Here is a 72,089-nt window from a genome sequence, read left to right as displayed (position 1 = left end):
TTTCCAGCCTCCTCTCTGCTCCCACTCTTGTGAAGCGGGACCACCACCGCTCTTCTCCAGTCACTCAGCACCACTCCCGTTTCCAGGAATCTATTGAACAGGTCACTCAGCAGACCCATCAGCACATCTCTGAGCTCCCTCATTATCCTAAGATGAACCTCATCAGGCCCCATGGCTTTGTCCACCTTCAGTTTTCCTAGCTCTTCTTATACATTCTCTTCCATAAAACAGGTAAGCCAGCGACAGTCCTTCTCCAGGGTCTTCCTTAGTGAACACCGAACTGAAGAATTTGCTTAATATTTCTGCCTTTTCTTCATCTTTTTCCACAAATTGATCCTCTTCACCTTTCAGTTTCACTGGACCACTTTGGACCTTTCTCTGATGTATCTGAAAAAAGTTTGATGATCAAAAATTAATGAAGCAGCTACCTCTCCTGAATCAATCACATAACAAAGGAGAGAGGAGAATAAACTCACTCAATACATCTAACAAACAATTTTTTACAAGACTGTTTTACTCAAAGTGAATTACCCAACAAATGACAATATCATATGAGATTTTTGCTCAAATGGTGTAATCTGCAGCCTCTCACCACGCAATGGGTCGCAGGCTGACGCGCCATTTTTGAATCCCAAGAGAGAGACGCGCCATTTTTGAATCCCAAGAGAGAGACCTTTAAGCTCGGTCCGGGGTATACAGAATATATTGGCCTGAATTGAGAGTTCACATTTCCCCTGAAGAAGACTGACACTTCAGTTGAAACATGATTCATGTTGGGACGGTTAAAATACAACAGCAAAGCACTGTAGTGGCTTGATTGAAAATATTTACGGCTAAGTATTCTATTTTTTGTATTTGATATTTAAAAGAACGTTTTGTTCTAAGTAAGATTCAATATTTAAAAATTTTGGAAATTTAGATGGTTAAGGAAATGGTTTAAATAAAGGTATTTGGTGGTGGACAAATGACGGTAAATGATTACAAAAAGCAAGCTCTGTGAGCTGATAACAGCCTGCGACCCATTGCGCGGTGAGAGGCTGCAGATTACACCATTTGAGCAAAAATATTGTCATTTGTTGGGTAATTCACTTTGAGTAAAACAGTCTTGTAAAAAATTGTTTGTTAGATGTATTGAGTGAGTTTATTCTCCTCTCTCCTTTGTTATGTGTCTGAAAAAAGTTTTGCACCTCTTTACCTCTTTGGCAATCCTTTCTTCCACCAGGCTTTTTGCTTTCCTGATTACTTTCTTCATCTCTTTTAGTTTAAGCAGATATTCTTCCCTGTGTTGTTACAATTCCCGACCTCAAGAAGCCTGTTCCTACCTCCCAGTACTGGGCCCAGGCCGTGGCCCTTCTCTTTTTGGCCACATCTGGTGGCTGCCGCCGCAGTCCTGTCGCCTCCCGGCTCAGCCCAGCACTGCTCCTCACTCTCCCCTCTGCGACAGAGGGGTGCCGCCGCTTCAACGTCCGCACAGGCCACCTCCCACTCGTGGCAAGGGAACGACGCCATGCCACCCATGCCATCACAGCCACCCTGCTTGGCCCCTTCTCCTAGGCGCCTCGCACACGCTGCCGGCCAGGATTTAGAGGGGCCGCGACAGTACAAGCTCCTGTGGTCCCTAGTGATGATGTTTCCAGCCTTGAGTATATAAGGCAAGCTCTGACAGCCAGAGCTTGCCTTGGCAACGGGTCTCCTCACTCTTGTTTGCTTGAGTTCCAGAGTTGCTGTTCCAGTTCCTGCGTTTCTGTCCTTGCTCCCGTCTCCGGCCCCTGCTTCGGCTCCAGTTCTCCTTGTTCCAGTTCCTGCTTGTTCCTTGCTTCCTCGGTCAGATCTCCACCTGCCTCACCTCTGGACCAGACCTGACCATGTATCCTGCTGCCTGTCTCTGACCTCTGGACCGGACCTGACCATGCATCCTGCCGCCTGCCTCTGGCCTCTGGACTGGGCCTGTCCTCACTCTCCGCCACCCGCCTTGTCCACAGGGCTGGATCTGCCTCCGCCCTTGACTTGGACCCAGAGCATCTCGCTCCTGGCTGTCACTGTGCTCTCTCGTCAACTCCCTAAGATCATCCATGCAGAGGCCCACCTAAGACCAGCCGGCCCCGATACCCAAGGGCTCAACCTGTGGGGAACGTGGGCTGGTAGTGGAAAAGCTCCTGCTGGCCTCTGCTTCCCATCCGGCCTCGCCACCCAATGGTGGGAACCTGTGGGTGTTCCCCCCACAGGTAGCGCAAACACCACCTCGGGCCAGGGGTCCACGATCGTAACATGTGTTCCTTTTTTTGGGATCCTTTATATTTCTTTTTTTATTTTTATTTTATCAGCCACCTCCTTTGAGAACCAGATAGGTTTCTTATTTCTCTTGCTTTTACTTTTCTAAAGTAAAGATTAGCTACCTTTGTAATTGCTCCTTTTAGTTTGGCCCACAGTTGTTCCACCTCTCCCATTTTCTCCCAGTCTTTAAGTTCCATCTCCAGGAATTTTCCCATTTCAGCAAAGACCATATTTTTGAAGTTTAAAACTCGGGTCTTCATGTGACTTCTCCGTAACCTATTTTTACTATCAAACCATACTGTATGATGATCACTGGTGCTAAGGTGGCCCCCACCCAGACATTTGAGATGCTATCCCTGTTTGTGAGCACTAAGTCGAGAATAACTCCCTCCCTCTTGGGTTCCATTACCATTTGTTTGAAAAGATCCCCCTTGCAAGGCATCCACTATCTCTCTACTTCTATTAGATTTCACAGAAGGGATCCTCAGTCTATGACCAGCAGATTAAAATATCCAACAATCCCACCTTTTGGATGTCTTCAGTCAAGCTCTCTGTCTAGTTCTTCCATTTGAGTCACAGGCCTGTAAACCACTCCAGTAAAAATGGATGCACCATCCTATTTTTTTAGGATGGCCAATACTGCTTCTTCTCTACCCCCTATTCTTTGCAGTTCAGTTGCCTGGATATTGTTTTTTACATAAAGAGCTCCTCCTCCTCCTTTTCTGTCCTCTCTGTCCTTCCTTAACAAGTTATAGCCTATATGGCCGTATCGCAATCATGAGATTCCATGAACCATGTTTCCATAACAGCAACAACGTTCATGTCCACCTCCACCATTAGGGCTTGTAGGTCTGGCATTTTATTACCCAACTATGAGCATTCTGGGACATCCTTCCTACAGGGCATGGTAAGTAAGAATCCCAGGTAGGCTGAGGGGTATCCTAGTTGTAATGGAATTCCTTTCCCAAAAGAAATACCATAAGAAAATAAGAAAATACCATACTGGGTCAGACCAAGGGTCCATCAAGCCCAGCATCCTGTTTCCAAGAGTGGCCAATCCAGGCCATAAGAACCTGGCAAGTACCCAAAAACTAAGTCTATTCCATGTTACCATTGCTAATGGCAGTGGCTATTCTCTAAGTGAACTTAATAGCAGGTAATGGACTTCTCCTCCAAGAACTTATCCAATCCTTTTTTAAACACAGCTATACTAACTGCACTAACCACATCCTCTGGCAACAAATTCCAGAGTTTAATTGTGCGTTGAGTAAAAAAGAACTTTCTCCGATTAATTTTAAATGTGCCCCATGCTAACTTCATGGAGTGCCCCCTAGTCTTTCTATTATTCGAAAGAGTAAATAACAGATTCACATCTACCTGTTCTAGACCTCTCATAATTTTAAACATCTCTATCATATCCCCCCTCAGTCGTCTCTTCTCCAAGCTGAAAAGTCCTAACCTCTTTAGTCTTTCCTCATAGGGGAGCTTTTCCATTCCCCTTACCAGAGATCCAGAGTATCTCCAATTTTTTCACAGTCTCCCAGTCTTCTCTCCATTTCCCAGGGTAAATACTCCAGTGGGAATCTCCATATGAGAATTCTCTTATTTGTAATTCTCCTTCCCAGATAACATACTTGGATCTTAAAGGGTGAAAGTCTCAATATCTATTACAGCTGGGTGACTCCTCTCTACTCTACTCTGAGAAGGTGAACCGGTAGATGTAGTGTACTTGGATTTTCAGAAGGCGTTTGACAAAGTTACTCAGGAGAAGCTTCTAGGAAAAGTAAAAAGTCATGGGATAGGTGGTGATGTCCTTTTGTAGATTACAAACTGGCTAAAAGACAGGAAACAGAGAGTAGGATTAAATGGACAATTTTCTCAGTGGAAGGGTGTGGGCAGTGGAATGCCTCAGGGAGCTGGATTGGGACCCTTACTTTTCGATATATTTATAAATGATCTGGAAAGAAATACGACAAGTGAGGTAATCAAATTTGCAGATGATACAAAATTGTTCAGAGTAGTTAAATCACAAGCAGATTGTGATAAATTGCAGGAAGACCTTGTGAAGCTGGAAAATTGGGCATCAAAATGGCAGATGAAATTTAATGTGGACAAGTGCAAGGTGATGCATATAGGGAAAAATAACCCATGCTATAGTTACACAATGTTAGGTTCCATATTAGGTGCTACTACCCAAGAAAGAGATCTAGGCGTCATAGTGGATAACACATTGAAATCGTCGGTTCAGTGTGCTGTGGCAGTCAAAAAAGCAAACAGAATGTTGGGAATTATTAGAAAGGGAATGGTGAATAAAACGGAAAATGTCATAATGCCTCTGTATCGCTCAATGGTGAGACCGCACCTTGAATACTGTGTACAATTCTAGTCGCCGCATCTCAAAAAAGATATAATTGCGATGGAGAAGGTACAGAGAAGGGCGACCAAAATGATAAGGGGAATGGAACAGCTCCCTTATGAGGAAAGACTAAAGAGGTTAGGACTTTTCAGCTTGGAGAAGAGATGGCTGAGGGGGAATATGATAGAGGTGTTTAAAATCATGAGAGGTCTAGAACGGGTAGATGGGAATCGGTTATTTACTCTTTCGGATAATAGAAAGACTAGGGGGCACTCCACGAAGTTAGCATGGGGCACATTTAAAACTAATCGGAGAAAGTTCTTTTTCACTCAACGCACAATTAAACTCTGGAATTTGTTGCCAGAGGATGTAGCTGTGTTTAAAAAAGGATTGGATAATTCTTGGAGAAGTCCATTACCTGCTATTAATTAAGTTGACTTAGAAAATAGCCACTGCTATTACTAGCAACAGTAACATGGAATAGACAGTTTTTGGGTACTTGCCAGGTTCTTATGGCCTGGATTGGCCACTGTTGCAAACAGGATACTGGGCTTGATGGACCCTTGGTCTGACCCAGTATGGCATGTTCTTACTCCTAGGCACGAAGGCTGGCAAAACTTTCTCCCGAACCAAAAACAAAAATCACACAAAAATACTCAAAACAGACTCTCAGCACAGAATCACTGCTGCCCCACCACTGGTTGTGAGATAGAAACAGCAGGTGTTCTCTCTTCCTATTTTACACATTGCGGGGACTATCCCTCCCTGATCCAGGACTATGGGATACATCAAATTTCCAAAACAACATTATGTATGTTGATTTGTAATCTGTATTGGCCAGAATTAATGGAGCTTGTGGAATATATAAGCACTTTTAAATAAATAAAATAAAGTCCAAAGCTTCTAAGCAATTGCAAAAACCAGAGACAGCCTCGCCAGCCAGGTTGTGGATTAGCAAGGTATCTACTTCCTTCCTATCCTGGGAAGCCAGAGATAGGGAAACCAAAAAGAAAGACAATTCCTTCCACTGTAGCCACCACACAGGGGGTGCCATTGAATGTGGTCTGCTCCACCCCTATAATGCTCTACCCCAAGGTCTTTGACTAGGGCCAAATAGTGGCGCTCCCAAGGGAAGTAGCATAGTAAATAATGGCAGATAAAGACAAAATTGGCCCATTCAGTCTGCTTAGATAAGATTCTTCCACCTTGGTTAGATTAATAGAATATGATGCATTATTGCAAGTTTCTGTTTCTTCTTTTCCCTCTGTTATTCCATATTTATAGGATAAACTTGATTTTGGTTCTATTGAAAAATCATTCATTTTTGGCATTTTAGGCCTTTTAGATTATTTCCAAAAGAAAAGAGACATGAATAACCACTTTTGGGGGATTCTGTTCCATCATCATTTCATCTTCTCAATATGTATGCCAAAAGCAACCATTTTGTAAATTGATTCAGCAAACATTGATACTGGCTGATTGATATTTTCAGGGTTAAGGCTGTAATTTTATCATTTCTATGCTTGATATCAACTTATAGTATGTATGTGAGTGTGAAGTGAGGGACAGTCTCTATTTTTATTCAACCATGCCACAGTTGGGTCAGCCACAGGGTTAGGGCCTTCATTTCCAAAGACAAGTAGATATGAGTCAAAGGAAGATTTTAATTAACAGGGTAGATTTTGAATCTCATTAGACACCTAAATCTGCAGCAGAATTTTGAATTGGATGCCTAGTTAGATGCTAATACTGAAGGATTGCGTAGCCAATGTATACTACATTCAGACATCTAACATATTGAACATTAGCTCAGAACATTCAGTGTAAGCCTTGCCTTTAATCCACCCAATCTTTACAGCGGACTGCCATGACGAGAACAATTTTCAAAGTCATTTACACATGTAAATAGCAACTTATTTGCATAAATTTCCCTTACTGCTCCACCTGAACAATTCTGTAACATTCTTTCACATAAAATTGGACAGGCTGTCTAAAAATACAAAAAAATTATTATACAGTATTATAAGTACTTGGATAGATGAGCATTTAAATTTCCATGGTTTCTTTTTTCTACTAAAGTACATCTTATTATAAGCACACTTTGATGTGAATAAAGCATAACTGACAACTTACAGTAAATACTTTTTGTAAATGTGATAAAGTAAAAAATACCTTTGTGTATTGTAAACAGGGGAATTGTTTTGTTGCATCCCCCATGCAATCAACCACAATCATTGGACACTTTGGATCAATCCCCGAGACAGTTTCAGCTTCCTGTGTCTTAGGATTCTTCTGCAAGCACCTCCATCTTCGATATTTGGAATTATTGAGGCTCACTAGTGCTCCAGTGCAGAGGGCAACTCCAATGAGGTCATTTCAGGCGTTGCCATCTCAAGTTTGCTTCTTACAAGATTTATAGTTAATCTGACACCCATGATCCCTTCCATGTCTTATTACCAAGTTTGTAATAATCCTTACAGTCACCAAAATGAGTGAGGCTGTTATCCAAAAAATGCAGCTCCCCACACTTTTGAAAGTTTGGGTTTTAACAATGGTCCCTCTGTGCAAGTTACCCCAAATTTCTTGGAAGTCCAATGTGGCTGTACCAATGCTGTTAGGGTTATAATCTCTGCTCCTTGATCCTATCACTCAGTCCCTTCCTCCCAGACTTCCTACCACCAAGCTTTAATATAGTCAACAGGTACCAAGTCAGCCAATCTGTTGCCCTTACATCTGGTCCCCCCCCCAGGTCTCTGTGGGCCTACTGGATAATCACCAACCTGGGGATTTGTAGCCTGCTGGTAACATAGCTTCCTCATGGCGTACAGGTTGTACTTCAATTCTCTGACATTTTGTTTTGTCCTTATCACAAGTGGATTGTGATACATTACAGGAGGACCTTGCAAGACTGGAAGATTGGGCATCCAAATGGCAGATGAAATTTAATGTGGACAAGTGCAAGGTGTTGCATATAGGGAAAAATAACCCTTGCTGTAGTTACGTGATATTAGGTTCCATATTAGGAGCTACCACCCAGGAAAAAGATCTAGGCATCATAGTGGATAATACTTTAAAATCGCCGGCTCAGTGTGTGCAGCAGTCAAAAAAGCAAACAGAATGTTAGGAATTATTAGGAAGGGAATGGTTAATAAAACGGAAAATGTCATAATGCCTCTATATCGCTCCATGGTGAGACTACACCTTGAATACTGTGTGCAATTCTGGTCACCGCATCTCAAAAAAGATATAGTTGCGATGGAGAAGGTACAGAGAAGGGCGACCAAAATGATAAGGGGAATGGAACAGCTCCCCTATGAGGAAAGGCTGAAGAGGTTAGGGCTGTTCAGCTTGGAGAAGAGATGGCTGAGGGGGGATATGATAGAAGTCTTTAAGATCATGAGAGGTCTTGAACAAGTAGATGTGAATCAGTTATATACACTTTCGAATAATAGGACTAGGGGGCATTCCATGAAGTTAGCAAGTAGCACATGTAAGACTAATCAGAGAAAATTCTTTCACTCAATGCACAAAAAGCTCTGGAATTTGTTGCCAGAGGATGTGGTTATTGCAGTTAGTATAGTTGGGTTCAAAAAAGGTTTGGATAAGTTCTTGGAGGAGAAGTCCATTAACAGCTATTAATCGTTTACTTAGGGAATAGCCACTGCATTACTGGCATCAGTAGCATGGGATCTTCTTAGTGTTTGGGTAATTTCCAGGTTCTTGTGGCCTGGTTTGGCCTCTGTTGGAAACAGGATGCTGGGCTTGATAGATCCTCGGTCTGACCCAGCATGGCAAGTTCTTATGTTCTTAAGAGTGAAGCATTTGCAATATGCATTCGCAATGAATATGCATGAGAAAGATTTGCATGCACTGCCTCCCTTGTATGCAAATCTATCTCATGCATATTCATTGTGGATATCCTGAAAACCTGGCCTGTTTGTGGCACTCATGGATTGGAGTACGATATCACTGACCTAGGTAGTGGCTGGTAGACATTAAGTCTGGATTTTTTATTATAATATTGTTCTTTAGCTTGTTGTGCATTTAGCAAATCCTCCTGGGTGAGTTTATCGAAATATGTTCACTTGTGCTCTTTGGTAATTTCAAATAGCAGGATTTATAGAAGGGGCAAGAAGAGTGAGTGGCAACAGTTATTCTTTGACCTTCAAATTTGTCCATGTGTATGTTCATGGCATGGTAACTTCAATGAGCAATAACATGCATTCCTATTCAGAGTACTGGGAGCACTAACAGCAGGAGGTGTGCAGAGCATTAATCATGTATGAGGTGTGTGCTGCAGAGAATAACAGGATGCTTACAGCAGTGGGATGTACGAAGTCAGTGGGCATGGCATAGTAGAGATAGTTCTGAGGATGCATAGTTGGTGATGCAGTTCTAGCAAGCTACTATGAACTAGGTTCCTTCCCCCAAGAGCTTATGTTTTGGAGGCTTACAATGTGGACAAAGCTGTGTCTAGATCTGAGTGATGTGTTTTTGATCTTCCAAAAAGGGTTTTTTAACCCTGCAGAGACTGCAAGCTGTGCTCTCCTGTGAATGTCAAATGATCTCCAAGAACCAGGATCCAGCACTCAGTGTTAACAAGTTGGGAAAACGGGTTTAGTGTTTAGCCTGCCCAGAGAACAGCACTACATAGCCAGCAGAGGAATGCTGGGAGACCATTTAAGGAAGAAAAGGTGGAATTCGGCTTGTTCTGTCTATGTGTGCAGGACAGGGATGGCCAGAAGCTGGAATCAGGAAGAGAGGAGTGAATCTGACAGCCCTGGAATCAGTTTTTCTCCTGAAGATTTAATTATCGAGAAAGAGACAGAAGTCTGTACTCTGAGGAAAGAGAGAGACAGACAGCTGTTCTTGATTCATAGCCAGGCTCCATGTAAAATCCCAACAAGGGACAGAGAAGCCAGGAACTGAGCGAGAGAGAATTCCATTCCAGAGATATCCAGACATGGCTGGATAACCATCCTAGGAGACTGAGTTAAGTAATCTAAACTTTGTACAGAGAGTGTCTTAGCAGAGTTCGGAGAAGGTTGATTTCCTTACCTTTTGTCACAAATTCTGAATCTCATCTTAACTGCTTCCGCCTTTCAGCCGTAGTCAAGCAAGCTCTTGCCATAACCACATGAGATAGAGCAGGGAAAGAAAAGCTGATGGACTGTGGTCTCTCTGTAAGAGACTGAGACCAGGCCCACTTTCTGTTTAGTACCAAATAAACCATTTGGGGAAGCTCCCCAGGAGAGAGAGATCTTCCACATACGGCAGTGCTCATCAGTTTGGTTTGTCATCTAAGCCAGCTTCACCATCAAGAAGGATTTCATTTTCTTGATTGTATTTTTCCGTACAGTTTTGAGCTTAGGACAGGCTGCTCCCTTTACAAACTGGTGACATTGGGATGGATCTATTCCCTCCCCCCCCCCCCCCCCGCCTTTTTTTTTTTTTTTTTTAGTTCTCAGGGGTAAAGAACATTTTTGAAAGCTGTATATTTCACCGTTTCTCCCCCAACCTCTCTTTATTAGCGTTCCTTATTATTGGTTTTTTTTTTACTCTCCATATGAGTATGTTGGTTGCTTTGACTAACAAGCCACACCCAGTGTTTGATTTAAAATAAGAAAACTGCAAGTTGATATTGTACTTCACTGCTGTACTTTTCCCATTTGATGATCTGGTGAGATTTCCTGCCTATTTACACAATTCAGGTAAAAAGGTTAATTACTGCTTTATTCTGGTGTGATGATTTTATCTGCTCTGTGGTGCCACAGACGAGAGGATGTTTGGGAAGGGCACGGAGTTGTGGTATCGGGGTGACCGGGACCCTGTCGCATGCCCCACTCAGGCTATGAACCCGAAGATAAATCATATTAGTGAATATAATTTCTCATGTGGTACTTCCCCACCCCAAGTATAGTCCAGACCAAGGGGGTGGGGGCACGGCCCACAGTGATAAAGCCCTTGTGTGTCACAGTGGCCGGTGCCCCTAGCCTTGCTGGCCTGCATGACAGGGAGTGGCAAGATTTGAGATCAGGACATCAGTGCAATGGACGAGGAACACCAGTGACATGCAATCAAGGCCTTGGGGGGGAGAGGTTCAGCCCTTAATGAAGTGGTTCCCAGGTGCGCCGGGAAATCTTTTCACCACTGGAAGTGAAAAGAGAAAAGGATGGGCTAGAGCTGTGGGCACAAGGAAGACAAGAGGAGGGTCAGAGCCACTAGCGCTTGCTTTTTCCTGTCTTGCCGACGTATCGTGATACCCTCCCACCAACAGGAGGAGTTGGAAGAGAGCGCTGCTAGCAGACTGCTGAAGCTGGGGGGGGGGGGTCGTGGTGGGGGGAGAGGAATGAAGGACCAGTTGATTCCACCACAAGAAGGGGGGGAGGGGGGGGGGAGAGATGATGATTGCATTACAGAGAGGAGAGAAAGTGAGTATTAGGCATGGGAAAAATATATGCTGGGAGGGGGAAAGAGTGCTGGGAAGGAGGAATGCTGCCTGAAGGCAGGGAAAGGAAGCTGTTATGGTTCCTAGAGGGAGGTTTAGGGACGGAGGAGAGAGTGTCTGGAAGGTAGGGGAGAAGCATGGAACAGTGGGGATAGTACCTGAAGAAAAGGAAAAAGGAAAGGTAAAAAGAAGCCAAAAGACAAACTAAACAAACAGACAAAAAACAAAGAGCAAAATAAAAATAAAATCCACCAAAATAAAAAAAAATGTTTCAATGGTGCCTAAGTTTTCTAGATATTTTTCAGGTTCCTGCCTTTTAGGTCCTTGCAGGCCTTGGACTGAGGCCAAGTGCTGGGTGTTGGTGCACAGGCTGGGTCAAGCCTGGCTAGGAAACACCCAGGAGTCAATAGTGTCACACAGGTAGGTAGAGACTTGGATCTTGAAGTTGGCAGGAGAAAGAACTGGAGCAGAATTTGGTCCAGAATTGCCTGCAGGCCAGGAACTAGAATCAGCAACAGACTGCAAGGCCAAACAGGTACTGGAAGCAGGCTGGAGCTACAGGTCAGGAACCAGAATCAGGAAACCAGGTCACAAGTAGTAGAACTATAGGAAGGAATGGAAAGACTTGAACTAAAGGCTGCAGTGACAAATGACAGACTTTGCACAGAGTCTGGCAATTCTAGGTTCATCATGTAGCAAATCCAATAGCAAGAGAGTGAGTCAGCCTTCAGGTTGTTATGAACAGCTTCCTGTTCCCCTGCAATCCTTTTTGACTGAACTCCAACCATTCCTTGATACATGGAGGTTTGGCTTTGAGGGCTACCTGAAGCAGTCTTCTTCTCTGTTGCTTTTCCTTGTTTCAGGTCCCCAGCTTGTCTGAGGGTTAGAACTCCTATCTTGAACCCAGTGGTGAATTGGCCTATCGGGGAATCGGGCATCCCACAATGGGCAGATCACTCTGGTCATGTGATTTCCTTTCTTCATCTCCCAAACAGGAGTCCTAAACTGCTGCGGACCTCATCCCGCAGTGGCAAAAGAGAAGCCTGGGCAGCTATGGACTTCATCCTGCATTGGCCTGGGTTGTCATGGACATTATCCCACAGTGGTGAAGAAGAGGTGCTGAGAGAATGTGTGTGCATTTGGGAGCCAGAGCCAGAGCCAGTGTTTGTGTGTGCATGTGTGAACCAAAGCCTGTATCTGTGTGCGTGTGCGTGTGTGTGCCAGAGCCTGTGTGTATATATGTGTGTGGGGGGGGGGGGGGAGCTAGAGCCTGTGTGTATGAGCCAGAGCCTGACTGGGTGTGTGCATGTGTGTGTGTCTATATGGGAGCCAGAGCCAATGTGTATGTGTGGGTGGGGGATGGAGCCAGAGCCTCTAAGGAGTGCAGAAGCCTGTGAGACAGAGAACTTGTGCATGTCTGTGTGTGTGAGAGAGTCTGTGAAGGAAAGCATGTGAGAGTGAGAGCCTGTGGGTGTGTGTGAGGAAGGGAGAGAAAAATCAGAAAGAGGAGAGACCCTGAAAAAGAAATTAGGAAAAGACCGACAAGAAGAAAGTGGAAAAAAGAGACCGGGACAAACCATTAGAAGAATGAAAAGATCAGACAACAAAGGGAAAAATAAAAATTATTTTGTGTTTTTAGTGATTGGAATATGTTACTGTTGGGAATGTGCATTTCTTATATTTTTCTAATTTGCTTTTTCTTTGAGTTCCACTAATCAGAGTTTGGTTTCCTCGGGGGGGGCTTTCCATTTCAAGTTTTGTCTGCATATTTCTGTTTCAAAGTTGTAGTCCCTTATTCAGTATTAGGTAAGGATCTATCTTTGTTGTTCATGTGTGACAGAAGTGCAGCATTTCAGATAGCATGGGATTGGTAGCAGTCCAGCTTGTTGTTTGCCCGGTAGATGGTGTATTAGCATTCTAAGGCAAGACAAGATGTTTGACTTGCTGCTTTTTCATAGATACAGTTGCTGCTGTTTGAGTGCTGAGAAATGAGAATTACTGCTGTTATGGTATAGCAATGTTCAAGGTGTCTTTTTTATGCAAGGGCTTGGGCTATTTCTCAAAATGTTTGGTAGTGGAGGGAGTTTGTTTTGCTGTTACAGAAGTGACATCAGAATTTGAATATGTATTTTTGCATGTTGGACTGTAAAGGTCGAGAGAGTATTAATCCGCCCTGATGAAGCGTTATGCAAAATGTTAATGTTGGCGGGGATGAGCAGCACAGACTTGTTGTGAAAAAAGAAAATCTGCAACAAGTTTAAAGATAAGTGCTTTCTTTCATGATGTCGGGAAGGTTTCAGATACAACATACAAATATATTATCTGAAACTTAAATATGTTAACATGCTCTATCTCGAAGCGATGAGTTACAAATCAGATGGGCTGTTATAAAGAACATAAATTGCTGTGATATCAAAGCTGCGATATAACATTAAAACTTGGCTGAATTGTAGCACTTAAAGTGTGAATCAAGATTGCTGGGATACTAACATAGACAGAATTTTTCTGCAACAAAGACATTTGATATTCATTTTCAACAGAAATAGGAAATAATTATCTATATAAATAAAAATGTAAATGTTAGTTTGTTCAAAATCTTAAATTTCCGAAAGTTCTTCACCGATTGCTTTGAAATCTTGACACAACGTTGCATTCCAATACGCGCGTGTGTTTATATACCTATATTATATAGATGTCACACCTGTGACAGGTAAAAACATGCTTTTTTGGAAAAACAGCGCCATCTGTTGCCTAGCTTACTTTGCTCTTTCTGGGAGACCTGTGCCTTTAAGAAATCCAATCGGGGGCTTGAGAGGGAGGAGGGAGCAGGGTTCTGACTTTCACTTTTGTGATGGTGCTTTGCTAGGAGTGGGGGTGGAGCGATGCCCATGTAAACTCTTCCCATGGTGGCTGAGACCCACGGGTGGCTTGACAGTACTGCCTCCCCCCCCCCCTCCCCCCGCAGTTGTGGGATATTTACTTGGCTTTTCCTTACCTGCGGGACTCAGGGGGCGGGTGAGGAGGGCGAGCTGTTCTCTGTTCAGCTCTTTGCGCTTTGGCTGCTGCAGGCTGCAGCTGCTGGTGATCTCTTCACAGCCGCTTTCTACTGCATTTGCTCTGCTCCAACCGTCCCAACTCCCTCCCCCCCTTCCCCAGCGGTGGACAGATTGGCTTGGCGACTCTTCTACCCTTTCCTCCTCCTGTGTGTAACTGTCCAGCAGTCCCTACTCCCTCCCCCCTTACCCAGCGGCGGAGGAACAGGCTGAGCCGTTTCTCTGAGCGGCGATTCGTCTGCCCTTTCCTCCTCCCCTCTGTGACACCCAGCACGAGGCGCAGAGCTCTATGGTCCGCACATGCGTGGTAGAGCTGCTCTCTACTGCGCATTTGCGGTCTGTCGGTCAGAGCCCATTTATATTGTAGATAGCGTGTGTTGCTTTTGCATCCAACAGATGGCGCTGTTTTTCCAAAAAAGCATGTTTTTACCTGTCACAGGTGTGAAATCTATATAAAAACACACGTATTGGAATGCAATGTTGAGTCAAAATTTCAAAGCAATCAGTGAAGAACTTTCTGAGATTTAAGATTTTGAACAAACGAACATTTACATTTTTATTTATATAGAAGAGAAAATGAGACAATAAAGACCAGTGATTGAACTTACTGGCTCACAAAACTCGTGGTCATTCAGACCTTTTTGCCAGTTCTGAGGTCTTTGTCTCGATAATCAAATAATATTGTTGAAATAAATTAATAAAGAATAATTTTTAACAGCAAATCACTGATATTGAGGTACCTTATGACTGGTTCTCACAGTCAGTCATATGTGTTTACTATAATTGGATACTAGCTGTTCCCTTTTCTATTCTATACTAGTTCTGCTCTACAACAGTTGCAAATCTTAAGTTCTTATGATTATTGCTATTTTATTGCAGGGGTTTGTGTTACTTTACAAAATGTTTAGCATTGGAAAGAGTCTTTGTTGAGATGACACCAGAATTTAAATATTTTTATTCATGTTGCGTTGTAATGTGAACTGTCATAGTTCTGCTCTACACCCATTCTTATGATTATTGCTATTTTATTGTAGTTATGATGATCTCTGCCTTTCTGGGAAAAGGATTCATAAAAGAACACAGTGATATTTGTTTTATTACATGATTGATTGGATCTGATATTTCCGTTATGTGTTCTTTGATTTTTTTTAGATATTCTTTGAGTACTTATAAACTGATTAATTTATATTAATTTATTTTATATTTATCAGGCATTTTTAATGTTGGTGCTTGAAATAACTGAGATAAAATATTTGAACGTGTCACTCATTATGCATGATGGCTGTTGCAGACTACTTAGAAATCCATTATTATGTGCATTGTAAGGCATTATTTATTCATAATAATGCAATTAGTAAGACTCAGACCTCTATGCCTGCTGCACACCACTGTTAATCTTGTTGGGCCCACCCAAAAAGATTCAGTTCTCACCATGCCACTTGCCATGAGAGACATCATGCATGTGTGTGAGCGTGAGAGTGCATATGTCAGTGAACGTTTGTGAATGAGCATATGAGTGTATGCAAATGAGAAAGAAATACACAGAGAGAAGAAATGTTTGTACAGCAAGATGAATGTTTGTGTCTGAGAGACTGTGTGTGTGGCATTTGTGTGTCTTTGATGCTGGCTGGCAATGTGATTGTCTCATTAGTTGGCAACTGATTCAAGACCTGATTGATTAGCAAGAGACTTTAACAATAGACCAGGAAGAACATACACATATATACACACTTGGCAGATTTTATAAATCTGTGCACACGTGTACTTTTGTTCGCGCACCAGGCGCGAACAAGAATACGCGGGATTTCAATAGATACGCACGTAGCCGCGTGTATCCATTACAATCTGGGGTCGGTGTGTGCAAAGCTGCCCAAAATCGGCAGCCTGCGCGCGCCAAGCCACGCAGCCTGCCTCCGTTCCCTCCACCCCACCCCCCCCTGCACCTTCCCTTCCCTTACCTATCTAAAAAAAACCCCTACCTTTGTCGGCAACTTTGCGTGCACCGGGCTGGCTGCCGCGCTCCATGTTCCGGTCCGGGGGCTGGTCCGGAGGCCATGGCCATGCCCCCGGAACGCCCCCAGGCTGAAACCACGCCCACGGCGCCGCCCCTGAAATGTCGCGTCACTCCCGGCACGCCCCTGACACGCCCCCCGACACAACCCTCCATGCAAGCTCCGGGACTTACGCGCATCCCGGGGTTGCACGCGCCGCCGAGCCTATGCAAAATAGGCTCTGCGCGTGCAGGGGGGGTTTGGGGTAGGTTTTCAGGGGGTACGCGCATATCTTACGCACATACCCCTTTGAAAATCTACCCCCATCATGTTTACCTAAATAGTATATCCGTCAGAGAACCCTAAAATAGGGTAAGTAACACCACGAATATTTTAAATGATTTAAGAGATGCTTAATGTTATAAGCTTTATTACACAATGACAAAGAATATCAAAACTATTCAAAAGCACACATGTATTGATCAATCATCCTAGTCAATCATTCCTCATTCACACCACTTCTAAACTCTCTTTAGTGTTATACATTTATAGCATGTATAAATACTAGAGGTGTGAATCGTGTGATCGATCGTCTTAACGATCGATTTTGGCTGGGGAGGGAGGGAAATCTTATCGTTGTGTTTTTTGTTTTTTTTAAATCGTTAAAAATCGTAAATCGGAGTTGGGCGGGAATACCGGCACACCAAAAAAACCCTAAAACCCACCCCGAACCTTTAAAAGAAATCACCCACCCTCCCGAACCCCCCCAAAATTTTTTAAATTACCTGGGGTCCAGTTGGGGGGTCCCAACGCGATTTCCCTCTCTCTCTGGCCACGGCTGCATTGAGAAATGGTGCCGGTGGCCCTTTGCCCTTATCATGTGACAGGGCAAAGGTAGCACCGGCGCCATTTTGTTTCCTGGCTCCCGACGTCACGCCTGCTGGAGATTGCCCCCGGACCCCCGCTGGACCCCCAGGGACTTTTGGCCAGCTTGGGGGGGGGGCCTCCTGACCCCCACAAGACTTGCCAAAAGTCCAGCGGGGGTCCGGGAGCGACCTCCTGCACGCGGGCCGTATTGCCAATCTTCAAAATGGCGCCGGTGCTACCTTTGCCCTCACTGTGTCATAAGGGTGCCCGTATGACATAGTGAGAGTGGGTTTTAGAGTTTTTTGGTGTGCCGGTTTTCTCGCGCCCTATTTAACGATATAATACAAATGCCCCTGACAATAAATCGGGGGCATTTGTATTGTATCGTGCACTCTAACGATTTTGGATGATTTTAAAATTATCTGACGATAATTTTAATCGTTCAAAAACGATTCACATCCCTAATAAATACCAATATAAAACATTGCCAAAATATATACAGAGTGCTTCTAATGAAACAATAAAACCCTTGCAATAGAGTTGAACTTCAAGAAAGATAACTTTGTGAATTGCAAATGAGTTACATGAAAGACAAAGTCATTAAAAAGGGGATACAGTTGAACCACTGACCACAAGAAAGGATACTTTGTAATTGTTTCACAGGAATGTTGTGTAGAGTCCCATGCATATCTTTATCATTTCATATAGGTTCCACTACTATTTCTGTGTCCCTACAAAAGGCCTCAAGGGGAAATTATGGTCCATAACTATTCTTGCGTTGATACCATGGACTGTATTTAGGGAAGAGAACTCCGTAGGAGGCATTGAAGTCTGTTACAGATACAACTCTAGCAAATAGACAAGGGAAGGTTTCCAACACACTGAGAAAGACATCAGAAGTTCACATATGGATTATACAGTATTTAACAAGCTGCTAATTAATAACAGTTGAAGTGTTGAGACACTGAATTACCAAATCGACATAAAAAATCAACAATAAAAGATCGCGTTCTATTCCATCATATATCTATATCTATATAGATATATATGAGATGTAACCAAACTTGCTGGGGAGCCCATTGCATGGATACAAGGGTGACTGCGAAAGCCGGCAGCGGAGGTGCGATTGCTGCCGGCTTTCGCAGGCCCGCCCCCCGCTTCACCACCCCGCCTCCTGTGACCTTGAAAATCCAGGCTTTAGTGACAAAGATAATATTCTCTTAAACCAAAATTTCTCATCCTAACTATGATGTATTTCATTTCACCAGACCTATTTACTAATAATTAGCAAAAAAAACCTTAAGCTAGTACACTTCAAAGTAGAGATCAACTCTCATTATTAGGTGGCAATTCTAAAATCTCCTCAATTAAAAATAGGACTGGTCTACTGTCCCCCAGGTATACTAAAAAAAAAAAAAAAAGACTGCTCACCACTGATAGAATTATTCACCAAAGCATTTCCATCACCAGATTCTACCTTAATTATAGAAGACTTCAACCTTCATATAGATAAAACACCTAGAACCGTAGTCTGTGATATGTTCTTAGAGACAATGGATTCCTTGCTGTGGTCCCAATTTGTTTCTAAAGCTACTCATAAAACTGGACATACTTTAGATCTAATATTTGCCAATACCAATAACTATTTCATACTTCACACTTTATTGCCCTGTTCTGACCTCTAATTAATAAAGGCAGAAATTTATTTATTTATTTATTTATTTATTTAAAAACCTTTCTATACCGTTGCTAAGTTAAATACCATCGCAACGGTTTACATGTAGGCACATATTAAAGTGTACTATAGTATATTCTAACAGGTGCCATCAAAGGTTCGGTTACAATACATCATTAGACATAGTCATTTAGCGAAGTAGTTCATGACCAATTGTACCAAGGTACTTACACCGGTAGTTTTATTACACATAGTATTATAGTTATAATTTATTGTGGTGTAGAGTTCATAGACTAATCTACTGTATAGTCCTAAGGACTGTATGTCGGTGCCTTTCTGACCTTTCCTGAAATATTTCTCTCTATTCTCCTGTCTCTTTGTAAAATGCTTGTTTAAAAAGCCATGTTTTTAGGTTTTTCTTGAATGTCTTGAGATCACTTTGTAGCCTGATCTCTGGAGGCATTGTGTTCCAGATTATGGGTCCTGCTAGTGATAGGGCTCTTTCTCTCACTTGTGTCAGTCTTGCTGTTTTAACTGATGGAATGGTTAGGAGTGCTTTATTTGCTGAGCAGAGGTTCCTGTGTGGAGTGTGTACCCGTAATGCTGTGTTCAACCAGACTGATTTCTCATCATAAATTAGTTTGTGAATGATACATAGGGTTTTGTATTTAATTCTGTGTTCAATTGGTAGCCAATGTAACTCTGCTAGGGTTTCAGTTATATGGTCCCTTCCTCAACACTTCACATAAAAATATAGATAAAAATCATACTTTTACCTTCAGGAAAAATTGAGATGGAGATACTTTCAGAATCAATAGAAAATAAGCTCCCTAAATTAAATTAATAGGTTGAAAACTCAGCTCCCTGTCTGTTCTCTCACAAGAGCCCCTGAAGGTTCATAAGCCTGGCGAAATGGACTACATTTGACAGAGTAACTAATATTTTAATTAGCCAAATTATTGCCAGAGTTAACCCTGCTATTCACCCACATGATCCAATGCCAGCCATTTCCTCGAAACAAGTATACAGTGACACTTGCAACCTTAATCAATCTCTCTTAGAAGGAATCATACCATCAGGGTTAAAGTAAGTTGTGATAAAACAGATTCTGAAAAACAAAACCAGTAGAATAGATGACTGGGACAACTATAAGTCCATATCCAACTTGTCTTTTCTCTCAAAAGTACTGGAGAAAGCTGTGTCATCTCAATTTGTGAATCATTTGGAAGACCAAGATATTATTTTCCCCAATCAAATTTGAATTTAGGAAACAGCGTTCAACTGAGATTTTACTCATCTCCTTAATAGACTCTGTTTTACGAAGGTTAGATTCTGATGAATCTTATTTTCTTGTGCAAACCTATTTAACAGCTGCCTCTGACATGGTGGACCATGCCCTGTTATGCCATCAGCTGAGTAACATCAGGATCAAAGGTAGTGTTCTCTTCTTTCCCATCCAATAGGTCATTCCAAGTCAAATTGAGCAATCACATATTCTGATTCATTCCATATTGATACTGGAGTCCCTCAAGCTTCAGCCCTCTCAGCAACTCTATTCTATATCAATATGCTTCCACTGTGCAAATCACTGGTGGATTTAGGAATTTCTCTCTTCTTGTATGCTGATGACATACAATTTTACATTCCATTTTCTAAATCATTTGAAAATATAGTATTGGCACTGTTGACATTATATGAAAGCAATACAGCAAGAATTATCTTGTCTTAAACTAACACTAAATCCTAGAAAGACTGAAGTTATTTGGTTAAATAGAAATCCTTCTACAATTAAACCTCCGGTCCTTGACTTGGGTACTTTTCAAATTACTCCATCAAACCAAGTACGGAACTTAGATATCCAGCTGGATGAAAACCTTACTTTGTATTAATTTATTGATGTTCTTTTTCATACAGGTTACACCAAGTTACGTATATTATATCTGCTAACCTTTATTAACTTTCATTCGAAGACTTCCGTATAGTATTGCAAACCCTTATTTTCTCAAATATAGACTATTGTAATTCTCTATTACTCGGTCTTCCTGCATGTTTCTTGAAACCATTACAACTATTACAAAATGCCTCAGCTAGACTTTTTTTTAGGATCAAGGACATTTGATCACATTACACCAATCACTGATCTCGCTGCACTGGCTGCCTGTACAATCCTGAATTTATTACAAAGTATTATCACTAATATTTAAAATCATTCATTCTAGTAATACTGGTATGATTGGCGTGACATTACAACAATATACACCTCAGCGAACACGAAGATCTCAAAATAAAGCACTATTGATGGTTCCTGCTATATGGAGTACTCATCTGACTCAAATAAGAGATCATGTGTTTTCCATAGCAGGTCCAAAACTTTGGAATTTGCTACCTGACATGTTACGTGTGATACCAGTTAGAAAGATTTAAATGTGAGATAAAAACTTGGCTATTCAAAAATGCATATAACCTAATTTAAAAACATCAGAATTCAAAGAATTACTTTAACAAGATAGACAAGAGATATTAATTGAATCATGAGGAATAAAACATAATGAGAGAACATAAGAATCTTAAAATACAATGTACAGACATTTATGTGAGATGTGTTTTATTATTTTCCTGTACAACTTGCCTTAAGTCTTAGATTTTTATTAAGCAATTTATTATGTAAAGGAAAATTTCAGTTCATTTGAAATCCATGCTTATGAATACTACCTATGTAAACGATCAAGATTTGTTGATTAATAATTATGAATGTTATTTCTGTAAACTTTTATGATCATTACATGGAGCAACGGTATATAAAATGTCCAAACAATTATTCATTATTTTCACACACGCACACACATATATTGTATTTATTTATGTTACTTTTTGCTTTTATTTTTCACTATACTTATTTTTACTTCATTTGTTTTTTAATTATTAAAATGTATTACATTTGGTATGCTGTGATGAAGTGAGCCCAGAACTAGGGATGCTACAACATGAGAAAGGTTGGGAATCTCTGCCCTAATGTATGCATACTCTCTCAGACTCCAAGTGCTGTTCTTCAACATCAGACTCTGAGCAGAGCAGGCAGCCCTCCTGCATTCGCTCAATCCCTTAATGTGAATATCACTATAAATGTCTGAGGACTGAGGATGGTGTCCTGTCGTGGCCTTCATAGCAAGGACAGCTATGAGGAACAGATGAAAAATTGATTTTTTTTTTCACATTAGGGACACATACAGCAGGTTTCATATGCCAGCAGGTCCTCATGCTCCATAGTTTACTAAAGCATTCATACTTTTCTTTTTGACTGTAATAAGCATTTGTTTTGCTTGGCATGAGAGCTAGATATTTTCCCATTGATTCTTATGAGACCAGAGTGAATAAGCATTTCAGAAGGCATTGTGAAGATAGGCACGTGGACAGGTGTTTTTGGCAGTGTCATGCAGTCAAAGGAGTCACTGAATGCCTAGCCCTAATCAACCTTTTTTTTTTTTTCCGTGTTTTTGTTTTTAGCTGCAGTTGTGTCTCAGCAACAGTCTGCACCCCTGATTGCAGTCACAGGGAGCCAATAGGAAGGAGCAAGTGGTAGCCCCGTTGTGGCAGGGTGAATCATGGCAAGCAGCCCAGGCTTACTAATATTGGTCTGGACAGCAGCAGAGAATTGGGGCAGAAGGTAGAACCTTACTTCATCTTCAAGTTAGATCCCACCTTCTGCCCCCATTGCTGTGCTGCTGGTTACCTCATGGGAAAAACTCTGAAGAGCGCTGGGAGTGCGGAATCTAACTTTGCTTGGGAGCTGGCTCTACTGCACCTGTTCAATGCAGTGGAGAGGAGCAGAGGGCTGCCAAGACTGGGAACAGGAGCGAGGCAGGTCCTAGTTAGAGCTGGCAGTGCAGCATGGCAGCAGGAGGATCAGTGGCAGATAGTTCAGGCCATTAGAAGGATCCACGTTGCTGTCTCCAATGAATTGAGCAGAAGGTCAGACACTGTCTGCTCCTGGGGTCAGGACTTGAGGGGAGAGGGGTCCCATCCTGCTTTAGAGTAAGATTACTGGGAATTTCGGTTGAGGGTGGGGGGTGGAGACTGAAACTTCTGGGGACTCGGAGGAAGGAGGGGGAGGGGATTGAGACTCTCAACCTTCACTTTCTTTTTCTCCCCCAGAAGTCTCATTCTCAACTTGACAGTGAGACTGCTGGGGACTGGAGTGCTGGGGGGTGTGAGAGAAGTTAGGGGGTTCAGAGAGTTAGACTGTTGAGAAGTTGGGGGGCATGAATGAGCAGGTGTGTGAGTGAGAAAGGGAATGTGTGTGTATGTGTGAGAGAATGTAAAATGTGTAAATGCGAGAAAGAGGAGAAATTTTGTGCACCCCTCCCCCAACTAATCCACAATAATCTCAGGGTGACAATTAATCAAAGGTTCCCATTCATGAAGAGAAGGGGATTATTTTACCTTTCTAAGGGGTTATTTTCCAAAGCGATTGCACGCGAAAAGGGACTATTCGTGTGTGATCACTAAATCGGGGCGGAGTCCACTCCGGAAGGGGAGGAGTCGGGGCGGACTCCACAATGACTTCGCTGATGGTGAAAAGGTAAGGGACCTTTTCGCTGTCACTAATGCACCCAATAGCACCACCTTTTATGATGGCGCTCTTGGGTGCGAAAGTCGGCAGTGATAGCACCACGGAGGTGTGATTGCTGCCGGCTTTTGCAGGCCCGCCCCCTGCTCCGCCCCCCCCTGCCCCCCATTACTGCACGATTCAAGAAGCCGCGGTAGCTTAGAAAATCTAGGCCCACGTTTTAATTATTGGGTGTTATTTGATGTACCTGCTAGTTTAAAATTTCATATAACATTAAAAAAAAAATTTACCATTACCAATAAAATATTTCAATTATTGGATGTTCTATTTATCAGTTGTTTTGAAATATGTATTCTCTTTATTAGTATGGTTTTACTATTGTATTCCTTATTTTATTGTTTGTTTTATGAGGAATGATATGTTTCTGTTTTTCCATTGCTGCACTGAATACAGAATTTGACTTATTGTAGTTTCCAATTCAGTTTTTATCTGATGTTCTTATTTATTCTGTATTTGCTGAGAATGTATCTGTTTTCTGCATGTGTGACCAAAGTAAGGTATTGTGCTACTGTGTGGTTTCTGTGCATAAATCTAAAGCAGCTTAGCCCTTTCTGTTTTCCAACTAGAAGGTATATTGGTATATTTAGAGCCTGGTGTAATATTTGTGGTGTTGCCTTTTCATAACTAGGGTTATTACTGTTTGAACACTAGTAGTAAGTGCTGTTTTGAAATAGGAGGTTTACCATATTGTAATTGTAATTTGGTTTACTCATGGCTTTCTTAAGGCCAAGCCCATACCCAACATACATTACAAAAGGCCCAATATGGGTTCCAAGTGTTTTATTGCTTTTTTTTTTTTTTTTTTGCAGGGTTTTCTTTTTGGCACCAGAGCAGTGCATGTAAATATAATATACATGTTTTACCTCAGAAGACTGTACTTTGAAAGTCCTTTTTCATGTAAAATCTGTTATTAGAAAAGGACCTGGGGGAAGGGGAGGACCTAGGATAGTGTTGGGAAGAGTGGGAAAAAAAGGACCTAGGATTTTTCATATGCAATGAAAGAATTATAATTTAAATGAAACCAAAGAAAGCTAATCATTTTGTGTTGCTCTTTTCATTTGCTAAGCAATATAACACTCGTATTTTTCCAGATGTATCCCAAAGACATACCACCGTAAAAATCTCACTGTTTGGCCTTCAATCTCACTCTTTGGGACAGTAAAACTCACTCTTTGGATTGGGGGTGAGGAGGAAGAGGAAAAGTTTGATGACTATGCAGGTGGCAGAAAAGGAAAGTGATGGGCATTTAATGAATCATCACCGCACATCATTGGTTTTTGGCTTCTTGCTCTTAGATCATGATGACATCACAGTCATCACATGCTCAGTAGGGTTTCCATACCTTTTTCTATAGGGAACCAATGTCACCTGAAGAACTTTGCACATCTTAAAAGGAGATCATTGGGCTATGCATACAGAAATGAAGCAGTTAAAGCTTGCATCAGGGCAGGCAGAAACCGTTTCACTATATACTCATAGGGACCCACTTCACTCATCCTGTACAGCCCATTTTCTAGCTATAAATACCACTTTTTTTTTTTAATTATTATTATTTATTGGCCTTCTTGACTATTTGCCTCAGCCTTCTTTCTGGCATTAAAATGGGTGAATTGACTCCAAAGATTTTATCTGAGCAAAAGAAGGCAGAAGCTTACTCTCCAGAGATTATTAATTTTGTGCCTGATATAAAGCTTATGTCTTCCCATTTCATCTGTGTTACAGGTCTGAAATGAATGAGTATCTACTAATGAAGACATATTGACGGCTTAATTATTTAAAAAAAATTTTCACCCAATCACTGGTTAAGGTACTGGTTAAGGTACAACTGAAGTACACAGTGATAAGTATAAAACCAATAAAATATACAAATCAATCCTCTTTTCTTCACCCAGACTCCCCCTCCCCCCCATTCCAAACGGTAAACTATAGTAGGATAAGGAGTAGGATATGGAGTGGAGGAGTAGCCTAGTGGTTAGAATCAGGAGACCAGGGTTCAAGTCCTGCTGTCGCTCCTTGTGACCTTGGGCAAGTCACTTTATCTTCCATTGCCTCAGGTACAAACTTAGGCCTGGATTCACCATTCTACCGCAGAATGGTGAATCCAGCGAAACAGGGGGCGGGCCTGCAAAAGCCAGCAGCCATCGCCCCACTGCGGTGTTATCGCTGCCGGCTTTCGCACCCAATAGCGCCACCATGAAAGGTGGTGCTATTGGGCGCACTACTGGTGACGATAACGTTTCTTACTTTATCGCCACCAGCGAAGACATCGCGGAATCTGCCCCGACACCGCCCCGATTCTGCCCCTAACAAGCTATTGCACGCGATAAGCCTTAGAGAATGACCCCCTTTGATTGTGAGCCCTCTGGGGATAGGGAAATACCTACAGTACCTGAAAACAGCGCTGCAAAAAGTGGAATATAAATCTAAATAAATAGGATAACTAATTCAATTTTACAATAAATCAAAAAATCACATGTAAAACAAAATACAAGAATAAATACTATAATAAATAAAAGGTACTTGACTAAACTCATTATAAATACATACTCCTTCTAATCCCAAATATTATAACACTTAAAACATCCATCCAGTCTCACCCTAATATATGGCATGCATAACCCCCAAGTGCTTATCTACATGAAAGGATAAAGCCAATAAAAATGTGATCAATAGTCAGAGGTCTTAAAGCAAAAAAGTCTTACCAGTCACACGCACTACAGTTCACCTTATTCAATTAATAAAAATGGAAGACCTAGTATTAAAGGGACCAGCTTCATAGCTACACAACTCTGTGTATTTTGTATTCCCAGGAGGAGAATCTGTTTTCAGTTCCTTCATTTACACAGCTTAAGCCAGTTAAAGCCCACAATAGGGCTCTCCGTTGTTTTGCATCAGCACTTTGGAGCAGCATTGGACAATTAAGGAATTATTGCCCTTTCGTAAGTGTCTGAAGACTTGGCTTTTTCAGCAGGCATTTCTTGCTCATGTTCCCGATTCGCCTTTCCTTCTGAAAAAGAAGCAAAGCGGCCATACACTCATACAGCGAAATGAAAGTCTTTTAAAGCAAAATCAGATTAACTTCTGTACCACAGCCGTTCCAACAAATAGTTCAGTTAATACGATGCCTGAGGGTGAAGCATATTAGCACCTCTTTTATATTTTAATGAAATGTGCTAAATATTCTACTGAGTTTTCGTACAGGACATTACCAAGAGATGTGCTAATATCATTTTGTAGCTTACTGGAAGATTAAGGTTTGTCTCTTCCCACTGAAGCAGCACATTATCATGCAAATTCCTTGTAGCCATTAACATAGGAAAGAGCTTCTGGGATATTGATTTAAAATTTCGCACTGGAATTGGTCTCTCTCATGTTTAAGAATGCCTGGAGGAAGAGCAGTGAAATGCAGGTATTCTGTGTTACGTACTCTGCATTGCACCACACAATGCATACAGGCATTTATGGCAGGAGAGGGTGAAATGCAAAATATCTCATTCTCTTCAGAGATGCCCCGGTGACATAACCATGAAAGTGAAATGTGAGCAATTTAAACTGCAACCAGAACCTTAGGATAGGATAAGTCTAGCACTAAGTCCCTGTTTTCTAGCTTTTAAAATGCATTGATTTTTCTTTCTATCCTCTGCTGCTGCACCTTGCTCTGGGGTCCTCATCCACTCCTACACTTTCTCATGTTACCTACTCCCTTCTGCAGCTCTAACACACCAGAACAAAGTCAGATCAATACTTAGGGCAGCTCCGATAATGGGAGCAAGATACAGGAGGGTAATGGGAAGCAGGGCACTCAAGAGAGGCAAGTAAAAATAAAAACCTTTAAAATGTAATTAGATTTTTGTGAAATGAGGGACTTGAGGATTTTTTTTCCCATTTCTCTTTTCTTTACCAACTTCCTCCAATCCGTGCCTAGCGCCTATCTTCCGATGGCTACACAAGGTATGCAGGTCCGCTGTTTCAGGGAGGTGAATACGGGTCTTTAATAGTACATGCAACCATCTGTCTTCCTCCAAAGGCCTAAACAAATAACTTTCTTGTATCACGGCAACACAGTCCCACTGGTCAGAAACTCCCAACTCTGTCAAAGCTCATAAGACGAAGGATTTGCATTATCAAGAGGTTTTCTCTCATTCTGTGCCTATGGGATCAACTTTTCACAAACTGGGCCCAAATGGTTCAGTGTCCTTCAGGAGGTACAAAACTTTGCACAGTACAGATTAGTGCTGGAATATCTTACTACAGGGAGCATTGAGAGCAAAAGAAGATTTTGCTGGTGGTTGAAAAGGATTGGTGAGCATTGCTTTACTGGGCAATTTTGTTTGGAGGAGAGTGAGATTGTGGAGCAAAATCTTTATTTTGTGTGCTTCATTAAAAAAGAAAGGGAGGTAATTCTAAAAGTGTTTGTTAAAAAGAAAAAAAAAAGGTAGTTAATTCTAAGTGTATCTCTTTCCTGTTGCGTTCAGGCCTGCTCTTCACCCTCACTCCACCCTCTCTACCTCTATGCTGACTCCCTCCGGGCCTCATGGACGGCTTGCTGCCATGGCGTCTCCATGCCGCTTCTCCCCGGCGTCCCCAGACCGGCTCGACGCTGCGGATCTGTCATGTTCCTGATGTCGTAGGGTGCGCGCGCACTCCAAAGTATGTACCAGCAAGGGCGTGAACCTCAGGGGCGTCCCCCTGTATTGACGTCATCCGCGTCCAACATAAAAGGTCTTCACTTATGCTGACTATTTGAGTTAGCAAGGTCAATTATAGACTACTATGGATTCGTCCAAGCTACTCTGCCTCCTCGGACTTACCAGGGGTACCGCTCCACGGGGGCCTCGTTCTCTTTTCTCTATTTCAGATTGCAGATAGGAATCTGTACTCGCTCCTCGAGGGCCCATGTTCCTGAACACTCTGACGATTCTCTACTGCCTAGAATTTGAGTTCCACCGCTCTCTCAGAGCTGTCCCTGGAACCAGGTACTCGCTCCTCGAGGGCCTAACTCTTTCCAGCTACTGAGCCTCTTTATGATTCTATATGAGATTGTCATCTTCTACTGGATATGTATACAGCATACCCTTTCTACTCACTATCTATAATCTCCTTACAGCTCAGCAACCCAGGGATCGCAGTTCCAGTATCTGAGGGACTTCAGCCCTGCCGGGCATACCAGCTCACTACTGCCACCTCTGGTGGTTCTACTAACCTGTCTAATAAAAGTGTCTGTCTCCATACTTAAGCCTAGCCAGTGGTCCCTCTCAGGATATCCTCCTGGGGGCGCTGTCACCTGCCATCAGCCCAAGGATTCACCTATTTACTACAGTGTGCTCACTCCTCCCACTTCAGGAACTGAGCATAACAAAGTGCTAGCTCTCATCTAGTGTCTCCATCCATCAGACATCAGAACCATAACAGATTGCAACGTAGCACGGAGATTATAACAGAGTGCTAACTCCTCCCTTCTGGGGAGTTCACTCATACAGATTGCTAACTCCTCTCCTCTGGGAGAGCAAACCCTAATATTTCCTTCCAACCCACCCCTAGGCATATTCTTTAATTTATAGACTTATCGCATTTAAGAGGACAAGAGACATTTTCATACCAATAATCAATTATGGATTTATCTAAAACTAGGAAGTTACCCAGCCTTATCAATAGTTTTAATTGTCCCCTTGCACGCCTTTGCCAAATTTACATTATATACATCACATCAATTTAAAGAACTTTACACATCACTATTCCCTTACCAACCTAAGTTAACTAGGAACATAACAATACTATGATGCAGACAGCAGTCCAGCAATGAGATGGGGGCCTTCCAGTCTTTTGCACCAAGTGCCACATGAATGATTATCTACCAGTTGTTGAAAGATTGTACATGTGTGACCAGTGCAAAGAGCTCCTGGCTCTCAGAGAACAAGTGTGGAGACTAGCATGGCAGACAGAGAGGTATAGAGATGAGACCTTCAGGGACATAGTAGCCAAGTCCCAACTCTAGTCTGGCAGCCTCTGTGCTAGGGATGTGAATCGTTTTTTGACGATTAAAATTATCGTCCGATAATTTTAATATCGTCTTAAACCGTTATGGAACACAATACAATAGAGATTCTAACGATTTATCGTTATAAATCGTTAGAATCGTGAGCCGGCACACTAAAACCCCCTAAAACCCACCCCCGACCCTTTAAATTAAATCTCCCACCCTCCCGAACCCCCCCAATGACTTAAATAACCTGGGTGTCCAGCGGCGGTCCGGAACAGCAGCAGTCCGGAACGGGCTCCTGCTATTGAATCTTGTTGTCTTCAGCCGGCGCCATTTTCCAAAATGGCGCCGAAAAATGGCGGCGGCCATAGAACAACACGATTCCACGGCAGGAGGTCCTTCCGGACCCTCGCTGGACTTTTGGCAAGTCTTGTGGGGGTCAGGAGGCCCCCCCCCAAGCTGGCCAAAAGTTCCTGGAGGTCCAGCAGGGGTCAGGGAACGATTTCCCGCCGCGAATCGTTTCCCGTACGGAAAATGGCGCCGGCAGGAGATCGACTGCAGGAGGTCGTTCAGCGAGGGTTCCGGCGCCTCGCTGAACAACCTCCTGCAGTCGATCTCCTGCCGGTGCCATTTTCCGTACGGGAAACGATTCGCGGCGGGAAATCGTTCCCTGACCCCCGCTGGACCTCCAGGAACTTTTGGCCAGCTTGGGGGGGGCCTCCTGACCCCCACAAGACTTGCCAAAAGTCCAGCGGGGGTCCGGAAGGACCTCCTGCCGTGGAATCATGTTGTTCTATGGCCGCCGCCATTTTTCGGCGCCATTTTGGAAAATGGCGCCGGCTGAAGACAACAAGATTCAATAGCAGGAGCCCGTTCCGGACCGCTGCCGTTCTGGACCGCCGCTGGACACCCAGATTATTTAAGTCATTTGGGGGGGGTTCGGGATGGTGGGAGATTTAATTTAAAGGGTCGGGGGTGGGTTTTAGGAGGTTTTAATGTGCCGGCTCACGATTTAATGATTTTTCACGATATTTACCCCCCCCAAATGGCAACAATACGATTCCCTCCCCCTCCCAGCCGAAATCGATCGTTAAGACGATCGAGGACACGATTCACATCTCTACTCTGTGCTGCCTTGGAGAAGCAAGATCACTTAGAGAGCATCACCTTGGTTTAGTAGGAAGTGATCCAGGTGATGCATTATCCTCGCACACTGAGGATGGATTTCTAAGGACTTGCACCAAGGGAAGAAGGGTTAAATCGTCCATCATAGTTAGTGATTTGATCATTAGGAACAGAGCCAGTGCTAGCTTTTTTGCTGCCTCGTGTGAACAAATAGTGAGCTACCCCCACCCATGATTCACTCATCTCCCTCCAGCAATCTAAACCCTAAAATCTGGCATTCCTCTCCACCCAGATCCACCCCCCTCTCCTCCAGTACCCATGGCCAATGCAAGAGCACTAGATGCCCTAGCATCCCCTTCCCACTCTGGCCTTCTACAAACACACAATTACAAATTGTGTGTTTGTAATTGTATACTATACTAGCAGATTTTGCATTTAAATAACATTCAGAGTACAGTCTTCCAATGTGAAAATATCTCCACAAAAACCTGTACATTACAACTACATGCACTGCTTTGGTGCCAACCAGAAAACCCTGCAAAAACACCCACACACCACCAAGCCCACTGCAGCACATGTTGAATATGGGCCAGACCCCCAGAAAAACCATGAGCAAACTACAGCGCAGCAAACCACCCATGCCAAAACGGCACCATCTGCCAGTGCTCAAACAACAATCCTGCCCATGAAAAAGTAACACTACAAATGCATCAGCAGCTCCCAAAATACCAATACACCTCCCACCAGGAAAACGAAACAAGCAAGGCTGCCACACACCAGCAGAACACTTCACCTCTGCCACACATGCAAAATACTATCAGACCCCCACAAAAACAGAACAAAGAGACCACAAAGTAGAAATAGACATGTGCAGACAAAAACTGAACTGGTGCCAGATGCTGTCCACAGCGCAACAATGCAAAAACAGAAACATCACCATTCCCCACAAAACATCAAAATCAAGAAATATAAAACATCATAATAGTAAAACCATACCAATAACAAAAAGAAATATTTCAAGACAGCTGAAGAATAAACATCCAATATTTAAAAACTCATTCAAATTTTCTTTTTTAATATCCCAAACACCAGCAAAATACCTCAAAACAGACACATCAAACACCCAACAGCCAAAATGGGTTAAAAAAAATAGATATCACTCTCCATATTAGTGGTGGAGGGCGGGCACACAAACCCTCTCCCTTCTCACTCTCAAATATGCACACACACAGACACACTCTCTTTCTCTCTCTCAAACATGCGCGTACACACACACACACACACACACACACGCTGTCTTCACCTTTTTCTTTTCTTCCAATTGCTCCCTTGGGAACTCTGGGCCCCTCTCTTCACTTTGGCCTTTATCGGGTCAGAATCACAAAGTGGCATTCACTCCACTTGAGCTGCTGGTGGGATGCAGTCTTCGGCAGCCCAAAGCCTTTTTTCCACTTAGGCCATTGGCGGATGAGCAGAAGGACAGACAGATAGACTGGGTCCACCGACAGACCGCGGCCTCACTATCTCAGCTCCTTCCCTCACCTCTCATCCCCCTTCCCCCATCCCCCACCTCCCATCCTCCCCTTCTCACACTACCTCAGCTCCTCCCCACCCCATCCCTCCAGAGACTCTCCTCCCTCTCACCCTTACTATCTGATGATTCCCCTTTCACCTTGTTTCCTCATTAACTCCACATCTTCCCCCTTTTCTGCCTCTGTCCTCCCCTCCATCCCTTGTTCTTTCCTCCCCTTCCTATGCTTTCATCACCTTCTTCCTCCCCCCTCCTCATGCTTCTCCCCCACCCAGTCACTCCCAGGATTTTCCTCCTCCCACTCCAAGTGCAGGGACTCCCCAACACAGTTAACTAGTGTCGGGCTTCTCCCTCATCCCGCACATTCTGGCAGCTGGAGCAGGGGCAGCACCCAAGTGGCACCACCCCTGTCCCCACCACTGCAGAGCCAATCTTGCGGTAGGAGCTGGGAAATCTCGCTGCTCCTCTCACGAGACTGACCCCACAGCAGCAGGAGACTATGCCACCCAAATGCTGCTGCTGCTCCTGCTGCCAGCTCGTGCAGAGGATGTGCTTCTTTTTCCCCTTAATTGAATAAGGCATGGGTTTAGCAAGCCTGCTATGTGTCCTATGGCTTTTTTTTTCACTTCGGCTGCCCACAGGCTGGAGTCTTCTGGGCAGCCCTGCAGCCTCCACTCCATCTCGTCCACCGGTGGACCCAGGCTGCCGACTCCTCGGAGCTGGTTCCCTGTGCATTGCGCCAGCCCTGATTAAGAATGTAGACAGCTGGATGGCTGGTGGATGTCAATATTGCTTGATAAGCTACCTGCCTGGTGTGAAGGTGGCGAACCTCACAAGACACCTGGGGAAGAGTCAGCTGGCATGATACATGTGGTGACAAGCAACATAGGAAGGTGTGTGAGGGTGGCTCTGGAAGCCAAAGTTAGGCTTTTAGATAGAAACTTGAAATTCAGAATCTCCAGGGTAGCATTCTCTGAAATACTCTCTGTTCCACGCGCAGGAACCCAAAGTCAGGCAAAGCTCCGGAGTCTCAATGCATGGATGAGAAAACTGTGCAGGGAAGAGGGCTTTAGTTTTATTAGGAACTGGGCAACATTCTGAGGAAGGGGGAGCTATTCCAAAAGAATGGGCTCCACCTTAACCAGAGTGGAACCAAGCTGCTGGCACCAATCTCCTTCAAAAAAGGAGATAGAGCAGCTTTTAAACTAGAACATGGAGAAAAACCAACAGTTGTTCAACAGTGCATATGTTATGTCTGGCCCACCACAAAGTAGGCCTGTGAGCAGCCACTCTCTCCGATTCACTCCAACACCTTCTGCACCCTCCTGATGTGATAGGAATGCCACCATGATCCAACGGGTCCCAGCATTCGACGTGGCTCTGAAGCCACTATCATCCTGCTCCTCCCTGGGGTCTCCATAGATGCATGCGCGCGTCTTGCATCTGTATTTAAAGGGCCAGTGGCGGTAAAAGTCCAGCAGTGCCTAGTGATGACATAAGCAGGCCCTCAAAATTTAAGCATGGCCCAATCTGCCTACCACTGCCTCAGCAATGGGTCTCATGCCTTGTCCACAACGTGTTGTTCCTGAGTTCCTGCATTTCTATGTTCTCTCATCCAGCTTCACCTTGCCCAGCCTGCCTCACTCAGCCCTGTCTTGCCCAGTCTGTCTCATCCAGCGTCTGTCGGTCCTGGTCCTTCCTTGGCCTGTTCTCCTGGTTCTGACCTTAGTCTTGGACCTTTCCACGTTTGCCTGCTGCCTGGACCTGACTCTTGCCTTATACCTGACTACACTTGCTTGCTGCCCACCTCAATTTCCTGGCCTGCCTCCGGGTATCGCCAGTCTGCTGCCTCTCCTGACCCAGGTATGTCCTTGGACTTTTTTGTTCTCTCTTCATCACCCTAGAGACCCACTAAGCCCTGCCGGTCACCAGAACCCAAAGACTCAACCTGCAGGGGAAGCGATTGGTATAGCTGAAGCTCCAGTCTGTCCTGCTTCAGGGTGCATTTGCCTGCTGTCAGTGTAGGCCACATATGTTCACCTAAGAGACTGCTTCAACTATGCCACAGCACCAAAGACTTACTTCCATGCCATTCATCACAGCATGGTTCAGAGGGAGGTATCTTCAAAGGAGAGTAAATATAACAGATGAATTAGAGCACCCCAAAAGAGAGCTTCCAATAAAAGCATATATAGCCCATTTGTCTATAAGTAAAGGACAGATATAGATAAAAGATTCAAAATTATTCCTGTCAACTGCTAAGAAACTTGTATATACAAATTAAAAATGTACATTAAAATATCTGTATGCTAAATGTCAGAAGTCTAAAAAGTAAAGAGAATTAGGATGCATAGCAGTGAATGAAGAGATAGATTTGACATCTCAGAGACATGGTAAGAGGATAACTAATGGGACAGTGATTTACCAGCAAATAAATTATCTCTCGATGATAGGATGGGTCAACTCCATGATGGTGGGGAGAGTGCTTTATGTTAGGGATAGCAAAGTCCAACAGGATAAAAAGCCTGCAGGAGACATGGATAGTAGAATCTTTACAGGAGGAAATTACATGTGTGATGGGGAAGAGTATAGTGGTGAGGGTTTACTACTGTCTGTCTGCCAAAATGAAATGCTAACAGAAACTAGGGAAGCTTACAAGTTTAGCAGCACAATAAAAGTGGAAGATTTAAATTGCCCCAATATTGACTGGGTAAATGTCACATCAGGGCCTGCTAATAAGATACATTTTCTAGATGAAATAAATTGACTGCTTCTTGGAGCAGCTGGTCCATTTTAGACATAATTCTTAGTGGTATGCAGGATTTGATTTGAGGAGGTAATGGTAGTGGGACCTCTTGGCAACAGTCATCATAAAGAGGTCCATATTCAAAAGCCATTTAGACAGATAACTGAAAAGTAATGTCTAAATGGCAAAACTGGCATATTAAAAGACTTATGTGCCTAATTTCTAGACAGATAACGAGTTATGCAGCTAGAACATAGGTACATAAGTCGAGGGCATTTCAGAAGCAGGTGGGAGGTATTTTAGAGAGGAGCGGAGTTAGCCGCACAAGTTAAGTGGCAAATTAACTTAATTAGCTAACACCTTAAAACCCCTACAGATCCTCCAAAACGCCACAGCCAGGATACTTACAAAAACCAACAAAAGAGACCATATCACCCCCATTTTGAAAAACCTACACTGGCTCCCGATCAAGTTCAGAATCTCTTACAAAATCCTCACCAGCATTCACAAATATATCCACAAGCTCATCCCACTGGAACTCAACATCCCTCTTCGACTTCTTATTCCCGATAGACCGGTGAGAACAGCTTACAGGAATACCCTCATTGCCCCAGCCATTAAATACACTTTAAATAAATGAACTCTATCCAAAGCAGGCCCACAACAATGGAACTCGTTACCCCCTGTACTCCGACAGGAACAATGCCCGATCACCTTCAAAAAGAGACTCAAAACTTGGCTGTTCGAGCAAGCGTTCAATCTATGCCAATAACCTACCACTACTCACTTCCTTCCTTAGTTATTATGTCTCCTTCAGAATACACCAATATCATCACTCCAGTTAGCATTAGCAGCTTATCAACTCGCAGATTGTCTAGTCTGAGCACTATCTAATTTTTGTTTAGATGATTACAAGTCTAACTATTGTCTAGCCTGTTACACAAAAATATCATACTATTTATTGTTCATGTTATATGGTGATAACAGTCTCCCAGTTTATTTGTTCCAAGTTATATATTCCTTGTTCTATGTAATAGCATTCTTACATGCATGTTAATGTTAAAATGTAAACCGAATTGATTTGTAACTCTGCTACATGAATTTCAGTATATAAAAATGCTAAATAAATAAATAAATAAATAAATAAATTCTGATATTCAGAGGTAGCCACTTAACTTATGCGGCTAACTCTGGTCATGCCATTGACTGTCCTAAAGTCAGCCACATAAACATATGCAGCTAACTAAGGGGGGTCATTCATCATTTTGCAATAGGCCATTATCGCATCTATAATGCCGTAATGTATGCGATAAACAGCATATTTCAAAATGCTTATGCAGATTTAGAATATTAAAGTAGACAGTTTGGGCGAGATTAATGTAAAGTAGGGGGCGGTAGCGCAGCGTGCGATACGTATTGCACGTTATCATAGGTTTTTATCACGGGTAATAACTTCACCTTTTTTCTTGGCGCTAAGGGCCAAAAAGTAATTATCGTACCGGTATCGCATACCGCGCTATTATCACGGCACGTATTGAGCACAATAAAAACTGCAAACATTACCGACACACCTATCAGGCTTTCCTGGACCAATAAAAATGCCTGTTTTTACCAGGTCAACCTCCCTAAAAGGCATTTTGTGAGTGTCAAGTGTACTTGTACACTCATACTTGATGCCTCGCCAGGCTTGCCGCAGAGGACAACACGTGGAAGAATAACAACCTGAACAGCAGCCAAGGCCACTTCCAAGGCCTCCAAAGGAAGTACCAGCAGTGCTCTGGTGCCGCCGGCTCAGGGCCCACTCCAGCATCCGGCACGCAGGCGCCACAGCGCTGGAGATACAGGAAGCATATATTTCCTCCGCAAACCTCCTTGCTGGGCGTGTCAGAAGACTTTGTGGTTAACAGGTACTGCCTCAGCTCTCGGGCAATCCAGGAATTATATGAAGACATCCGAGGGGATCTCGATCTGGTCACCCAAGGGTCCCACGCTGTCCCCAGCCACAAACTCTCGGCCACCCTCCATTTCATGGAAAGTGGCTCCTTCCAAACCACAGCGGGAGTATTGGGGGGGGGGGGGAAGATGTCTCAAACCACTTTCTCACGCTGTCTCGGCCAGGTCATCGAAGCTGTCTCTGACCGCATTAATCGCCACATCAAATTTTCTCATGACCGGCAGGAGTTGGACTTGAAGAGAGGTTGCTATGCCTTTGCACACTTTCCCAATGTTGTCGGAGCTATCAACTGGCCATCATTCCATCCAGTCAGAGGGAGGAGACGTACCACAACAAAGCTTTTCAACTCCCTGAACGTTCAAGTGGTCTGTGACGCTGGAATGCGCGTCCTGGACGTGGTGGCAGGTACCCGGGAGCTGAGCCCGATTACTTAATACTTAGGCAATCAGGGCTCTATGACAATTTTGAGGCTGGCCTGTACACCTTCCTTGTTTTTTTCTCGTTTTACTCCCCCCCTCCCCTGTTCTTTGTTTTTGTCATAGTTCTATGTAAACCGATATGATGTACCCACGAATACCAGTATAAAAAAGCTGTTAAATAAATAAATATGGCTTGTAGGTAAGACATATTCTTTGTCAATTCCATGTCTGGCTATGTGTATGTGAGTTATCACATTATCCTCCCAGAACACTCAGAAATATTTGGCAGGGATTCCCCAATTCCTCAACTTAAACCTGTCATCATCTCTTCACCTCTCACTCTTCCACAGACTGTGGGACCTGAGAACACTTCTCTGTGGAAAAAAAGATTTCCATTCACAAAAAAAGCAGGGAGTAGCTTGCTTGTTATGGCAGTTACTACCCGAAACCAAATAAGCCTGATACTTTACTTTCAATGCAAATCCAGCATAGCTCTCTGCTTCAATGGCAAGGGAAAAAGACTGATACTTCACGCATATCCAGAATAGCTCTCTGCTTCAACGGCAGGGGGAAATGAAGAAAAGTGGATCTATATACAGACAACAACCAACAAGGACTGAATTACATAGTCTGCATAAACAAATAAGCATGGGTGTAGCTTGTTTACTGCGGCAGTTACTACCCCTAACTAATTAAGCTAGAGATTTCACTTAGATGAAGTTCCAACACTGCTCTCTACATTAATGGCAGGGGTGGAAGGGAAATAGAACCAAAAGGTTACCAAGGGCCAAGAGTAACAGATAAGTATGAGAAAAAAAAAAAAAAGATTGTGAAAGCTTGCTGGGCAGACTGGATGGGCCGTTTGGTCTTCTTCTGCCATCATTTCTATGTTTCTATGTAAGACTCAAGACCGGAGGACTCAAGTCCTCTGATTATTTCCCCATGAGGAGAAACACCTTTCCAGTCTTGGTCCTTTCTCCTTGAGGTGGAAAGTCCCTGCAGAGTTCTCTTTTTAGGGAGAGGTACCCCAACACCCCATATGCTTTGTGAGTTCTTCCCAAGTCCAACTCCTCCTGCAAAACTTCAGACTGTTTTATATAGTCTAAAAACCACTCTCCTTAGAGGATTTCTCTCCTAAAACCTCTTAAATCTTTGTGTGGAGATAGAAAATAGAGTTCTACTACCATTCATCCCATAGTCTCCTAAATGCACATGCATAGTATAACCTTACCCTACATGGTGCCATCTAGTAGCTGTTCCACAGAATTGTCCCATCAATAGTTTTCTAAACAATACACTTAACCATTATTAAAATATTACAAAACCCCAAGTGTAAGTTAAGTGAACGCCCCAACCCAGAATCTTTTCAAAGTAACTCCTCAGTGAGACTGGCAAACCTACTGAGGAGGGCTTTAAACTTGGATCATCGAGGATGGGTGAACAAAGCCCTCATGTACGTGAAAGTCCTCAGATAAGTAAAACATTAAACACTATTTGTATAGGAATGGGGAAAAATGTGCAACATCTGGAAAGCTATATAAAGTCCCAAATCTAGAAGCAGTCATGGAATAAGATGAAATAAATGTAATGGCTGACATGGATAGCAAAATAATAAGCCCTCAATATTCCATACTTGTCCAGGAAGCAATGTCCAACAACCCACAAAGCCCCCCCCCCTCGTTAACTAATTGATTCATTTAGAACTATTCAATATTTAAATATGTAGGACCACCACTCATATAGCCTAATAAAATAATTCTATAGGCTGACGTTAGGATCAAGGTCCATATTGCTATTTTTTTTAATGAATTTTTAAAATTAATCTGAAGACAGTTGCCTGTGAGCCTGAACAGCAGTAGGAGATCCCTGGTACAGATTTAACAAAACATGGTTTCATGTTGGGAAAACTTGGCTTTTCAGTCAAGCTTTCCCCGGAAACCCAAGATCTTTCTGACGCCACTCTTAGAACATGGACTAAGGACTAGGGATGTGCAGAGCAAAATTTTATGTTCATATTTTTTATGTCCGAAAGGGGGTCCCACTTGCGGCCAATATGGACATAAAAAAAATCCAATGAGTTGGGTATATGTACATATGTGCAAAAAAAAAAATTAAACCCCCTCACCCTCCTTAATCCCCCCCCCCAGACTTACCACAACTCCCTGGTGATCGAGCGAGGAGTGAGGACGTCATTTCTGCAATCCTTGGCGAGAAGCATGTGACGTCGGTGGCACGTCGAGTGACGCGGCGCCACGTGATTCCCGGCTCGTTCGCGCCGGACGGCTCGTTCGGCCCAAAAAGAACTTTTGGCCAGCTTGGGGGGGCCTCCTGACCCCCCCAAGCTGGCCAAAAGTTCTTTTTGGGCCGAACGAGCCGTCCGGCGCGAACGAGCCGGGAATCACGTGGCGCCGCGTCACTCAGACGCGACGTCACGTGATTCCCGGCAAGTTCGCGCCGGACGGCTCGTTCGGCCCAAAAGAACTTTTGGCCAGCTTGGGGGGGCCTCCTGACCCCCTCAAGCTGGCCAAAAGTTCTTTTTGGGCCGAACGAGCCGTCCGGCGCGAACTTGCCGGGAATCACGTGACGTCGGCGTCACGTGATTCCCGGCTTGTTCGCGCCGAACGAGCCGTCCGGCGCGAACTTGCCGGGAATCACGTGACGTCGCGTCTGAGTGACGCGGCGCCACGTGATTCCCGGCTCGTTTGCGCCGGACGGCTCGTTCGGCCCAAAAAGAACTTTTGGCCAGCTTGAGGGGGTCAGGAGGCCCCCCCAAGCTGGCCAAAAGTTCTTTTTGGGCCGAACGAGCCGTCCGGCGCGAACGAGCCGGGAATCACGTGACGCCGGCGTCACTCGACGTGCCGCCGACGTCACATGCTTCTCGCCAAGGATTGCAGAAATGGCGTCCTCACTCCTCGCTCCATCACCAGGGAGTTGTGGTAAGTCGGGGGGGGGGGGGATTAAGGAGGGTGAGGGGGTTTATATTTTTATTTTGGCTCAACAATCGCGATTTCCCACATATCGAACATATCTATGTTCGATATGTGGGAAATCCAATCGTTTATGTCGAATCAATTTTTTAAGTAAAAAAAAAATATGAGTTGCGTTTTACTAATGCGGTCAATCCGAATGCACACCCCTACTAAGGACTAAGACTAGTGGTTAAATGGGCACGCCGTATTCTCCACATAGCCCTCCCAGGCCTCATCTGTGTTTTCTTCCTCCTCTGCTTTCTGCCGTATGCTCTGCCCCTCGATCCTTCTTGCCCCTTACCCTTCCTCCCACCCCTCTCTTGCCATTCTTTCCCTCCTCTCTTACCCCCTAATCCAAGCATCTTAACCAATTGTTTTATTTCTATACTATATTGATGTATTTTATTCACACTACGTTGAAGCTTCTTTCAGCTCGCAAATGTTCCTTGTTCCTCGAAATGTTTGTGAATGTTATAATGCTCTAATGTTTTATGTATCGCCTCCCAGCGAAGGTTCTGTTTTACTGTAAACCGGTGTGATCTGTATTCTTTACAGGAATGTTGTTATATAAGAAATCAAAATAAATTAAATAAATAAACCAAATGGATTGATATCAACCAGAGCTAAGTATTTTTGCAATATTAATGAGTGACATAAGGACTATATATCATGGGCTCGCATTCAGGGTGACTTTTTAGATTATGTAAATTGGAACTGGAAAATGTATTTGCATAGCAATTTTAAAAAATTGATAAAAATAATATTAGGCTGTATGAGTGGCAGTTCTTCATATTTAATATTAGCTAGTTCTAATTGAATCGATTGGTTAACCAGAAAGGGCATGGTACATGGAAAATCTTGACTGGCATATAGTTATTCCAGGTTACAATCTATTCAGGAAGGAAGAAAAATAATCTGTTATTTACTCTCAGATAATACAGGGTCTAGGGGACACTCCATGAAGTTAGCAAGTAGCATGATTAAAATAAAATCGGAGAAAATTGTTTCACTCAATGCACAATTAAGCTGGAATTCACTGCTAGAGGATGTGGTCACAGCAGTTAGTGTAGCTGGGTTTAAAAAGGGTTTGAGAAGTTCCTGGAGGAGAAGTCCTTATACTGTTATTAATCAATAGGGAATAGCCATTGCTTGTTGCCAGTAGTAGTAGCATAGGATCTATGTAATGTTTGGGTACTTTCTAGGTACTTGTGACTTGGATTGGCCACTGTTGGAAACAGGATACTGTGCTTGATAGACCCTTAGTCTAACCCAGTATGGCATATCTTATGTTCTAGGCCAGGAGGTCCTAACTCCAGCACAAAGGTTAAAAAACCCAGCTCCACACAGTTCAAAAAAACAACTGAAATGGCCACACTCTCCACTTCTAGCGCCCCTCTTTGTGGACTGGGATTCAACCATCTCAGTCATCCTCTGGGAAGTGCATTAGGGATGTTGTTATCTCCCTCCTAGCTATCTAACTAAAATGCAGGGATCTAGGGCCACCAAGGGGTCTCAACAGTATGAAAGAAAAGAGGGATCTAGGGATGATCGTATCTGATCTTAAAGTGGACAAACAGGTGCATAATGTAACTACAAAAGCCAGAAAGATGCTTGGCTTCATAGAGAGAATGGTCAGCAGAAAAAAGGAGATGATATTGCCCCTGTATGAGACCTCATTTGGAATACTGTGTGCTGTTCAGGAGACCGCATCTTCAGAAAGATATAACTGATTGAAGTCAGTCCAGAGGATAGCTACTAAATTGTCAGTGATCTTCATTCTGAATCATACGAGGACAACTGTGAAAATGTAAACATGTATACCCTAGATAGAAGAAAGGTGGGATGGAGAGATAGAGACATTTAAATACCTCCAAGGCTTCCATGCACAGGAGGTGGCCCTCTTTCAAATAAAAGGTTGCTCTAGAATAAGGGATGAGGTTAAAAGGAGGTAGATTTAGGAGTAAATTAAGGAAATATTTCTTTACAGAAAGGGTAATAGATGCATGGAACAGTCTCCCAGTGGAGGTGATGAAGACAAGGACAGTATCTGAATTTTAAAAAGCATCCTCTGTATTTGTCCCATATCTGATGGAGTGCTGTACAGGTGAATAGTTGGTGTGGATGAGCAGTCTAGATAGGCTGTATGGTCTTTATCTGCCATCATGTTATGTTTCTGTGCAGGGTTCTGTTTGGGACACCTGTCAAAATAGTAAAAGCCAACTTTGTGTCAGCCTGACTAATACACAGCATCAAGAAGCCAAGCAGAAGTTAAATGCTTGGGATGGAATCCCATTGGCCAACTACCCAAATGTTATCTACTTGATGGTGACACTGGATCAAACAAACACTTTCCTTCAGAGCACATGTAAGGAACGGGAAGATCAGCTCCTACACCAACATCCTCTAAAGGTGGTTTACTTCAAGGTGAGGAGTAAACTCTGCTCCTTTGTTCACCATCGCTCAGCTTACTGTGATATCTATAACATGGTGGACCAAGCACTTTACACTTAATTTTATTCTCCCTTCTTTCTGTATGCTGGATATTTGTTTAATGAGATCCTGCCCCTGCTTCAGCCTCTTTTGCAATTTGGAAATATTAACTCTAACATTTATATTTGAGAGAGTTATTTTTTTAATAAATGAACCTAGAGAGCATTATTTAATTAGTTTGATTGTATATTTTGCTATCTTTATTATATGTTTATTTATTGTTTCATTATGTAAACCACTTTAGTTTATTTGGAGTAATATACCACCTTTCTCCATAAAATCAAACTTTATAAAGATGTGACCCTTGCTTGGCCACTGGAGATGGTCTATATTCTAACATGGGAAGAGACGATGATCTAGTTTGATTTTGTGCTGAACAACAGAGTGCCTGTGGGAAGAATAGAGTTACTGGAGCCTGGCTTACTTTGCACAAGAACTGTGCATGGTGAAACTACTTTTGAAGAAAAAAAGGTTGGTTTTTCTTTGGTTGAGGAACTGTATGGACCATTTTTGTGCCTGCTGATGTGACTGCTGAACTGTACTCTTTTTTTTTTTCTCTCTAAGCAAACATTTTCTTGTTTGGAGCACAAGTCAAAGAGGACTGTATTTTTTGTAAGGTAACCTCTGTGGTCATGCATTCCATGGGACCCAGAACTTCCCCATGTCTCGCTAACTGTGCAGTTGTGCAGTTCAGGGATCCTCAGGCCTGGGAAGGTGTCCCCCTGTGAGAGGGAAGTACCTGTGTATATATATATATATATTAGGGATGTGAATGGTTTTTGAACGATTAAAATTATAGTCAGATAATTTTAAAATCGTTCTAAATCGTTAGAGTGCATGATACAATACAAATGCCCCTAAACAACCCCTAAACCCACACCGACCCTTTAAAACCAATTCCTTACCCTCCCCCACCCTCCCGAACCCCCCCAAAATGTTAAGTTACCTGGTGGTCCAGTGGGGGGGGTCCCGGCGCGATCTCCCGCTCTCGGGCCATCGGCGCCATTTTGGCTGCCACTAATTAAAATGGCGCCGATGGCCCGATAAAAAAAAAACAAACACCCGACCCTTTAAATCGACCCCCCTTAGCCTCCCCCACCCTCCAGACCCTTTTTTTTTAGGGAGGCCCGCGCCACTAAAAAAAAAAAACCCACCCGACCCTTTAAATCGACCCCCCCTCCCGACCCCCCCAAAACCTTTTAAAATTATCTGGTGGTCCAGGGGGGCCTCGGGGAGAGGAGAGATCCAGGGGGGCCTCGGGGAGAGATTTCCCGTTCCCAGGCATCAGCTGTTCTAAAAAAAAAAAATGGCGCCAATGCCCCTTTGCCCTTACCATGTGACAGGGTATCCGTGCCATTGGCCGGCCCCTGTCACATGGTAGGAGCACTGGATGGCCGGCACCATTTTTAAAGATGGTGCCGGCCATCTTTACTCATCAGCCCCTATTATACTATACTCTATAAGCCCCCCTGGATCTCTCCTCTCCCCGAGGCCCCCCTGGATCTCTCCCCGAGCCCCCCCCCCCCCCCCCGAGGTCCCCCTGGACCACCAGGTAATTTTAAAAGGTTTTGGGGGGGGTCAATTTAAAGGGTCGGGTGGGTTGTTTTTTTTAGCGGCGCGGGCCTCCCTAAAAAAAAAAAAATTAGCGATGTGAATTGGAATCGGAAACGATTCCAATTCACATATCTTAACGATCAGATTCCCCCCCCCCCCCCCCCCCCCCAGCCGAATCTGATCGTTAAGATGATCTGGCACACGATTCACATCTCTAATATATATATTTTTATTTTTTTTATTGTGTAACCCTTAGTGGGGTGTGTAAAGTTCCAAGGGCACACAATCTATTTTATTTCTTCGGGACTGCTCCGGCTAACTATTCACTCCCACGCTGACTCTTAATCCCTAGGGGGAATTCTTTTTTATGGGGAGAAGCTCTCGCTTATGGCCCAGATGATAAGAAGGTCGCCAGTGTGTGTGCGCGCTGTATATTAGGTGCTTCCCAAGAGGTGAGAGGCTATAAGAATTAAATAAAACCAGGTTTGATGGTTAAAATAGAGTTAACTGATTCATAATGTTAAAGTCCATTTTGTACAAAATGATGAGTGTACATCTGACAGTAGTTAAAGGGTTTTTCTTTCTGTGTAGAAAGTTGTTCTTAATACAGACCTCTGGGTAGAGCCCATGGTGATTTGAAATGCGCATACTCTCCCAGCAGCTGTCCCGTGAAATCCTAGTGAGAGGATTCCCTTTAACTGCAAAAATCCTATCTTTAGAGATGTCCTTTACCATGGACACCCAGCCAGTCCTGATTCCTTAGGTGGAAATCCAGATGGGATCACCTTCTCTTGTACTTTCTTCCTTTGGTTAGGCTGCTCCTTCAGGTGATTTCTCTTACGGAAAGATCAGAGGACCAGGCTATTCCTCCTGCGCTGAAATCCCAGTGGGAAGGGGGATCCAAAAACCTCCCCTACTACTCTTTAACTCCAAAAAATACTTTAAATCTTAATCTGGATAGCTTCTCTACCATCACAATCTCTGGCAGCAGGATCCATCACTGGTGTTTGCCTACCTAGTGAGTAGAGCAGGCTCACAGGTGTTTGGTCCCCTGTAGAGAGGCTTAAAAGTCTATCTCACCGTAAATTATAAGGACTCTCTGGTAGGGAGTGCACGGTGAGGTAAAAGAAAAACTCCTTTGCGCAAGGCCAGAATGTGTAAAAATACATCTTTACCCTGCAACTGCTCTTTCTAACTGAACCCCAGGCTTTTTAAAATGGCTGCCTCAAATAGCCCTGAATCACCCAATCCAGAGCCTCCTGGTGGGAGGGCCTAAAGGGATGGATGGCTCCTACCTAGTGTGTTCTAAGGACAGGGATAGTGGCATCTAGTGGCCAGACCCAGTAGGGATGCCACAATTGGACTAGCTTAATACATTTCTTGATAAGTTTATGAGAGTTTAAACTCTTCTCTTCACGTCAGAATTCAACCTGAAGAAGAGTTTTAGCTCTCAAAGTCTAGTCAAGAAATATATTTAGTCCAATATAAATATAGCACCTGATATTCTCTAAATAGTATTTGTTAAACTTTATTTCTGTGCGTTCAGGTGGAATAACATAGCAGCCACACTGCTTTATCTTTGAAAGTTCACTAACAAGTTGATCAGATTTGTTCCTTAGAGTAAGCAGTGTAAGATGGCCAATAGCTCTGCATCTGAAATGCTGAGCCCACATTTTCAGTTGTAATATGCTACATTTTTCTGTCCTATCTTGGAAAAAAATAATTTATTAAGCCCATGTATGTTAATGAGATTTTCTGATATGTCCTTCATTCCCACCACATAGGTCAAACATATCCATAAAACAGGGTTTAAAAATTGGCCCTCCTAGATTCAGAAACTTCTCTAGCGAAGCTTATCTGCTGTTATTCCTAAATGCCTGCACCAGGCTGGCTTGATGGCAATCATAGGATGGGAAAAGTAAAAGGTGAAGGGCTCGTGTGAGTCTTGATAAGGTTACAGAAAATGTTGATTATATTACAGCAAGAAACATTAATGACACCATAGATGGTGTTTTATTCTGCCCTTTAGTCTTACTTTACAGAAGTGTAGAACCAAATGAAGGTCAGATGGCAGGTGTACAGAGAGGCTAATAACTGGCATATTCTATAGAGACTAAAAATAATATGCTTTGAGCAGTTTTGCAAAAGTAGAATACAAATAAAGCTAGATTGGATATTAAAGGTATGTAGCTGAAAGCTTTTAATAAAAAAAAAAAAAGTGCCTCATGGAAAATTTACTGTTATTGGTAAGTAGAAGTATTGCTAGTTGAGCAAATAATTCATACTATTGGTGCATAATGCATTTTTATTACCTGCTGTAGAATACTGGAGGGAAATATGTGGAGAACTCACCAACTTTATGACAAAAGAAAGTTTGTTCAGTGAATAAATATTACATGAGAACTGATTGTAAATCCATGCAGAATAGCAAAATTATTTTAGTTTGGGACAATGAAGAGTTTACCATCTGTGATAGGTAATGACACTGGCATTGCTAGAAAGGTAAAGTAATGCCCTTTATCTTCCAGATGAGGGGCTGCTCCTAACTCCTCTAGACGTTTCTCTTATCCACATACCATTAGACCAAGTTGTTCCTGTTTGAGACCTGGAAGTTAATGCTATTATGTCCCCTGCCCTGACATGAGGGAAAAAAATCTTTCAAGGCCCTGAGGACTTCTGAAACTGTCCAGTGAAACAAACACTCCACTACACCTACCTGCCTATGAGCAGTCTTCTCCATCTGCCACTGGAGTCCAGCATTCCATAATTCCTTCCTGTCCCAGAACACCGCTGCTGCACCCATTGACATCATCTAGGTGTGGGGCATTAAGAAAACCAGGATGAAACTGAGGTGATACATGCAGTTCTGTCACACAGACAAAGGAGCTTGCCCCTTTGTGTGCCCCTTTGTGCACACCTAGGGGTACATTTTAAAAAACAGCGCGCGCGCATTCTTTTGTTAGCCCACCAGGCGCAAACAAAAGTACGCTGGATTTTATAAGATACACGCGTAGCCGCGTGTATCTTATAAAATCCGGGGTGCAAGGGGGTGCACATTTGTGTAACTTGTGTGCACCGAGCCCTGCCCGTTCCCTCCACCCCCCCGCACTTTCCCCTCCCTAATCCACCCCTCAGCCCTATCTAAACCGCCCCCTACCTTTATCGCACAAGTTAGGCCTGCTCGAAGCAGGCATAACTCACCTGTGCCGGTGGCTCGCTGCCGCACCATCATCCGACCTGGGGCCTGGTCCGGAGGCCTCGGTCACGCCCCCCCGGAACGCCCCCGGGCCGGTACCACGCCCCCCAGAATGTCCCCAGGAATGCCCCGAACGTCACGCCGCCCCCGACACACCCCTGACACGCCCCCCTAGCAAAGCCCTGGGACTTACGCGTGACACCCAGGGTTTGCGTGTGCCGCTGAGCCTATGCAAAATAGACTCGTCGCACGCAGGGGGTTTTTTTAAGGGCTACGCGCTTAATTTAAGTGTGTAACCCTTTTAAAATCTGGCCCCTAGTGTCACTTAGAGCCACTCAGTGACATAGTGTCATGCTGTTTGTGTCAGGCTCCTGGTTTTGACTTTGCCTCTTCCTGTAATGGCTGGGTTATTGTTGCATGTGCCAGCCACAGCAGGCCCGTGGCCAGGCCTTCTTACCCCTGTTCACCTGTTCCAGCACCTGGCTCTGCTTCTCTTGCGGCCGTGGGTCGCTGCCCCAGACTCCAGGCCACTCCCCATGCTCCCAGCTCTGCAGCGGATGTCCCAGCTCTGCGGCAGGCTTCCCCATGTGGTCCACGGGGAGACACCACCAACTCGCACCGCGCCCCTCCTTAGGAGCGCGCATCAGTTTTTCTTTTAAAGGGGCTATGGCGGGGAATCCAATCCGTGGCCCCAGATGATGACATCACAGGGTCCCGGTATTTAAGGCTGGGCCCAGCCAGTGCTTCCCTGCCTTGGCAACAGGTCTCCACGCTAGTCATGTGCTCCGTTGCTTATTCCTGCGTTTCCTCTGTGTTCCTCGTTCGTCTGTGTTCTATGTCTACTTTGCTTGATGCTGACTGACTGACTTCCTGGCTTTGACTACTGCTTCGTCTGACTAGGCTACTGATTGTCTCCTGGCCCTGACCACTGCTTCACCTAACTACGATTCTACCCATCTTCTGGTTTGACCTTTGCCTTGCTTGACCATTCTACAGCTGACTTCTGCTTTTGACCTACGCTTGTTTTGTCACTCTTCCTTGCCTGCTGCCTGCCCTGACTTCAGCCTGGTCTATGACACTCCAATTGTTTTCACTCTGGACTTGGCCTCTCAGGCTGCGGCCTGTTCTTACTCGGGCACCCTCTGTCTGCCTCTTGTTCTCATTGGCGCCCGGGTCTCTGGGACTCCGTCTCATCCAGATCAGACCACCTACTTCTACTACCACTGCTGGCCCCTGGCTGACCTCCTCGTCGTCCCTGAGAAGACCTCGGACGGAGGTCCACCTAAGTCCAGTCGGCCCCGTTACCCAAGGGCTCAACCTGTGGGGAATGAGGGCTGGTATTGGCGAAGCTCCAGCCGGCCTCCGTCAGTCAGCCAGTTCCACCTGCCGATGGTGGGGACCCATAGGGCTTGCCCTGCAGGTTGCGTCAACCCCACCTCGGCCCAAGGGTCCACCTCCTGCGCAACAGTTACAAATTAACTCTGTTGCAGGAACACCTGTTCCATGATCTCTGGACAAGGAAGATATAGTCCCTCAGCTTACTCTTATTACCCAATACTCCAGACTCTCAAGAAGTGCCTTGCCATCTATATCATTACTTTTATTAATTTTATCAACAGTAATGACCACTGACAAAAAATACTTATTAATGCTCAATCCATTTCTAAAAAGATTCCTATGATTTACGATTTGCTGCTTGGTCATTCACTAGTTTTTTTGGGTGGAGAGGGCTGCCTTTGGCTGGGAGCAATTGATTAACTTCCCCACTCATAAGGTGAACCATAGTTTGAATTTGTTCTTTGTAACTTGGTTAATACTAAAGTTGAGACTATCCCATGGTTGGACTTTTTTTTTTTTTTTTTTTAATTTAGCCTGGTTTCTAAGGCATTGTCTCAAAAGGTACCTAATACCAAACTTACAACAGTGGAAAAACGTGGACATACTGACCCAGATAAATTCAAGGAAAAATGTGTCATGTATATGAAAGGAAGACTTGACTATTACATTTGACATTATGTTCTTGAGGCCATAGCTGATGAGCTGGCACCATTAAAACTATATTATAAATGAAAAAATAATGCTCCATGGTTTACACAGTTCCTTCAGATCACCAAGCGTACTTTTCACCATCAGCCAGAATATCACTGGCATAAATATGCAAATTCTTCTGAATTTGAGGCATATAGACTACAATTAAATATTTACAGATCTAGTGTTACTGTTGAAAAAAAAAAACAAACTTATTTTCATGAATGCATCATGGCAGCAAACAATTCCTGAGAACATTTTTATATAGTAAAAGCAACTCACTAGCATGGGTCCGAGTTCACATACTATTCCTAACAATTTAGGATATCAGTTGCAATGATTTTTCTCTTAAGCAAAATATCTAAACTATGTGAAATGTTTTGTTGTAAAATGTTTGAACTAGTATTTCTATGAGCCCAGATGAGATGAGTTGGGACCAATTTTTCATTGTCTCCTAGACTGAGATTACCCAAATAATAAAAAGAAGATATCCACCATCTTGTCTACTTAATCCCTGTATCACAGCATTGCTTAAAATGACTTGAAAATATTTGTAATATGTTCAAATATACAGTCACTCTCTGTCCCTCCTGCACTTTCCTATGTTTTTGGTACCCATATTTACTATGACAGACAGTTCCTCCCCAGCATTTTCTAAAATTCTATCTAGGTGAAACGAGAGGTTCACTACTTTTGCACCAGGCAAGCCAAGTTATCAAGTGATCCTCATGCCTATCAGCCACCCATTTCAATAATATTACAAAAGCTTCTACTACAGCAGCTCAAGGGTAAATCCTATGGCAAAGTTTCTGAAATTCTGCAGTTAGACACCCTAACTGATCATCTCTCTAAAGCTCTAAATGATTTAGAACTATCAAACACCGATAATGCAATTAACTCCTGGTTCTCTCTGACAAAAAAAGTAGCTAATATCTTTTTTGATCACTGGGCAACAGTTATCACTATTAATAAACTCCATACCCCTTGGTACACCAATGAACTAAGAACACTAAAAACAGCAGAGAGAAAATGGAGAGCTTCCCCTTCTACAGGCACACTATTTACAAATCTATATTACATAAATACAACGAATCCATCAATAAAGCAAAAAAAAAAAAGAATTTTATTCTAACAAAATAAATACATTTCAATATAACCCAAGAGTACTGTTCACCCGGACAGTGTCTAATGGTGCTGTCCCAGCCGGCCCTGCCCCCGGACCTCCCCTTTTTTGAATCCGACACTTTCGAACGTACCGGGAAATGTGCATGTGGCCGGGGTTCAACAACAAGACTCAAAGACAGTGGGGGGGTAAGCAGATTTTTTTGTGCTGGGGCCACATTACAAGTGCTCGTCTGCAGCAGGGGGTGGGGAGTGGCGAGGTCCTCCTTGGACCTCCTGGAGAGAAAAAAATCAAATCACAAAAAAGTAAATAAACACAGGTTACTAATATTCTCTTAAATCTTTCTTTACTACTAAGAGATGCATTATCAGGGAAAATGTATTGCCAGGTTTTCTTCAGACTATTTCACTACTGAAAGATGCAGAACCATGTGCACAACCATGCAACTGTATTAACAGTTTTCTTCAGTCTACTTCTTTTCTGAAAGATGCTCAACCATGAATAATGCAGTTTTATGGTTCTGCATCTTTACAGGATTGAATTAGAATGAAGAAATTTTGTAATCCCCAGCAAATTTTCTCAGTCTTTATTTCACTACTGAATGATGCACAACTATAACTCTATTACCAATTTTCTTCTGTCTTGCAGTACTGAACGATGCAAAACCATAAAACTGTTTTATAGTTGTGCATCTTTCAGCAGTGAAATAAAGACTGAAGAATATGGGTAATACAATTTTATGGTTGAGCATTACTGAGTAGAGAAGTAAAGACTGGAGAAAATTTGCTGGAGATTACAAAATTTCTTCAGTTTTTATTTCAGTACTGAAAGATGCACAACTGTATGGGTCGGAAATGAAAATGAACAAAACCCAGATTTTTTTTTTTAATTAGTTCGGTGATTAATGCTTTGGAAGCTGCATAAAGGCTATGGTTTTGCTCAAAATAGATGGGTGATTTTATTTATTTACCACAAATTTAGATGGCATATACATTTTGGTAAATAAAATCGCCCATCTTTTCTGAGCAAATGAAATTTCATTTTATATTTATGCACCGTACATTCCAGATTTATAAAGCAGATCAAGGTAGTTCGCAACAAATAAAAACTTACAATTTTAACATTTAAAACCTTCCAATCCCACCCACCCCCACCTCACTTAAAATGCATGTTCTTGTACTCCCACCCACATTTCTCTCCCGCCTACAGAGAATATTATTGACAACCTTCTGCCTCTTACTGTCTTCTACATTACTTGTTTCCCAACCACTGTCCAGAGACTAATTACTTCTTAAAAAGCCAAGTTTTCACCTTTTCCCTAAACAAATAATCCTCCTATAACCTAACCTCCCTGGGTGCCAAATTCCAAAGTTCTGCCCCCATCATTAAAAACATTCCCTTACGACTCTTCACCTTGCATCTTTTTCTCCAGACTGGAACTGGTAGGTTTTCATTCTCTGACTAAAGCTTTCGCGATGATACATAATGCTCCAATATTCTGTCCCCTTTCCACCTTAAAAATCCAAAGCATGAATTCTGACTGCATTCTTACTGGAAGCCAGTGTAATTGATATAGCAAGGGTATTGCACGCACCCTCCTTGAGCAGCCAAAAATTAGACATGCCGCCATATTCTGTACCATCTGCAACCGATGGATGGACTTATCAGGTAAGCCTAACACAGCATTACAGTAATCTAATACAGATGCAAAGTAGACTTGAAGTACTTTACAAAATGCAGGTCTGCTCAATAGAGCTTGTGAATTGCATAGTTGACGCAGTTTAAAATGAAACCAAATGAAATGTCATTTTTATGAATTCGAGACAGAAAAGATTTTCCCTAAAAATGTGTTACTTCTGATCCTAAAACAAATTCTATGACATCCACATCACCATCCCTATGCATGAAACATTAATGTATTTTGTTTTAGGTATTCTCCACCTTGAGACGGTTCCTGAGACAATGTTCTGTTTTACAGCTCATGTTAATCTTTGGCTTTGATGAAACCTTGAATTCTTTACTCCCCTAATCAATCATTACTGATTCCAAATAGATTATATATGTGTGCAGGCATAGATGTGTGTGTGTGTAGGAACTAAGGTGGGGTGTGTCGGGGTGGGGGACAGATGCCAGCCAGAAGATAAAGGTGTACTGGGAGAAAAGACCAGAGAAGGGAAAGTAGCACCTTGCTAGGGCAGGTGGCTAAAGTTTAGCTGTGTGCCTAGAATCAGCCCTCCCCCACAGGCAGCATTATTCAATAACTTTGCCTGCCCTTGTCTTCACATATGAGCCAGGTGGGAGTGAAGAATTATTTAGTCATAGGAGCTAGCTGAAAATCAGGCTGCCACCAAGTGTGGGTGTAGGTGAACTATTGCAGTTATGCGATGCTACTGCTACTTTGGTAAATGAAGCAGCCGTTGGCATGAAGAGACTGCAGCAGGCACTAACAGCAAACTGCTGTTCTGATTGGCTTGCACAAGAAAAGGCACCAATCATGTCTTCATCCCAGGACCTGCCATGTGCCTGATGGGAATAGTTAATAAAACGGAAAATGTCATAATGCCTCTGTATCACTCCATGGTGAGACCACACCTTGAATACTGTGTACAGTTCTGGTCGCCACATCTCAAAAAAGATATAGTTGTGATGGAGAAGGTACAGAGAAGGGCAACCAAAATGATAAAGGGGATGGAACAGCTTCCCTATGAGGAAAGACTTAATAGGTTAGGGCTGTTCAGCTTGGAGAAGAGACAGATAGAAGATAGAGGTCTTTAAGATCATGAGAGGTCTTGAATGAGTAGATGTGAATCGGTTATTTACACTTTCAAATAATAGAAGGACTAGGGGGCATTCCATGAACTTAGCAAGTAGCACATTTAAGACTAATCGGAGAAAATTCTTTCACTCAATGCACAATAAAGCTCTGGAATTTGTTGCCAGAGGATGTGGTTAGTGCAGTTAGTGTAACTGGGTTCAAAAAAGGTTTGGATAAGTTCATGGAGGAGAAGTTCATTAACTGCTATTAATCAAGTTTACTTAGGGAATAGCCACTGCTATTAATTGCATCAGTAACATGAGATCTTCTTAGTGTTTGGGTAATTGCCAGGTTCTTGTGGCCTGGTTTGGCCTCTGTTGGAAACAGGATGCTGGGCTTGATGGACCCTTCATCTGACTCAGCATGGCATGTTCTTATGACCAGAGTCTAGTTCCAGCCTGCCTGAGTGTCAGATGTTTTAGCACATCAGTGTGACATTCTGAGCCTTTGATGTCTGGTACCCAGGCAGGTTGGAAAAAAGTACAGTGGTCCATACCTAATGTTATTTTTAAAATGGTATGCAGGCTGGAAAAAAGGAAATGATGGGCAAGATTTGGCCTTCAAGCCTTAGTTTGCCTACTCAAAGAGATGCAACTCTATGAAGGTGAAGAAGAAGGAGTGGCAGATCCTTTCAAAACTAAGCTCACTTCCAAGTCAAGGAGACCTCCGGCACTGGAGGACCCGTGTTCTTGACTCCCCAGAAGAAAGTAATCAGAAAGTAGCAAGAGAGCTTCCATGACCGTCTCTTGCAGCAAGCCAGAGTCAGTCTCTGGCAAGATTTGCAAGTTATGCCTTCATTCCAATATCATCTGGTGGAAGGTCAGTATTGAAGGATCTGACCCCCTGAAAGGAAAATGTTGCCTTGTGTAAACTGACCTTACAAAGGCTCAAGCTTCTCAGGTCCAGTACATTATCCTCTTTTATGCCTCCAAAAGCTGTATTCTCGTTATGTAGCCTGGTTCTCTTAACAGCCAAGGTTGTATAAGAATTGAAGGCCATTCCCAGGAATCTTCCAGCTAGGAAAAGGGGGGAGAACTACCCCTATCTCCTGAATAATCTCCTCACTGAGGCATCATCCCTCCCCCCCTTTCCTGAGGAGACAAAGCTATCTCCTCCTCTTGTCCTGAGGATTGCCTAAGTCTGTCCCAGTGCTCTAGTACCCCTAACAATGCCGTGGCCAACCTGAGGTTCTTCCAAGTGGGACATGAATGGCTGTGAAGCACTCAAGGAAAAATCCAAACTATGTTGCCCAAGCAGAACCACCCTGGGATTTTTTTTTATACAAGCTGCAGTCATTTTCAGCAGCTGAAGCTCAATTTGGTCTTAAAAGCCCCTCTAGTAAGCTTCAGTTGTGTACAGGGGAAAAGAGCTGTTCTGTAGGGTGTTCCCTTGACCAGTCCACTAGTGGAAAAAGGAACTCCAATATGCTTGGAAATCAACTATTGCAATAATAACTCCATAGCAAACTGGAGCTGTGCAGACTCTGCCATGCCAAAGGGTAAATTTGTAGCCACCCATAGAACTTCTCCATTTGGCTAAGTTTGGATTTAACTGGAAAAACCCTGGGGGTTTAAATGTTATGCCCATCTGCATGCCAAAGTTATCTGGCTATGTCAGTGCTTCAAAACCAGTGCATCATGGAAAAGTCACCACTGCCTGATGCTCAAATCCAGGTCGGCAGATGGCCTCTGCTCTCAACACTTTGCAGCAAAAAAAAAAAAAAGAGAGACACCATCAATGGCTCTTCAACAAATGGTAACTGTTTTCTGACATGTGTAATCATGCCTGCTTTTTCCTAGCTACAATATGAGCCCTGCAGTGTGGTAATTAACGGAGAGCATGCAGGCCTCAGACAGCTGGGACCCACTTTGTGCAACACACAGCACCTCCTCATTTTCCCTGTTATTGAGTCCTTCTAGACTGAGATGGGAAGTATGTTTCCTGAGCAGCAAATATGACTCTTTTTGAGGGTTGGGAGCCAAAGCAGTGAAGGAGCTCCAGCAACCACATTTGACATCCAATATCACTGCCACAGTAACAGCTGGCTAGAACCAGGAACAGTAGGCTCGAATATGAACAGGACTGGCCTGGCACAAGAGATCTTCTGCCTGTACTGGCCATCTCCCCTTCAGGTTGAACCTTCAGATTCTGGTTGCTGACGAGACTTGGGAAACACTGAGCTATGTGTGGAAGACTCTCCCGGTCTGGCCACCACATGTCACTGTCCCTATAACACTCTAGTAAGGAGCCATCCATACCCCTCAGTCCCCCCCACCTGGAGGGTCTGGATTGGATGCCTAAACACTTTCTAGCCCAACCATTTTAAAACATTTTGTCATCAGTTTAAGGAAGCCTTTGAACAGTAAGGATGTTTCAGTTTCACATTCTGGTGAGGCCTCCCAGCTTCACCCAGATGGAGTTTCATTTAGAAGTGAGACCTCATCATGCCCTCCCTGCCAGAGGGTCCTTCTACTAATTTACAGAGAGAGAGATTTTTATGCCCGATACCCTTTAGAGGAAAAAGGTCTCTCACCCAGAGGACTGAAGACCTGTGAGCCTACTCTAAACCCTAAGTAGGATCCTGCTGTGAGAGACAGTGAAGGCAGAAGATGTATCCAGTTTAACTTTAAGAAGTATTTTTTGGACTTGAACAGCAAGGGGGAGATTTTTGGATTCACCTTCACCGCTGGGATTGCAGTGCTGAGAACTAGCCTGAACCACTGACTTTCCCCCCCCCCAAAAAAACAAATAAAGGATGGAAGAATAAGAGCAGAAGAGACCCCAATCGGATTTCCACACACCAACACCAAGGGACCAGGACAGGCAGGGAGACAGAAGATGAACTAAGGTAGGATTTTTGCAGTAAAGTTGAGGACCCCTCCATTAGGATTCCCGGACAGTTGCTGGGGGAGTTAGCACATTGAAAATAACCATGGGCTGTACCCAGACGTCTGATTAAAAGACACCTAGCTACAGAGGAAAACCATACACATACCATCATTCAGGTGTAAATTCACATGTTTGGACAATGGACTTTAATTGGTAATCATAAGTCAGTAAACTATTATTTTAACACCTAGATCTGTTCCTGTCTGAGTTATTATAGCCTCTCGCCTCATGGGAAGCACCACTACAGTATACACACACTGGAAAGCTTTTAACATCGTCTGGGCCACAAGCGAGAGCTTCCCCCCATAAAAAGAATCCCCTCCCCCCCAGGGATTGAAAGTCAAGCATGGGATGGAAATGCTAGCCGGAGCAGCACCTGAAGAGAAATAAATTAGTTTGTGTACCCTTAGGACTAAACACCCCACTATGGGTTACATATGTAATTAGCCAGATAAAACATATCCGGGTAACTTGCAGGGCATTCCAGGTCAGGCCAAATTTATTCGGATAAGTTTGCCTGATAATGCCAATATTCAGTGTTAGCTAGCTAAGTTATCTGGCAAACGTTAGGACTGCCTCAGGTCCCCACATAACCTTAACCAGTTATATTCAGAATGATGATGAATAAACTTTAGGACCAATAGCCCCAATCCCCCCACTCCATCTTAATAAGTAGAAATTATATTGGGGCACAGTATTCAATTTCCCACCCTCCTAAACCCCCAAAAGAATTTAAACCCATACAGGCTTTGACAGGAAGTTAGGAAACGGCCCAGACCCCATATGGGATTCTTTTATATCAGGGAGGGGGCATTCCTTGGGCCTCTGTGACCCTCACCTTCTTTTAATTCTTTTGAGGGTGGAATTTAATTCTTTTTGGGGTGGCTGGGAAAGTTTTGTTTTTTATAAAGTTACTTGGCTGTAGTCTGAATATAGCACCTGAAGGCCACAACATTTATTTTAAAAACAGGTTTCTAGGGGGCGCGCTGACGTCACCGATGGGAATGGCCGCTTGAAGTGAGAGCTCCCCACGGCACTGCTTATATTCAGCCCGAATCCTATACATATAGCTTGCGGCACCGCGGCAAAACTTGGCAAGCAGTTCACTACAGGATCGCGATGGCTTCCAAAAAGAAAAATATAGACAGCGCAATTTTCTTATGCTAAACCTCACGACAGCCCCGAAATGCCGGCGACAGAGCAGGCCGCAAACGAGACCTCGGATACTGACCACGCGGCTCCTGCCTCTCTCTCTGATTTGATTACCCGAGCGGAACTCCGGGAATGGTTCCTTGATCTGCGAAAGGATCTCAAGCAGCATAAACAGGACCTACTACAATCTATCCCAGAGGTCAGAGAAGAGCTTGCAGCGGTCGGACACCGTGTGGATGACTTAGATGTAAGAGTAGAACACCACAAGGTGGGTCTAAATAAAATGGCCGACGACACGACACAAATGCAGGCAGACATGAAATCCTTATTTAAAAAAGTGGAGGATCTTGAAAATAGATCCCGACGCAACAACATTCGCATAAAGGGGATCCCAGAAACCCCGGCGTATGAAGACTGCACGACCATGGTCACCAAAATTTTCAATTTTTTACTGGCAGACCCCGAGAGGATGAATGCTGACACTGACTTAAACCCTGCAGCAGCAGCGTTTCACATAGAAAGAGCACACAGGGTGCGAGGGCCACGCACTTCGGAGAGGCCACAAGATATTTTGACCTGCCTACAAACTTTTCAAGAAAAGACCCTTATATATAATGCCTCTAGGAAGAAGAGAGAATGGATATGGGACGACAACAAGATCTTTATTTTTAATGATCTCGCGGCCATTACACTACGAAAGCGCTATGAACTGCGCCCTGTAATAACAATTCTACTAGAAAATAACATACGATACAGGTGGAACTTTCCATTTGGCCTGACATTCACGGTTAATGGAACCTCACATCATGTTAAATACATGGCGGGTGCAAGGGAAGCTCTCCGCAAAGCCAACCTGCCATTACCGGACATCACCACAAGTCTCCCGCTGAAAACGAGCAAGGTTCTGGACACACCCCGCTGGCAGCGAGTGGGAAATAATCATAGACTGGAACGCCAGAAGGGACTATCCCACACCACTCAACTCCCACCGGAGCGCTAAAGATGGACCATTCAATAACTCCACCATTGCTCACCATAGCCTTGTGATGCCAGCCGCAACAATGATGTCACTGATCTGGGATTGAGATTTTGGATTCGGGACTGAGAATTATCCATGGTATGCATATTGAAATGTCGGGGGTTAAGTAGCTCTCCCGTTGGAGACTAAGACCCCTAAGATGGGAGGTATCCTGGAGGAGGAAAGGGGGGGGTAGAACTATCCATGAGTACATAATCAGGGTGCCAACAGGAATTGTGTGTTTTTACTGTGAGATCTGTTGTCCTTATGGGACTGAGGGGAGGTATAACTATTGGTCCTACTGGGATAATCCGTGGCTCTAAAAATTTGGTCCCTTAATGTGAAGGGCCTAAATTCTCATTTCAAGGGGCAGTCCCTTCACAGAGACCTAATGAGTCAACAAGTAGATATTGCATTCATCCAAGAAACTCATGTACGTAAACGCCACGAGCACTTTTTACAGTTTAGAGGTTTCCCTACTTCTTTCTTAGCAGGCAGCACAAAACACTCTAAATATGCCGGGGTTGGTATCTTTATGTCTCAATGGGTGACATTTGTACTCAAAGCTCAGTTAACAGATCCTTTGGGCCACTTTCAATTTGTAAAAATTCAAATTGATACAAAAACTATTACCTTAGTCAATCTATACGCCCCGAATACGGGTCAGAACTTGTTTCTACAATCAGTAAATAAAGAATTGATAAATTTTGCAGAAGGAGATATTATATGGGGAGGGGATCATAATCTTGTGCGGAACCCCAGGTTAGATACCTCCAACTATCGTAAGGCAGAGGGATGAAAAGCTATGTCCGAGTTATCATATATAATGAATAAATGGAGTTTGGTTGACATTTGGAGGCAGCGTCACCCCACTGACAGGACATACAATTTTTACTCTAACCCTCACGACACCTATTCGAGAATTGATTATATTCTCCTCGACAAAAATATACAAAACTTAGCATCTATGCCAGGGGTTCCCAAACTTTTTACACAGGGGGCCAGTTCACTGTCCCTCAGACCATTGTAGGGCCGGACTATAAAAAAAACTATGAACAAATCCCTATGCACACTGCACATATCTTATTTTAAAGTAAAAAAAACAAAACGGGAACAAATACAATATTTAAAATAAAGAACAAGTAAATTTAAATCAACAAACTGACCAGTATTTCAATGGGAACTATGGGTCTGCTTTTGGCTAATGAGATGGTCAATGTCTGGTTCCATATTTGTCACTGCTAGCCATAACAAGTGATGCAAGTGTGCATCAGTTAGTCTAGATCTGGTTGGAGATTTCAGATGTTTCATTCTGGAAAAAGTCTGTTCACAGACATAAGTGCTGCCAAAGATGGTTGCCATTTTGAGTGCATGGTTCCTGAGATTAGGATATGTCTCAGAGGGGAGAGATGCATAGAAATTAGGCAAGCTGCTTGACTTGAATGCGTCTTTCAGAGAGTCACAATTCTGACGTTCAGCCAGTTCCATTTGGTAAATTGTATCCACATTTTCAATGTCAATAGAAAATGGGTTACGGAAAAGCTGTATGTCCTGTTCATGGAGATGAAGCTCTTTAAATCTGAATTGGAACTCCTTTTGCAACTTTTCCAGTGAACCCACACATGTTTCTTTTGGGAATGCAATCAAGGGTTTTTCCGCTAACAGATTTTGAGTTAATGGGAGATGGCAGAAATTTTCCTACTTCACTTGTTTGATAAGGAGGCATAATTTTACTTCAGATGCTTTCACATGTGATTACATATCACAGATGAGCTTCCCTTTTCCTTGAAGTTGCACATTGAAACTGTTGAGTAGCTCTGTTACATCTGTCAGAAAGGCGAGGTGCCATTTCCATTCTGCATCATTGAGCTCTGGTACTTCTTTGTTTTTTGAAAGCATAAAAGCTGTAATCTGTGGAAGTAAGTCATAGAAATGTCAAAACTCTCCCTCGACTCAGCCAACGAACTTCTGTGTGGTACAGAACATCTTCACAGGCAACATTTAGCTCAGACAGAAATTCCTGAAATTGTCTGTGGTTTAGTGCATTAGCTCTAATGAAGTTAACACAAGATACCACAATTTTCATAACAGAGTCCCACTTCAGTGATTTACTACATAGCGCTTGTTGGTGGATGAGGCAGTGTATGGCTATTGGATGAGAATGGTTACGTTTGTCCATCTCTTGGTTAATGCGAGCAATTACTCCTTTCTTGGACCCCACCATGCTAGGAGCACCATCAGTTGTCACACTGGCTAGTTTAGCCCAGTCCAGCTCCAAATCCTTCACAGTTTGGGAAACCTTTTCATAGATATCCTCTCCTGTAATTGTTCCTTTGATGCTTTGCAGTGCAGCAAGCTCTTCTGTGACTTTGAAATTGTCATTCATCCCACGAATAAAAATTAGAAGTTGTGCAGAATCACGAACACCATTGCTCTCGTCGAGTGCCAAGGAAAAATAGGAAAGTTTTCTTGCGGAGTTTTGCAAATGCTGATGTAAATTGTCTCCCATTTCTTCAATCCTTCGTGTAATTGTAGATCCTGAAAGACTAACTGTACTAAATAAGTCTGCCTTTTCTGGACACATCTCTTTGGCAACAGAAAGAAGGCACTCTTTAACAAATTCTCCCGCCACGAATGGTCTGCCAGTGCACGCTATTAGCTTGGCAACTTGAAAACTTGCTCGCAGTGATGAAATATTTAGCTGCTTCTGCTTCACAAAAGTATTTTGCTGAGTTGTCAATGTATTTTTCAGTTTTAATATTTATCTTCTCACATCTCCGACCAAACAATCATATTTATCTTTATCTTGAGTTTGATAGTGTCGACGCAAATTGTATTCTTTGAACACAGACACTATATTCTGGCATATCAAACAGCTCTTTCCTTGTACTGCATGAAAAAGTAATCATAAGTCCACTGTTCTTTGAATATCCTACATTCCGAGTCAATTTTTCTCTTTCATGATGTCATTGTTTCCTAGGGATTCAAAATTGCTATTAGTAAAATACCAATAGATATATATATATATATATATATATATATATATATATATATATATATATATATATACACACATACACATATACACACACACACAGCCCTACAAAAACAATATACCAACAATAATTTTGCCCACACAGAGGCATACAGACTGCACTGCCCATCAGTGCAGTCTGATCTGTGTCCATCAATGCAGCCTTCCCAGTCCACATCATTTCAGCCTCACCAGTGGCCATATTGGTGGAACTCCACTTTTACCTCAGGCTCACACTGGTGTGGTGATGTGGGGCGCCGCAGTCGCAGACCAGATGTGCGTCATATGACGCGCTTCCGGAGCCGTGACGCGTGCGTCCTGCATCACCGGAAGTAGTACTGTACGTGAGCGACGCCACGCTTTGCCTCTCACTGACCACCAATGAAAGAGGTGCCCCTTCCAGAAGTGCGGCAGGGGCCGGATAAATGGCCTCAGGGGGCCGTAGTTTGGGGACCCCTGATCTATGCCAACGTCATTGACTATCACTTGGTCAGACCATGCACCGGTATGGGCCACAGTAAACATATCCGATTCGGACCCAGGCTCCCGGTATTGGTGATTTAGAGAAGACCTCTTTAAAAACGTAGATAACCTATGCCTTATTCAAAACACCTTACAGGAATACTTTACACTGAATATTGGGTCCGTATCAGCCGCCAGCTCCATATGGGAGTGTTCTAAATTAGTAATACGGGGACGTCTCATAGCGCTCTCAGCGGCCCTGCGTAAGCAAAGGGACAAACGGCGCAATGAACTACTTCACCTTATTACTTCTCTAATGCACCAACACTCTAGATACATGTCAGGCGCCAAACTACAAGCACTAAAAGCAGCCCGATCAGAACTCAATATATTAGACACGTCGCAAATAGCCCATGCTTTAGATAGAACTAAGCAACAATATTTTGAAGGAAATAAAGCGGGTCGGATCCTGGCACGAAAACTGAAGCAATGATCGATGATGAACAACATTGCTGAACAAGCAAGGGCTGATGCAGACTATTAGTCAGGACATTAGGCATTGCTTTACACAATTTTATTCTACGCTTTATAGTAAAGACATAACGATCACTAAAGGGGCTATAGAACAGTATCTTTTGCCAATTTCTTTACCCACTTTAACTGATCTTCAACAACAATTTTTAGATGCCCTAATTTCTATGATAGAAGTTCAGACCGCAATAAAGGATTTAAAAGTGGGCAAATCTCCCAGGTTAGACAGGTTTACAAGAAGGTATTATAAAAAATGCCAAACACAGTTGGTGGAACCACTAGTAGAGTTTTTTAATAGTTTGAAGGAGGACGTCCATTTACCTATACATTCTAATGTTGCTGGAATTACTGTCATAGCGAAACCAGGCAGAGATCCAACACAGTGTGGATCATACTGTCCTATCTCTTTGTTAAACATTGATCAAGCTCCTTGCTAAAGTCCTGGCAAACAGATTGAATTCCATACTCCCGAATCTGGTCCATAAAGATCAGGTGGGCTTCATTCCGCAGAGAATGGCAGCAGAAAATGTGAGAGAAGTAACTGACATTTTGTGGTGGGCTAAAAGGGAGGAAGTACCGTTAGTTCTTTTAGCAGTAGACGCCGAAAAGGCCTTCGATCTTGTCCATTGGGACTTTCTGTTTGCCACTCTAGCAAAGATGAACTTTGGGTCTAGATTTTCGGGATGGGTCAGGTGTCTCTATCACAACCCGACAGCCAGAATTATAGTTAATGGAGGTTATGGGGACTCATTCCCAGTACAAAGAGGGACACGATAGGGGTGTCCTTTATCCCCCCTCCTATTTGCTCTTTTTCTAGAACCCTTCACCACTCGGATTCATACCTCAACTCAAATAGAGGGTATTAAAATAGGCTCTTCAAGCCTTAAATTATCCTTATTTGCAGACGATATTCTTTTGACCCTCACTAACCCACTTCGTTTCCTTCAGGGGGTTACGGATGAAATTAAAGCTTTTAGTCGCATCTCGGGCTTTAAAATTAATTTGGATAAAACAGAACTACTGAACGTATCTGCGGATGCATCAATAATTCAGGTGGTTCAACAGCAATATCCATTTAAAATCGCACATAACTCTATTAAATACCTTGGTGTACACATTGGCCCTGATATTCAGCAATTATTATGCCTTAACTATACCCCTCTTGTAGCAGCGGTGAAGCGCGACCTGCAAAAATGGGACCGGGAGAATTTCTCCTGGCTCAGCCGGGTAGCTATAGTTAAAATGAATGTCCTCCCCCGTTTCCTATACTTCTTTAACACACTGCCCATATTTATCAGCAGCGCCATACTGAAATCATGGCAAAAAATCCTCTTTGATTTCATCTGGCACAGACTGCCACCCCGGGTCGCCAGAAAAGTCCTCTACTAACCGAGAAATAGAGGAGGCTTGGGGATGCCAAAATTAGAGCGTTATTATGCAGCTGCTCAATTAACTGCTATTACAGATATACACCGGACTTTGTATATAAAGCAATGGGTGCAATTTGAGGAACATTTATTGGGAAGGGGTCCCTTTGATGGCGATCATCTGGCAACCATGGGATACTTGGCCTGCCTTGGGGAAACAGACTTTGGCTTTAGACACAACGTTAAAGATCTGGGCCAAATGGAAAAGACAGCTTGTGGGGGCTAGAACTTATTATCACTCCTCAGTACTGTATTATAATACCAATTTCCCTGCGGGGCAAAGTAACAGAACCTTTGTAATTGGCATCAGAAGGGTATCTCTCGGGTGGAACATTTACTTACAGGGGGCTCCCTCATGTCCTGGCCGGACATACAACTTGCATATCAGTTGCCTCACAAAGACTTTCTAGCCGGTTGCCAGATCATCCATTTCCTTCGGACTCCCTCCATTTCCGCATCGCTCGCATTAGGTAAAACAATCCTAGAACATCTCTGTGAGGATCAGGGGCGGATTGACCTATCGGGGGATCGGGCATCCCCCGGTGGGCCGGTCTAACTTGTCACATGGTCTCGACCGCGTGGCTCTTCCTCAGCGCCTCCCAGCCAGCCCCCACCATTAGACCAAGCCAGCATGGGCCGAAGAAATGAAAATCGAGGCCGGCGGAGGCGGAAGAAAAGAAGATCAGCCAGCCCCCGTGGAAGTCCAAGCCGGCAGGGGCAGAAGAAAAGAAGATGGGAGCCTCCCAGCCAGCCTCTGCCAGAGACCAAGTCATCAGGGGGCCGACTAAATTAAAATCGAGGCCGACGGCGGCAGCCAAAGAAAAGAAGATGGGTGCCTCCAGCCAGCCTCAAGCGGGTGCTGGCTGGGCAGCGCCTATTTTCTTTTCTTCGGTCCCCGCCGGCCTCGATTTTAATTTCTTCGGCCCCCGCCGGAGACGAAGCCGGGGGGCCTGAAGAAATTAAAATCGAGGCCGGCAGGGACCGAAGAAATTAAAATCGAGGCCCTCACTGAACAGCTGGTCTCCGGCGGCGGTTAGCAGCACCGGTGTTCACTTCTTCGGCCCCCGCCGGAGACCAAGAGGGCCGAAGAAATTAAAATTGAGGCCGGCGGGGGCCAAAGAAGTGAACACCGGTGCTGCTAACTGCTGCCGGAGACCAGCTGTTCAGTGGGTGCCTTGGATCGGAAGGGTGCTTCTGTATGTGTGTGTATGTGAGAAAGGAATCTGCCAATTTAAAAAAAAATGAAATGTGCTAGTACATATACCTCAACTTTTGTGCTGGTAGTGCAACTTTTGAAAAGTTGGATGAAAGATTAAATTACTAAGCATCCCTCTTCTGGAAAATAAAATTTAGCAAAGTGGGTAGAGACAAATACTAAAGCAAAAAAAATTAAACTATTTAAAATGTTCATCTCAGCAAAATCACAAATTTAAGATACTGATGCCAGGTGGGGTTTGTTTGGGTTTTTTTAAGTATAATTTAAGCATGAAGACTAGAATAGTTCCAATCTGAAACGGTTTTGCCATTTTTTTTAAGCCTTTAGAAAATGTATATTTTTAAATGACTAAGACTGGAATCTTCCCATTTAAAAGGGAAGTTGACTAAGGATGTCTTTCGGTGCCATATATCCCACATGAATAATCATGTGACTGATAGTTTGAAGAAAGACACTTGCTTTATTGCCTGAAAGCGCAAAACAAGAGAAACTGTACGGTGTGGGTGGCTGTCCCTTGGGAGGACAGAACCTGAAGACAGGATGTCATTTCACCTTCTGATAGGAATGTGGTTTTCTTATTTAATGGTTGGGATCATCACTTTCACTTTTAGTAAAAGTAAAAAAATGCTGCAAGTCTGAAAGCAAGGTGCTTTTGTGAGAGTGTAATGTGTATGTGAGACAGGGAGGGTGCTTCTGTGTGTCAATGTGTGTGTGCGCAAGAGAGATGGAGCAAATTTTGGCTGGCTTGTGGCTGTGAGATAGAACATGTGTGTGATTGAGAGCTTGTGTGTAAGTGAAAGAGAGAGCATATGTGTGATTGAAAGCCTTTGTGTAAGTAAGAGAGAGCGAGAGCATTGTGTGATTGAGAGAGACTGGCCAGAGAGGTGATGTGTATATGTGTGAGACTGATCAGGGAGATGACTGGTATGTGTGTGTGACTGGTATGTGTGTGTGAGTGTGAGTGAGAGAGAGAGAGAGAGAGAGAGAGAGAGACTGGTTGGGGAGATGATTGGTGTGTGACAGACAGAAATTGGTCTTGAGGGTATGACTGGTGTGTGTGAGTGTGAGAGAGAGAGAGAAGAGATTGGTTGTGGTCCCTAAGGAAGAGGACCATGAGGACAGCTTCAGCAGCTACTGCTGCTTCTGGTGTGGCCTGCAAGGGAAAGGAGTAGGAGAACTGCTGGAGAGGGTAAGTAAAGTTGGCTTTTTAAGTTCATTTTTCTTGATTGACTATCATTTTAATTAATGGGTAGTATGTGATGTGTCTGCTGTTTGAAATATTTTATTGGTGTTTGGTAAAGGTTTCAAAATTTGCTTGAGTCTTTAATTATTGGATATTCTATTCATCAGCTGTTTTGAAATTATTTTATTAGTATGATTTTATAATTATGATTCATGATTTATATAGCTTGATTTTATTGATTGTATCATGAGGATTAGTGACATTTTTGTTTTTCCATTGTTGCACTGTATAGAGTCTGGCGTGATACGTTTCACAGTTTACATTTTGTCTGTACATTTCTATTTATACTTTATGTGGCTTTATTCTGTGTTTGGTGAGAGTTTGTGTTCTGCATGCAAAGACTGAGGTGAAGCATTCTTTTAGCATGTGGTTTCTCTGTAGGGATCTGTAGTAGCTTGGCCTGTTCTGTTTTCCTGATAGGAGGTGTATTGATATTTTAGATTCTGGTGTAATATTTGTGGTATTCTTTTTCATAGGTGGGGTTGTTATTCTTTGAGTTTTGGCAAATAGTACTGTGTTGATACGGGAGGACCATGCCGAAATATAGGGGTGTGTATATATATATATATGTAAATTATACTGTATATGTAATTGGGTACCCATGGACCAGTATGGAGAAAAATCCCCCGGGCAACTATTTTCCCTCAATCTGCCCCTGGTGAGAATGTGGATAGGAAGAAAGGGATGATTTCTAAATTGTATGATTTATTACTGGGTAATGACAATCAGCCTTTTAATCATATACTGAAATGGGAAAGTGATCTAAACATGGTTATAAGCCCTGATGAATGGACAATGATTTATGATACAGCCCGTCGCTGTTCAGTGTCGGCTGCTTTGCAGGAGAACTGTTACAAGCTTATAACTAGGTGGTATCTTACACCTCATGCTCTTCATCTCCGATACACTCACCTGAGTGATACCTGCTGGAGAGCATGCGGACAGTCAGGAGCCTTCCTACATATGTGGTGGCATTGTACTAAAATTCAGCCTCTCTGGCAGCAGGTGTCACAGTGGTTAGAACAAATTTTAGGTCTCCAAGGATTAATGAACCCTGGCTTTATGTTGCTTAACCATCCTCATATTACCCTAAAGAATACACACAAGGCTTTATGTCAACAAGTCTTTATTGCAACAAGAATTGTTATTGCCAGATATTGGAAACAAGCTTCTACGCCTTCGCTAGCGATGGTACAACAACAAGTACATTATCTCTGTAAGATGGCTGCCATCACCGCGGAACTGCGTGATTCTTCCTCAAAGTTCCGAGAGACATGGACGCCATACCTGCAATGGGAAGCCGGCCATACTGGAAGATAGTCATTTTATATACAATTATAACACTTCTGCCTCCGGAGGCCTGGCTCCTACCTCATACAATAATTATCAGATGCTATTGATAGGCAGCGGATCTTAACATTGTGAATAAGTTTTATACGCTAACTCTGTAAGTTTTTATCTTGCTACTGCATGGATGTTCTCATGGGTAGTCTTGGGGGGAGGAGGGAGGTATGGTCATAGAGAAGCTACAAGTTCTGTTCTTACGAGACTGTACAGGCTTCCTGTTTATGTTTATGTATCATTACTAATGTTACAGCTTCTATATTATTGCTGTTTTCTCCTTTTTGGTAAAATCAATAAAAAATAAATTGAAAAAAAAAAAACAGGGTTTCTAGTATAAATCATATCAATCATAAGATTTGTTTCTAAAGTAAAGATTATCCATATACTGATATGGCATGGTTTGACAATTAACTGCAGCAACTTATCACAATACAGCCATGTTACTAACCAGGAATATTTCTTTCATTGCATTTTTTCCTGTTATTTACTAACTGATTCACTAAAAACAGAATGCAAAGACTCAGTGCAAATCTGATAGGACTTGTAACATGTACTTTGAATTGCAACTGATTGAATATACACGCCAGTATAAGAGTTAATGCCAATTGCCAACTGCAATCTTACAGCTACTTTCTCTGAAAATACAGAAATCTATTTTGCAATGGGAGAGAAATTTTCAATAAAGAACCATAGCAATATCAGCTAACAAATGTATGCACAGTAGCTTGCACACATCAAAGCTAACATAATTACAACACACATTTTCTCCTTTGTCTTAGCATAACTCATATCTTAGTAATGCAGCGACAGAGAGCATAAATGCAATTAATATTGCATCCTTCCATTCCAGGCAAAGGTAGAATGCTACAATCCAGCAACAGTACTTTGATCATCACTTGCAAGAGAGGAATTCTCCCAGCGTCTGCTTCCAATGCATAATCCTGCCTCTCTCTCTACTCTCAAATCCTCTACAGCAGGCATGTACAATTGGACATTGTCCCTATTTCTTTTCTCCTTCTCAGCCTCTTTTCACAATAAACTGCTTGCTCAGTCCCTGCAAATGTGAGAAAGGTGTAACACTTTCCTACAGCAGCCTGGCAGCACAGAGGCCTTCTCCTTCAATAGCCTACAGATCTGAAATTAAATCTGGGAGTCTCTTAGTTTAAGATGATATTTTTCAAATCACAGGCATCTAGAATACAATCATTTTTCATATTCCCTTTAGAAGCTTTTCTCCTTCTCAGCCTCTTTTCATGATAAACTGCTTGCTCAGTCCCTGCAAATGTGAAAAAGCTGTAAAAAAAAAACTTTCTTACAGCTGCCTAGTAGCATGCAGGCCTTCCCCTTCAACAGCCTACAGAGCTGAAACCAGACCTGGGATTCTCAGAGGAAGACTAACATTTGATAGCATTAAAGCTCCAGACTCCTACTGACTGCCAGCAGAGAACTTGTGTGCAACAATATAGAGTGCACTATTCTTAATAACCTGGGTTATATTCTGAAAGAATATCAGTAGAAGAAGGAAGCATTTCACAAAAGACAGAAAATTAAATATTGTAATAGCAAATCACTAAGATTGAAAGTCTTCACCCCAGAATTCTAAAGGAACTGGAGTATGAAACTGCAGACCAACTACTAACAATCTGTAGCTTATAGTTTAAATCTGGCACTGTAATTGAGACTAAACAGTATTTATTTATACAGATTTATATTCTGCTACTTCCAAAACTTAGTTCAGGGCAGATTACAAAATCAGTCATATAATTAGTAGCCAGTATAATGCACATCTTTTACAAGGGTTCCAGGATGATCCTGAAAACCAAAGACCAGTAAGCCTGACGAGAGCGCCAGGTAAAAAATGGTAGAAACAATTATGAAGAACCAAATTGCTGGTATGTGGAAAAACATGATTTAATGAGCAAAAGCCACTTTGGCATTACTAATGGAAATTTGTGCTTTACTATTCTGTTGTAATTGTTTGAAGATGTAAATAAGTATGTGGATAAAAGTAAGCCAATTAATATAGTTCATTTGGATTTTTAGGCAGCATTTGTTAATGTGCCACATTAAAAACTCCTAAGGAAAATAACAAATCATGGAATAGGAGGCACTGGCAACTAAAGGATGTAAAACAAAGAGTACAACTAAATTGTCAATTTTCCCAAGGAGAAAGGTAAATGTTGGCATGCCCCAGGTATCTGTATCCCAGGGCTGTTAATGAATTCATTAATGTCTGGAAGAGTGAGGTGATCAAATTTGTGGCTAACTCAAAGTTTCAGACTAGTTAAAACATGAGCAGACTGTGATGATTTTTAGGACTGTGGGACCAATCAGTGATCCCTCAGGCCTGGAGGCACAAACTTAGTCTGATTCCAGCCTATTAAAAGCACTTCTATCTTTATTTAGGTAATCACAGCAAACAAGCATTGGTAGACTGTCTTGTCTTCACAACAGTATACTCACAGTTTACTACTGCTTCCCTCAGTACTCACAGCTTAGTGATTAGACAGCATTATTCTACAGGAGCTGCCTTCCTCCTGGAGACCGGGGCCTGGTATGATTAAGCCACCTGGGTCCCAACTTTTATTCCTCCCCTGATGGGCCTCGCCCACAGAGCTCTCTCTCTCTTTAGGGGAATTAAGGTTGATCAAGCTTCTAGCCTGGTCTTGCAAGGTTTAAGGAGGAAAATAGGGACACTGCATCACATACCCATCCCCCTTCAGCTTGGGCCCATTGGTCCAAGCATTTTCATGCCCCTTGAATCCCATCTAGGGAAATGCATCACCTTCCCAGCCCCTCTTATCTGGCTTGGGGTCAGGGTACTAAAGTTATGCTCACTCCCATCTACCAGGGTTACCCTAGACTGCACAATAGTCACCACCTACTGTGCAGTGTGCATCCCCATTTCTATAACCAAATCCCTTGCTGGCTCCGGGTTTGAATTCCACCTCAGCAGAACTTTTTAGACTGGCTGCGGTGCTGCTAGTGGTGGTTTCTCTCAGTGCCCTCTGGCCACTCGCCTGCGCCTGTCGCTGATTCCTCCACAGCTTCACTTGTTGGGGTCTCTGTAGTGCCTCTCTTCAGAATTTTCATGGTGCCTCTCACTGGGCACTCCATGGAATCTCTAGCTTGACTTTCCATGCCCTCTCTCTGGGTTTCTCATGGGAGTTGTTTCTTGGTGCTTGGTAGTGCTTGGGCACCCTACAGGGTCTTCCTTGGGACCACCTGTAGCACCAACTTCAGACTTCTCAATACTACCACCTTCTGATCAGTCTATGTTGCCCTCTCCAGGGCTCCCTGTGACCCCTCTCTCAGGGTTCTTCACAGCCCCCTTCTCTGGGCTTCTCACTGGAGCAGTTTCTGAACTCCTGGTAATGTTTTGGGCACCCTACAAGGTCTTCATCAGGACCTCATGTAGTGCCAATCACAGGCCTTACTGCAGCCGTGCTCCTTGGTTCCTCTCTAGCAAACTGAAACACTTCATTTAGCTCTTGATCCATCTCTGCAGACAATGTGGAGCTAGCACTTCCTTCATGCTGATCTCGTGCATTGTGAGATCAGCATAAAGGAAATGCTAGCCTCGCAATTTTGGGATATAGCAGGACTGGCATAGGAGAAGGAGCAGCAGTTGAATGGGCTCCCTCCTGCTCCCAGTCGAATCATGCACGAGCCTCTTCTTGTCTTCACCGCCGGTGGGATGGGGTCCACGGGCGGCCCTCTTCTTTCCTTTTTGGACCGCCACCACCATCCCCCTCCCTGGGTGTGCCTTTCACCAGCTCCCAAACACCAGGGCCATGCCATTCAGGAGCCAGCACCAGTTTCCAGCCTGAGCACCTGCTGCAAGAGGCATCTTGTAATCCTTCAGGTAAAATGTATTTTTTATTATTTATTTAAAGATCTAGTCACATTTCCAACCACAGGATTTCCCTTTCTTTTGTCCCCACAATCCTCTGAGGTATTCTCATGACAGAGACTTTGCCTAGGACTAGAGCAGGGGGAGGCATGAATGAGAGTGTATTAGGCTGTGAAAAAGAGAGAAGTGAGTATGCGTGATCGTGTGTGTGTGAGAGCAGGAGAGAAGTGAGGAGAATGAGCATGTATGTGTGTGAACGAAGGTGTAAGTGAACAAGTGAGTATATTAGAGTGTGTATGTGTAAGACAAGGTTTGTGTGCATACCCTCCCCCACCTTGCTACTCCATAACAATCTCAGGGTGACTGGAAATCAAAAGTTCCCAGGTATGTTCATATAGGACACTCATAGTAAGACTCAGTGAACTTGTATACTACAACCACATTGATAAAGGAGATAGTGCAGTTGACTAGTTAGAGTTATGGTTTGGGAACCAAGAGACCTAAGTTCAAATTCTCTCTCTGCCACTTGCTGTGACTTTAGGCAAATAGTTTATCTTCCATTGCTTCTAGTATCCACTTAGATTATAATTTATCTGTATACAAGAACCTATACTCATTGAATCTCCTGCTTTTACAGCTTTGTAGTGGGATGCTGCCTGTTATCAGACATTGTGCTGCCTTATGGCTCTACCCTCAAGA

At 43.3% G+C, this 72,089-nt stretch overlaps 1 long non-coding RNA gene across 1 annotated transcript; it reads right to left on the bottom strand.

Annotated features, from left to right (window-relative positions):
• Positions 1-25,721: 25,721 nt before the first annotated feature.
• On the bottom strand, positions 25,722-70,078 carry LOC115086046. Its single transcript, XR_003855033.1, has 4 exons — positions 70,030-70,078; positions 50,540-50,681; positions 46,776-46,871; positions 25,722-26,298 (listed from the first exon to the last, which is right to left on the bottom strand). It is a non-coding gene; the product is annotated as an uncharacterized LOC115086046 (long non-coding RNA).
• Between the last annotated feature and the right edge of the window lie 2,011 nt (positions 70,079-72,089).

The sequence above is a fragment of the Rhinatrema bivittatum genome, chromosome 2 (assembly GCF_901001135.1).
Source record: "Rhinatrema bivittatum chromosome 2, aRhiBiv1.1, whole genome shotgun sequence".
NCBI lineage: Eukaryota > Metazoa > Chordata > Amphibia > Gymnophiona > Rhinatrematidae > Rhinatrema > Rhinatrema bivittatum.
The sequence above is the reverse complement of the archived record's forward strand: the minus strand, read 5'-3'. Positions and strand labels throughout refer to the sequence as shown.